The sequence below is a fragment of the Hippoglossus hippoglossus genome, chromosome 13, assembly GCF_009819705.1.
Source record: "Hippoglossus hippoglossus isolate fHipHip1 chromosome 13, fHipHip1.pri, whole genome shotgun sequence".
Taxonomy (NCBI): Eukaryota; Metazoa; Chordata; class Actinopteri; order Pleuronectiformes; family Pleuronectidae; genus Hippoglossus; species Hippoglossus hippoglossus.
This window is the reverse complement of record NC_047163.1, coordinates 14416971-14489059: the sequence shown is the minus strand read 5'-3', so window position 1 is coordinate 14489059 and position 72089 is coordinate 14416971. Positions and strand designations below refer to the sequence as shown.

Sequence of the window (72089 nt, the reverse complement as noted above, 5' to 3'; positions counted from 1 at the left end):
TGCCTCGATAGAGTTTAAACTACTTGAACTCGGACCTGTGCAGCATCCAGCTAATTGAAGAGGTCAGGATTTACTGCCGCTCCAATATTGTACTTCTGCCTTAAATGGCCTGTTAAATGGCCTCCTAGGACACAATGTACAGATATGCATTATTGCTTATTGATGACTTAGAGTGTGAGTATGTGTGTGTGTGGTACAGTACGTATGAGGGCATGTTGACCTTTGTAATTGTGTTTCGGGGACAGATGGATAGGCAGATGATTAATAGATAGAGTGCAAATCGAACACTAATCCTGGGTCGAGAAATTATCTATTCTTCTGACTCCTCACATGTTAATGCAAACGCTCACGCACACTGACACACATGCATGACCACACACACACACACACACACACACACACACACACACACACACACACACACACACACACACACACACACACACACACACACACACACACACACACACACACACACACACACACACACACACGAAGAGTGATGGCGTGCATCAGTCTATTTCACTGCAGTGTTGTGTTGCCATCTTTCCTTGCCTTTGCTTGTCCACACTCATTCTAGGAATATAACCATGTTTCGATAACCATCACTCGAATATTTGTTTGCCTTGTATTGTATAATCATCCCAATGAGGTAGATGCTACACTATATCTCTTCCCGCTCTAAATTGGTTGTGCAATTCAACTCCTGCTAAATTATAGACAAGAATTCTATTACCAACAGACTGTTTGTTTTACCCAGTGTATCAGGCGACCCACAAGCAATGTACTGTTGTAGTACTGTTGTTGCTGTCATCATTCGTTTACAGGTGCAGTGGAGAACATTTACAAAAATAACTATGGTATTTGCTAAAACTGTCACGACGATCCGACAGTAGTACATGTGGCAGGTAATATCAGAAAAATATGGCTTCTCCGGCTCCAGCTACAGCTCATTAACGCTATTTAAAAGAAACCAGAGCTCCCATTCCACCAATCAGAGCTAGAGGGAGTATCTGACCAAGTGTTTGACCTGATATTTATGAAAGTCTGAGCTCGCACTTGTATACGTGCACAACTGCAGCTGAGACTATGAGGTCTGCTCTGTCTGCGTGGAAGGTAACAACTTTATGGACAATGGCGCAAGTGAGAAAGTGAGCATGCAGCAAATAGAGATTAGAGATCTCTTATTTTATGAGAAGAGTAAAAATAATGTTTGGTTCATTATGAAACTGTGGCAGGACGAATTAGAATATATATATATATGCTATGGTTACAATAGTTGGTCATGTGCCAGGGGTGGGACTGGAGGGAGGGTTCTGGAATTAAAACTCATTAAAATTCTCTCTCTCTCTCTCTCTCTCTCTCTCTCTCTCTCTCTCTCTCTCTCTCTCTCTCTCTCTCTCTCTCTCTCTCTCTCTCTCTCTCTCTCTCTCTCTCTCTCTCTCTCTCTCTCTCTCTCTCTCTCTCTACCAACTGCAGCTTTACAGAAAGGATACGTTACATAAGTTATCAGATCCAGTTTTTGCATATTGTTACTTTTCATTTTTATGTGGCACCTGCAACCACGATAGCAACAGTGTGGAGTGTGTTTGAATTTACACCAAATTCACACATCACTGCTGTCTAAGCTGCATGAGTGAAAACATGTCTGAAGGAAAAACACCATTCATCTAGAAAATGCACTCTGAATGAACCTGTCCCTCTCCAAGCTCCTTCCTCAACTTTTCCCAACATGAAAACAGTAAATGAGAAAACTGCAGGGACGAGAGGAGCCGACAACTTTTAGAGAAACTGAGCGACGCGTTTGCATTTGAACGCACAAAATATTTAAATCTCTCTTTCATCTCATTAATAAAGATGACAGTAATGTGTACCCCTAAATAGATGACATCATATCTCATCACCTTGGTTACTCAGTCGCCCCGTTTCCATGGCGTCTCGGGGGGAGCCGGTTTCAAAAGCAGATTTGATTGGCCGCTGGGGCTGCTTTCCTCTGTGCCGCTAATTAGCAGTCTCATGACTTCCCTCCGGTCTGAAGTGAAGTTGGTGGGCAAACAGGCTCTCGTATAAACACACACACACACACACACACAGAATCAAAGCACGCACACAAACACACACTGATATGTTGTCGCACACGGGGAAACATGCATGCAGCTCCAGTGTGCTGTGGTGGAGTCAGCGGGAAAACTGCACCTGTGGGCTTTCATCATGCGGGTTCAACTGGAACACAGCCATCTCCCTCTTCCTCTCTGTAGTTCATGTGTGGAGGTTTTTTCCCCCCCTTTGTGTGTCATCACTTCCACGTACTCCCCCTTACTCACAAACACACACCCTGCCTTACTTGGGGATGTAATCAGAGAAACAAGCTGGAAGAGAGTCAACTCCCATTGCAAACGAATGGAAATACAAAAATAAAATCCTAGAAAACAGTCTGCCTTTTCACTCGGATAGCTGCATCTTTCTCTCATCCTACAGAAGAATCCTCTGAACCTCATCTCTACAGCTCCCTCTTCATCCTCCTCCCTCAATCCATCACCTGTAGCCCACTCTCTCCTCCTCATACCCCCCTGAGGACTGCAAATAGGGTTAGTCATTAACCCCGGAATTTCTATTTCTCACCCCTCATGCTACTGTGGTCTAAATTGGATGCAACCAGTGTTTCCAGGGACATATATTTTCAGTACCCTGCTGTGTGTGTAGGTAACTTTAATGAGCATTGGGAAAAAGCTGTATGATGCAGTCATGTGTGACTGCTATACCGAGACAAAAGCTCATAATCAATACACAGCCTTGATCTGATACTTGGAATCACAGGGGGAACTAGAAAAGGAATAAATCAGTAGAATAAAAAAGAAAATACAAACTTCTGTCACTTTCAAGTTCTTTAGATGCAATAGTTCAACGTTGCTTATTCACTGTTTTGACAAGAGTTAAATGAAAAGTTCAATACCACTCTCATATGTGTCTGGTAAACATGGACAGTTAGCTTATGGAGCCAAATCAGTGCCAATTGTTTGGTTCATTAAAAAAATTAAATCCTACTTGAAGATTTTGCCTATCAAACTGAAAAGGCTCAACTCAGTTGATGCCATGCCCCCGACACCAACTCCAGGCCAAAACTGAAAAAATGCAATCTGAAACTAAAAAGGAATTCTGATTTGAAATTTGAATGTGAAATTAGCAAATTAAGAAATTAGATCGCAAAATCTGAATATTTATGAGAATAAACATTTCATGCAGAGGGATTCAAGAATTGAATGTAAATTATTTTACAATTTAAAAAATTCTTACTTATTTTTTAGTTTGAATACACAGTTGCATACTTATTATTTCAGTTTCAAAATCTAGTTTTTCAATAGCAATTAAATTAAAAAAAACTGATTTGACTCCATATTAGCTTAGATTCTTTTTTTTGTTAGATTTTTTCCCCATATGTTTATGTATTTTTTTTTACAGAGACGATATCAAATTGTGAAAAGGCACCAAAATGAATAATGACAACGAAAACAACACTAAAGAATGCACAAACACATTGATGCCATCAATGTGAACTTTACATTACATGAAGGCACCCCCATACATAAAAGTCCAGTAAATACAATGCCGTCATTGGTGGAGACAGATTTGTGTTGATTTTAGCCAGAGTTGAGTCTGGTTTTAAATACTGCAAAGCTTCCTGAGTCTCTAATGTTTGCGGATATAGAATTGTCCTTCTCCAATACTTTCAGACTTGAAACAGGGGGAAATCTAGCATGACTGTTGTTTTCTAATCTAGAACTCAGCACAGAAAAATAACCTGACCTACGCAGTTACACCTATACCTGCAACACCAGCAGCCTAAAGCGAGCTGCATACAGTTATTAGCAGGAGCCACTGGGGTAAACAATGTCATATTGGTTCTGAGCGTGGCTAACGTTAGCATTGCTGCCGTTCTCTGGGGGCGCACATGATGAAACAGATCGAATGTCAGTTATGATGGATTTCATATTCCGAATCAATGAGAGCTTGTGCGTCAGGGCCCAGCTTGAAACTTAGTATGCTGTGGAGCTGTGGGTGGTGCATTCAAGGACCTGAGAGGGAGCATAAGGGGGCAAGTTAGGTGAGGGAGAAAGTGATGCGAGTGAGAGGAGAAATTTAAAATGCAGTTATAGATGTGGAAATAGGACAGCGAATCAGTGGGGCGAGAGAGGAGAATGTAGGTGGAAGGGATGCTTGTGCATAAATCTGAATGAACAAGAGATGATGTTCACAGGCTGTACAAACATAATGACGAGGGTTGGACAAAGAAGGTGAGAGAAAAGAACACCCAGGGAGGTGGAGAGAAAGACATGTACAGCAGGTTAGACGGATAATAAAGGCACGAGGAAAAGTGACACAGCAAAAAGGATGGAGGCAAGGAGAGGGATGTTTATCTTCCTTATGATCATGTAGCCGTCTGTCGCTCATTTAGCTCAAGGTTCTGATTGAGTCGTTTGTGTTTAAAGTGGAAGAAGCCTCTAATTCCTCTGCTTTCATCTAACTTAATTATGTGCTGACATTCTCCCTTTCTTCCTCAGAAGGATTTTAAAAAACAGCTTAAGCTTTTATATGGAGCTTTAATGACAGCGGCAAAGAAAGTTTCCTTGATGAATGTTTGGCCTTAAGTGCGTCTATGGCGTTAACACGATCCTTTGTGTCCCACACAGAAGCTTGTAAGCATGCTTTCACAGAGTGGAACACAACATGTCTTTCTATGTTGAACTACAATTCGAGCTAGAAACATGGTGTTGTGTTTAACACACAGCTGCATTAATGTCCTTTGTTGTAGGCCTCTGTGAAGAGTTTGCACGCTCGTGTAGATACATGCTGCACAACATCAGGAGAATACTTCCCCTTTATACTCAGAAGGTGGCGCAGGTTCTGTCCCAGGCTTTGGTCATCTCACGCCTAGACTACTGCAACTCCCTCCTGGCTGGTCTGCCTGCTAGTGCCATCCAACCTCTGCAGCTCATCCAGAATGCAGCAGCTCGACTGGTCTTCAACCAAACCTAAGTTCTCTCACACTACACCAACCCTCCGCTCCCTTCACTGGTTACCAGTGGCTGCCCGCATCCGTTTCAATACACTAGTACCTGCGTACCGTGCTGCGAACGGATCGGGCCCAGTCTACATCCAGGACATGGTCAAACCTTACACCCCAGCCCGTCCACTCTGCATCGGCCAGTCGGTTTGCTGCTCCCTCACTGCGAGCTAACCACTCAACAAAATCACGAATTTTTGCTGTCCTGGCTCCTAAATGGTGGAACGAGCTCCCCAATGACATCAGGACAGCAGAAAGTCTACACATCTTCCGCCGCAGACTAAAGACACATCTCTTCCGATTACACCTTGAATAAAAATAAATTAAAAAATATATATTTAGTAGCACTGATGTTACTTAGATAGCACTTTGTAGTTTGGCTTTCCTGAAGAAAATTGTACTTGCTTGATTCTTGTTCTTCTGGGTTTGTACCCTCATACACTTATTGTAAGTCGCTTTGGATAAAAGCGTCAGCTAAATGAAATATAATGGTAAACTGACCATGTGTTAAATAGCCAAAGCGAACACTGAGAAGATGAAACTTCTCATGATCAGTCAGTAATACAAGTTCTGTACAGTCCTGTAGGAGTGACCACACTTTGCATATAAAGTATGTCATGTTTTTAATTTTGAATGAAGAATTGTGACATCCAGAAATAGGTTTCTGTGGGACTCTGTGGGACCCACATTCTCCAGTATGGGATCCTTAACAAAGACCCTTTAATTAGGAGCTTTGGAGTTACTCCCTTTAAAAACACACTCATGTCAGCTTGCTCTGATGTGTGGCACATTGGTCAACTGTCTCAATTTCTAATGAGTTCCCTAAACTTCCCCAAAACCTAGGTGAAGTAGTAAAGAAAAGCATCACCTCAACAATCTAAAGAGATTGTAAGCATTTCTGGGGGAAATAATTAGGACAACAAAGAGAACTCGCACACAAACACTCATGTGAAGTATAGCAAACGCTTGCATTTTTAGGCACACACACTCACATGGAGCTTTGTTAATATTCCAGGCACGTCCACACTTCACAGAAATAATCATCCATTCCCCATCAAAACACAAGTTAAGAGACATTCATCAAACTACAGTAGAGCATCAGCTTAACAGGCTTCAGCAAGAATTGTACTGTAAGATTCAGCTGTATAAACAGCACTACAGGGGTGGGGCTGAGCTAAATCAGCAGAAATATCTTTAATTAGGACGAGGACGAGGGGGAGAGAGAGTCACACAGACAAAAAAAAACAAGCCATTCATCACCTAATTGCTGGAATAACAAACACGTATGTAGGTATTTAAGAAAGAGACGAGGTGTGACCATGTGTGTGTGTGTGTGTGTGTGTGTGTGTGTGTGTGTGTGTGTGGGGGCAGGGACAGAAAAGTGAAAGTCAGAGACAAGGAGCAATGAGAAGTTAACCTCAATAAAAAAAAAAGAGATTTTAAAGAGGCCATGAACAGGACACGGATAATGAGAGAGACAGTAAAAAGGGGAGAATGTGAGACTGACAAAAGGCGCTAAATGAATACAGGCGTGAAAATAGAGGGAAGTAGAAATACAGAGCAGCAGCTTATTGGAAGACATGAAGAAACAGAAGAGAATCCAGTTTGGTATTATGCTGCTCCATTTGTTCATGTGTTATATAGGCCAACATCCATCACCATCACCATGAGGGAAGTTAATGAACCCCATTGGCTTAGGAGCAGGATCCCTATCTGTGTAAATGGAACATAATACTCAGCGTATCAGTCACTCATCCCTCCGCTTCATAATGAAATACTCTTTCATGCATTAATTCCGTGTTGGGAGTGTTACTTGAAAAAAGTACCCGAGACATTACTCACTGAAAAAGGTCATTACATTATTTTCCTGATTCCTCACTTATTAAAGTAATTCCTCATTTACATTACTTTAGCTACTTATTTTTGTAAAACGGGTCTTAAAATGGCTCCAAAGCCTCCATAGCATATTCTGTGTATAAAGACGTCAGCTGCATAAAAGTGAAGACAAAATGAATTCAAAGTGTCCCGTCCCACCAGGTGGTTGGCTGCAGTGTAGGTCACAAACATCGCCTCCTCCATGTTAGTGGATTGGAGATGGATCAAACTATAATGTCAAGTACACGTTGGGCTTCTCAAAAGGAGTAAAGCTAACACACCCAAAGCGAAGACAGGACAATTTCTTTTGTCAACACTACATCTGGCGCTCCATTGGTTAGGGAAAAAATCTGACAGCAGACGTTTCATGTGTACGCAGAAGCAGCGTGAGCGCGAGAAGAGCTGAAGCTGGAGAGCTAGAAGTCTGTCAAAGCAACAAAATATGAGTGCAAGCGTATCCGGCGCGATTTGGTGCAGGCCTTTGAGTAAAAGCATGACAAAAACTGCAGTCACAACATTTTTAACAGTTTGACAAACGAAAACCTCACCTTCTGTATATGATTTGCAAAGAGAAACTGTCTTCAGAAGTGGTGTATTTTTCTTCATGAGGTCTACACAACCACACAGACATGGTGTGAGAGGGACCAGAAAGCTGATGGGGGGGGGGGGGGGTTGAACAAGGGATAGCTAACTAGGAGCACTAACAGGTGTTTCTCATTAAAGAAGGGAGAGAGAGAAAGAAGAGAGGGAGAAAGAGAGAGGTGTGAAGAGTGGATGAGACAGGAGGGAAGCAAACGATGAGCTGATATATTCCCCGTGTTATTCATTAGTGTCCTACAGGCTGCTGATATTCCCAACCACACACGTACACACACACACACACGTGTACACACACACACACACACACACACACACACACACACACACACACACACACACACACACACACACACACACACACACACACACACACACACACACACACACACACACACACACACACACACACACACACACACACGACAAAACAAGCTAAGGCTCACGAACACTTCGTGTCCATCCCTCTCCACTCTCCTCTCTAGCCATTTGTGCTCTTCTGCGACTCTGCCAGTTCACTCCTCATGTTATTCTTGCCGCCTGTGTGGGACGGTGTGTGTGTGTGTGTGTGTGTGTGTGTGTGTCTCTTGTTATCCACAGCAGGAGTGGGTCGGAACAGGACACAATTAATCAAGCTGCAACCAACAGGTTCCCAAAAATGAGAGCGACTAAAAGCGGATAATAAGCCTTCACACACCCACACACACCCACCCACAGTAACAGGGACAATCTTACTTGCTGTCTGGCACATGGTTCTTTTCTCCCAAGACCAGACATTTTACGTCCAGCCTTCACCCTCATTACCCGGCTGGACCGACCCATCACCTCGGGAGCTGCTCCGATAAAACGCAATGGCCCAAACCTGCCTTCCTTTCCCCCCCAGAGACCCTCACCTGCCTCACCTGGCCCTTCCCTCATCCACCACCTGCAGCACTCTGCTGCACATGGATGCCTCCGCTCCATTAACCATTAAAACGGACCGCCAAATCCCACGTGCAAAGAGGAGGAGGAGGAGGGTGGTGGTGGTGGTGGGTTCTCATTAAACACTTTGAGCCCCCGACAGAATCAATTACAGTGATGTATTGATTTACCAGCAGGTCTCGGTGGCTCAGCCGGGGCGCTGGGACCTGCCACCAAACATGAGGGAGAGGGGGGACAAATGGAGGGATTAAAAGGAAAAGGGAACAGAGAGGAGGAAACATGAAAGGACGTGAATGGAGGGAGATGTAAGTGAAGGAGAAATGAGGGAGAGGAGAGAGGGAATTAAGGAGAGGAAGAGGAGTGTGAAGGTGAAAGAAAAAAAGAGAAGGAGTGAGGAAGAAACCGCTGAAGGAGGAGTGATGGAATAAGAAGACGAGGTGGAGAACAGAGAGAGAGAGGGAGGGAGAGAAATGTAGACATGACAAGAGAAGCAGGGGGAAAATATGAGCAGAAAAATACTTTTCTTTATCAAAGTAGATAGAGGTCTACCTCCTGGTGCCGCCCCATTTCTTTCATGTCCACCGTTCACCTTTCTTTAATTTCCATCCTCCACCTCCTCAACCTCTCCGCTCTTTATATTTTCTCACTGCATCTTCCTCTCTCCTCCCCTCCATTATTACTCTCTCTGCCTGAACATTCAGGGCACACCGTACTTCCATCTCCAGTGTATGGGGTCATCTAATGACAGACGTGGTTATGACCTTGAACGTCATATGGAGCTAAGCTAAGTTAAGTTAATATAAGATAATTAGTCCCACAGTGGGGACATTTGCAATGTTACAGCAGCAGGAGGGCAGTCCAAAATAGACAGTAAAGTAATAATGAGTAGCATGCAATACATATTAATGTAAGGAGATATAAAAATATAAATGGAATAAATAAGTAATATAACAGAATAGGTTTTGTACAGTGCAAACATATGTACAGGGTTCGTATGTAAGGCGACACTATGTAACTATTAGTGAGCAACAGCGCCCCCTGCAGCCACACATGGTGTGTCCGAGCGATTCAGTGGTTTTTATGTCGAGAAATGTCCTCATGATCCTCGGCTTCCTGAAACAGACAAGCTACTGCTGTAACAAACACAGCGAACTCTGTTTAGAATTAGGTATATTTAAAACATTTAAAACGTAATTTCCACAGTGGAATTAATCCAACATGTCCTTTCTCTTTCATGATCTACCAAGACCCCCCTCATTTGAACGCTCTACACATTTTCCTGTTGTTGTGAACGCGTCTGACTCGGACAATCTCCTACTGCGTTCATCAAATCTGAAAGACAAACTCCAGAGAATTTGTGGATCTAATTATCCAGTTCATGTCTGAAAAGGGCTAAGAATAGGTCGTTCAGGGTGAGGAGTGGCGCCAGGCTCGCTCTCCCAAGTCAGGGTACCATCAAACTAATTTTGAAGCTGCTATTTTAGGGTGTGTTGCTTTAAAGCTGGGTAGGTTGCAGGGATGTGCTCATGGAGACATAACAATACAATATGTCCACGAAACAGGGATTTGTGTTTGTTGATGTCAGAGAATTATGGAATCCTTTAGTTTCTAGGGCACTAAAACTATGTAGCTTAATGCTAACTACGCATCTACCAGTCTGTCCTTGAAAATATTTGAGCTTGTGTCTTTGGTGTATTTTTTATAGCCACATTTTTACATAATGCACAAACAAGACTTCACATTATTACCTCTCGCTGTATTTGCCTGCAAAGTCATCCCACACCTGTGTTCCGCTTTGCTGCTCGCTCTATTCACAGCCTGGGTGTATAATAGGGTAGACTCAGAGCTGCAGCCGCCGCACAAACTAAGCAGCTAAGAGGCTTTTTATGTTTCACACTGACAGCCCTCTCCTGTAACAAGGCAGCACGGCTCCAACAGACAACATGGGACATGATTAGATGATATACATCCACAGCATATACCTGCAGCCCGACAACCATAGAAGGAAAAGGAGCCGGTCATTCATACGGTGGAGATGTAGCTGGTGTGTGCAGGTGAAACCCATGTTTTACCTGGCTAGGGGGACTGATGGTGTCATGCTTCACTAATGGCGAGTTGTTATGCTGCGTTCCAGACAAGTCGGATGTCGGATATTCGTAATTTCCAAGCGTTCCAATGCACGGTGATGGCACAATGTCAAACGTAGACAAACATGGCTGACCGTGAGAAGCTGATGTTTATTTGGCTCGTGATGAGGGTGGAGAACACGCGCACATGCAGTCCAACGGAGGGTAGACTGCATGTGCATGTGTGACCTTAGTGCCACAATATCTACGGCTCCGTGAGCGCTGCCATTGTTGTGCGACGTCAGACAACTGCTTCTCCGTGAAGTCAGGGTTGAGAATGAATTTATTTTTCTAAGCTAATGTACATACATGATTCTTGCTGTTCTGTGTTTGTACCCTCATGGTCGAATGCAGCTAAATAATTCACGTAGGAGGTCGGAAACTTCCGGCATCCAAGTTGTCTGGAATGTAGCAGTAGGTTCAGGGGCAGCAGAGACGAGCTGCACCTATACATGAACATAGAATGAACTAGAAGTGAGAGATGCATTGATGTCGTGATAATACAACATGAGACAATATCTTTGGCATATTTTCTTATCATGATTTCCTCATGTTTCTTCATCTTAAAAAGGCTCAAAGTCAGATCTGAGCATTTCATAATTCACTTGTCCGATTAAAATAAATTGCTTTTTCATCTCTGCACTGCTCTGTAAATATAGGTTTTTTTCTTGATGAGTGCAGCCCACTTCTTTTTGCATCAATTAATCAGAATCATGTTCCTGTCTATGTAGATGTTGTTTGAACACAGCTGATCAAATAAAAATGCACATGAAGCCGTCAGATCACTGTTCTCTCCAGACAGCAGCCTCCAACAACCCTTCTTACATGAGCCACACATGCTTTTGCAAACATCCGCTTGTGGAACACGCGTTAAAAACGATGCAAATAGTTTGTACAAAGTAAAAGAAACCCTGATCTCTGCACTTCAGACCACTGCGGTTAATCTGCACAAATGTGTGAGGACTTTAACGTCAATATTGTCATGCTACACATCAGTAGATCAGACAGATTCTCCACAATTCAACCATTTACTTCCTTTTACTGAAAACCATCAGTGCAAAGGTAATAATTCATTCTAATGTACCAGCATCATGAAAGCAGCAAGTTGCAGAAGAGTGGAGAACTCCTACCTTTACAGCGGTGGTGAAGTAACAGTCTGTCCAGTCCTTCATTGTTCATGTCCCTTTAGTCCACAAGGGGCAATAGGTATGTTTGTTGTTTCCCACGTTATAGATATGGTCGCGTGACGTCCATTACGCACCGTCAGGCAACTCCGTCCTCCACGTGTCTGCTATTTCCTCCCCTCCTGACGGCCTGGTTTTGGGTACGCTTGTTTACTCTGACTTTCTGCTTCCAAACTGGAAGCCTTCCTGCAAAGTTCCCACCTCAGGAGGCTCAGGTGGAGACAGCAAGCACACCTGAGCCGTTAGTCAAGCAGGTGTAGAATGAGCTCTTATTGGTTAATACCTTTGTTAATTACGGTCACCTGGAGACAGACATTTGAACTGTCCAATGAGAGCAGGGGGGGGGGCAACCAATGCTGATTGGCTGTGTTAAGGTATGACATTCCCTTCCCATTTACAGGTGGAGTTGAGTGAGAATAAGAGGAGCAACACTGTAATGAATCACGTTAAGTTTTAAATGATATAATATAAACATCTTACAAGTATCAAAATGCTTCAGTATGTTTTCGGTTTTGCAGAATTTGAGCATTTGGAGTTTTTATGGAGAGGATTGAGGACATCAGTGACACCACAAACTAAAAGGTCTCTGACTCCGATAAGGTTACGTCTGGAGAAAAATATTTCTGACAAAACGTAGAGGAGATGTGGTGATTATCATGTTTCTCGTATGAAACTGTGTCCTGCTTATTGTTAAATATAATTTTAATGAGGCGAGGACACAAAAGTACTTTTCTGAGCCACACGTGAACTCAAGAAATTTGGTTGTGTAATGTACAAGCATTTTGACCTTCACGTCTTCTGTAATCGTTTTCATTTGGGCATGCCAAGTAGGCAAACATTAAACATTAAAAAGTAGGAATTTTTAAAAGCATGTAAACGTACCTGAATAGGATATTTCAGTACATTTAGATGCTGTTTTAGTCTTTGATAGTCTTCAATACAACACACAGTCTCCCTCTGACACGTGGGCTTGAGCACAAGCTGTACACTGGATTTCAGCTTCAATACTTACAATATTTAAAAGCGGGGGGGGGAATCTAATCTATTGTCCTATGAACAGGCCATTTCGGTTTTTATAACATCCCTCTCAGGCCATACTAATTTATTGATCACATATATCAGACTAACCTTTCTAATCCAATGGCTGAATCTGCTTCTCTGTGTCTGATGTCAGATGATGATGATGATGATGATCCTCACATCTGGTTTTTGCCAAATCAATATGCTAAACCAAATACTCACCTGTGGTAGTGTCATTTATGGCAGCGATTACTCTGATTTACCAAACTCTGCAGTGATTCCACACACAAAGTACTTGCTAAAGATGATTTAGAAACTATGATTATTGAATAAAAAGTCAACACTGACTTGAGTTTCCAGACAGATGACTTATTTAACCAATAACCCGCCACGGTGTCACCAGTGAGTATGATACAGACAGCAGTTATATTTCCTCCATAATGTATTGTAATAATAAAAAAATTTCAGTTTAAGGGAAAAAATAAAAGACATAAGACGACACATTTGCAGTGAAATACCCACAGAGGATTCCCTTGAGAGTTCACAAAAAGCCCAATAATTTAATAATATATATGAATATAATCCCTTTCTACATTAGGAGCGCCCGTTCTTCTACTTTACCTATTTCGTGGATGCAGCCTCAGTCCCTCGCGGCTCACTGTGGGTGACTTATGAGAGTCTGCGAACAAGTGAGTCCTCTCGGAGCGTTCTGTGTGAGGAAAATTGAATGGGTTTTCAACAGAAAACAAGTGGACATGCGGCCCAGAGGCAGAACAAAATGTTTCCTCCGTGCAACTCACAGTCACAGAAAATGCCAAATCCCAAGAAAAAACAAAGTAATATGGGAAAAATCCCAGCGGACTCGTGGGGAGATAGGGAAAAGGAAGAAGGGAAACCATATGCTTGTATTAGATTTTCCAGTAATATCCACTGTGATGTGTTGGAAAATTAAACTTATACAATATTTCTTCCCAAGTTAACTTTTCAGATTCAAAAAACTACGAAATTTGCGCAGATAGATAAGAAGTTTCAAAACGCAGCATATTTGAACTCCGGTTCTGGAAAAGGGTCAGTTAATTGTTCAGTTAAATGTCAACTCCTCCAGTTTCATTGCTTTTCTGACCCCATCAACAACATCACACACAACCGCAAAATCGAACAAAGGTCAGCTCCCTTTTTAGGTTTCCTTCCCCCGTCCTTGTCCACGTGCACGTGAGAGGGGGAGACCAAGGGGGAAAGAAGTGCACAGATCTCAGAGTTGTTTAAACCCCGGCCTAGCGGTTCGATATCCATCAGATTTATGTCTCTGTTATTTTCCTCCCCTTAAACAGTAAGTGATAAACTCAGTGAAGGACACAATAACAAAGATCTACCTTTTCACCTCTCTTTCTCCTCGTCTACCGCTTGGTCTCTCGGCCCGTCTCTCTCTCTCTCTCTCTCCCTCTCTGTGCTATCAATCAGCCTTGCTGTGATTGCTGTTGGATTACGGGGCTTTTGCTGTCCGCTCCTAGCGATTAACGTCGGGACAAATAAAATACCCTTATATCCCTCCACAGTGAGTGAAGTAAACAGCACGGTCACATCAAGGCACATTCACACACACAACCGCATGCAGTGCGCAAATTAAGCTTAATCTTCGATTTAATCACGGCCTCTTTGACGTTTATGTATCTTCTGAGAGTTTGTGTGTGTTTGAGTGGAACACGGTTGTGACTCTTCTCTCATGTGTACTTGTTTGTCCTTGTTTGATCCCCACACGATGCACATGGCTGCAGATAAAACAGCGAGTGACGGGCTGTGAACTCAGCTGAGGACAGTGGCAGATATGATAGGTAAGGACAGGCTGTGGGGAGTAACGCATAACAGGAGAGCTGAGAAAATAACATACAAAATATACACACTCAGACGCAGACCTACTGTGCGTGTACACAATCACGACAGAGATGATGAACCAGTTCCAGCGCCTGGTGTTTATCTTCCCCAACTCCTGCACACACATACGGAGAGATAGCAGCAGCGGCCACTGGCACAGTTCCTTTTAACCCTCCCTTACAAACATAATTTATCACCTGCAGGAGCCTCCCGCATAGGTGTGTGTGTGTGTGTGTGTGTGTGTGTGTGTTGGCAGTCTGACCTGATCCAGTGCCACTCTAACCCCCCCCCCCCCCCCCCCCCCCCCCCCCCCCCCCCCCCCCTTAAGGACCAAACTGGTGACAACAGAGACAAATTCTTCTTAACCCCTGCAGTTAAAATTGGCACAAGAGCCGACTACGTCTGTCTTGTGATGCTCACACATCTCACACAGCATCACACACACTGGAAACACCAAATCAAAGCCATCAAAGCAGACCCCTGCTGAGGATCAGAGATATTTGTCAGCACTCTGCCACCTCCCCTCCTGTACTCATCCTCTGCCTGTCTTTATTGTTTGTTTTGTACCTTCAGCTAATCCATGCACAGGCATGTAGTATCTAAAAGCTGCTTTTTATACGCACTGTAAATATAGTGCATGGAAAAATATGAAAGCATACATACAGAGTGAAATCCCAACACAAAACAAACCTTGTTTAATCAGATCACGACAATGTTTTTCAAAGGATAACATTTTCATTTATTTGCACTTGAAAAAAAATTCCACACAGTTAAAGACATATACACCAAACCTTGACACCACAACAATTACACAATTTAAATTACATTCATTTTGCTTGCTTTCCTCTCTTACAACACAGGTTATATTTGTATATATATGTGTGTTTTTGTATGTTTGAGTGTGTGTACGTGTGTGTGTGTGTGTGCAAATATCTCAGGGTAGTAATAGGACGCTCTGCTGGTCTCTCTTTGCAGCCTCCTCTGCCTCCCTTTGTTCGTCGCTGACTCTGTCCCTGCAAAACCAAAGCCCCCAATCAAAGTCAGAACATCAAACATACAAAGCACTTTAATACCAACCTGTGATTAAAAGACAAATGTACTCAAGCATTTTATAACCGGTGTCAGATTCAGACACCAAAGACAGAAACATGAATAAAAATCAGACACAATGTCCAATGTCAGGTCAACCTTTCAGCTGACGGTGGATTCAGTGTTGTGGTTTGACAGCATATTACTCAATCTGAATCAAATAAATAACGAACCACCGAAACCAAGTTATTAGATCAATTAAATTAGATTTGTACCTCCATGTTTCTGATTATATTTAAAAGCGTCATATAGAGTACAATTCTAAACATCAAACTTTACATTGATTGAAATTACGTTCTAAACACTGAATGGCGGTCAGTGGAGGGCATAGCTCTGCCAAGGCCCAACAGTTCCCTTAGACTCAAGGTTCATCAAAATCATTGAATTATTTCCTGGAAAATCTGTGAGATTATCATCTAGATTTTTCTCCCCCAGATCCATGCCTAAATGTAATGTTTTTTTCATCCTTGCACCAAGTTTCCAGAAAATTGGTTGTGAAGTTTTTGCATTAATCCTGCTAAAACACAGGCAAACAACACTGAAACATAACTTCCTTGGCGGAGTTGATTATGATATCAATCCAGTAAACATAAACAAAGGTGTAAATATACCCCAAGTCTCCCAGTTAATTACAGTCAAACTCAATTACCGAACTTAAACTTTTTACAACTTAAGGCTCGGTTTTAGATTATTGGAAACCCTTTGCTGTGTAAACTGTGCATGATAAAATCAGGGCAACGCCCCAAATATGAATTTGATACTGCTGTGTAAGTATGCACCGACTGAGGTTTAGATGAAAGAGATGACTGATGCAGCACTAAAGCTCATCCAGGCTGCTTGAAGCATCTGACTGAGACTGATAGGCCGTAGATGGTGAATAGTCATCTGGATATGAAATGATAACGTACAGTACAGGTTCTAATAGACACACAGATCAGACACATGCTGCATTGAAACGCTGTCACAGAATTATCTTGTGTGACATGGGGGTGTGCTTTAGAGCGTACATGTCCTACTGCTATAATATTCACTAAAATAAATATGAATATATTTCATAGGTTCCAGAGTTATAAAACCACTATTTTGGTAGACTGTTATTCTGTATAACTTTGGGCACCAGAGACCACAGCACAATAGAACTTCAATATTATGAGGACGATACAACTGAGGTGTCCTATCAGTAAAGTGGCACTATATTAAAGTAACAGTTTTTTTGTTAAAGCAGTGTTTACATTTATAAAAGGAAAGTGAAAAAGGTAAAGGTACATGAATCAGTGGATCCATTTCAGAACCAAATCTTTATTTCCCTGTATTGATGAGTAAATAACTACAGCCATGATATTAATATTGGAGGAGCCTTTCATCTTTGTACTGAACCTGGTAACAATCTCCATAAACTTGAAGGTGATGACAAAGATCAAGATGAAACTATTGAAGTAATGACATCCAAAAACAAAACATGATACCTGCACGCCAAACTGGTCTGGGTAAGTGCATGTGTGTGTGCGTTTGAAAGATGGAAGGAGCTATTTAGGGAGCCCTCTGTGTAGTATGTGGTAATCCGGTTATTACACATCTCAATGTGATATTCACAGTGCTCTGCTCAGCACAAGGCCTCTAGCACAGATTATGCCCATTACACGCACACACACAAAACATCAACAAAGCGCAGCCCAACACACTCAGTTTCCGATATGTGAGAGAAACCCACTGACAGGCCGTCTCTCTCCATCTCACACACACACATTAAGCAGCACATTAGGGCCCCCGATACCCAACATGTCGTCAAAGTTAAAGTCGTTCTGCTGGCTAACGATTCATTACACACTCCACATATCCGACAGAGAGCGGGATCGACGGAGCACAAAAAAGAGGGATTACCCCCCATCGTGACCATTGGTACGGTAGAGGAGAGAAGGGATGTGTACAGGGCAATGGATTACATGCCTCTCACGGAGAAAGGAAACGGACGAGAGTTTGAAAACAGGAAGTCCACAGGCCACAGTCAGATCCTCACAGGGAAAGAGTGAATTTGTCTTTGAGGATATCAAACGGGAATGGAAATTGAAACAGTAACCAGAGTTGTAGCTCTTATTTTAAAGCTTAAGACTGTGACATATTTAGGCAACACTATAACACTTTTTGCCTTAAAATAGCCTCTTCAAAATTTGGTTTGAGGGCTCACTGACTTGGAATAAAGAGAATGGAGCAGCTCTCTTCTCACTCCTCACCCTGAACGTCTGTTCTTGATCTATGTAACTTTGGTGAGCGGGTACGATCTCCAGTGCATAACTGACAGATTATCAAAACTTAAGCTTCTTTCAGACATGCATTGAAGTCCAAACATTTTTCGTGAAATTTCCCGAAGGGGCTGTATGTGAGAATGCAAAGTTGCTTTGGACATTTTCCATTTTCCACCCTCCAAGTAAGAAGGTCCGGAAAACGTTTAAGTGAGCCAATGTGAGAATACAGGAGGAAAACATCTGGAAAATGGGGGAGTGTTGTTGACGTTTCCAACATATGATGGATACGAAACTTAGAGATAGCTCAAATATCTCATGATGAAGAAGAGGTGCAATACACGAAATGTTCCTGTCGTTGTGAATGTGTCTGACCTGGACAGACTCCTGCTGCGTTATTCATATGCAAAAGGCAAACTCCGGAAAATGTCAGGAGCCAATTATCTTTCGTGAATACAGCCTAAATTACCAGGAACCGAGCCAGCAAGATCACAAGCGATACTGTAGATCAGTTAAAAAGACTCAGAAGTCATTCAAATCTGCTTTTATCTCCAATATTCAGCAAGGAATCTTTAAATATACAGAATTCATAACAGATTTTGGTGTAATTACACATTACACTGGTGGCACTTGTTGTTCAGGAAGCTGGGGATCATGGGTAATATCCTGTGTTCAGTGAGTGGGATTACACAGTCAGAGCTCCAGTCAACACATTGACAGGCTTTTTTTTTCTCTACACGAAAAACAATCGCTCAGACGCGGAACCAAACAAAATTAATAACTACATGTGGCTGCAGAGGGCGCTGTTGCTTTGTAAAATGTACACAGGGTTGCTTTGACATTTCAAGGTACAGTAACAATACCATTCAGACTTGAGTTTACCCTTTAGCATGAGGTAATGTATTCGATGTGTGTTGAGCAACCACAATGTAAAGATGGGAGTGGGTTTGGTGTGTGTGTGTGTGTGTGTGTGTGTTTTACCAACCGTGTCAGTCTGTGATTCCCTTGCTGAGATTGTCTTCCACTGTTTACTGCAGCAAATAATGAAGCCTCTGTCCCTGTTTCTGAAATAGACATGAAAGGAGGATAATGCTTATGACCTTATTTTAAAACCATTATCACCTCAATACTTCCTTGTTTGATAGTCATTATAAGATGCAAAGTAAGGTGTTGATTCATTAAATCGCACCATGGTGGTGTGATTGAATGCATGACTTCCATCTATGCTGTTTGTTTGCATCTGTACCTTTGAGGTCTTGCTCGAGGCCGTGGAGCGCGTGTGCAGTTGTGTCTGTGTCCAGGTCAGGGTCCTCACAACCTGTCTGGTCCAGTCTACAGATGTCCATGATCTCCTGGGCTGCCTGGGACAATGGGCGAACTACTGGGCCCCAGTCTGAGGCCGACATGGGACGAAACCGGCAGGCAGGGCGGGGAGGAGACGGAGACTGAGAGAAGGAGGGGAACACAGGTGGCCGGAGAGGACTTGGGGTCGACGTTGTGGGGTGAGACAGAGTTGGAGTGGACTTGTTCGACCAGTTTGACGCTGAATAAAAATGAAAAAGAAGCCAGACATATGTAATGATATGGGTGGATAAATGTATCAGTGCCCAGAGGGATAGACGGAAGGATGTAAAAATGGATATGACGACATGCGGTGAAGTGAAAACAGCCACAGAGAGCTGTGAGAAACAGATAAGAGGAGAGGCAGACAGGAGAGGGTTCAGAGAACGAAGGTGAGAGACAGAAACGCTCACCCCAGTTAGTGGAACGGGTGGGGTCTCATCCCACTGTACTGTGAGCTACATCAAATTGAATCAGATTGAACATCCATCCCCACCTGCTCACTGTAAATTACATCGCGGCCCCTGTAGAGAATCTATGATGGTGTGGGTGTGTACGTGTGCGTGTACAGCACACTGATTCCTCTGTTGCGTGCTGTCGAACCAGTTTCAGCTCCAGCATGAAGTCTTTCATTCTTTCAATCTACCATTGTCTCTTTACCTCTCCCTCCCTCCCTCCCTCCCTCCTCACTCTCCCCGTGCCTGGTAGAGAAACTCCGCTTAGCACTGTCAGACCAAGCAGCATGGGGAATGATAAATGCAGTATCAGTGCTGCTAACACGTAAACTCACAAATACACAAACCCGTATATTTAATCTGCCTCCATTTCATGGCAAATAGGACATATATCTAGATTTCATGTCCTGAAAGACCTGAAATTTTAAATGGATTCATTATAAGAGGGGAAGATTAAAATTAGATTTATCTCAAATGCCTCTTCAAGGAAGGTCAGATTTCAATCTTTCCCCATTTGCATGTTGTGTATGTGCAATATATTTATAGCTTCAGGACATATGGATCCTTCTCAAGCGATAAAATACTCGATAGTGTGAGTTTGAGCAGCACCCATGATTTGGTGTATGATAGCTAGAATGAAGTTTAAAAAACCAAGTGCTGTAAACCTGAAAAGGAGTTCCACCCTGACAAAGATGCTCAGGAGCAAAAAGCTATTTCAAGATGTTCATTAATAGCACAAGGGAGTCAGAACACATATGTTTTGGTGAGAGTCGTTCTTCAGCGTGCTGTCACACAGAACACTGGAGCTGCACAACGACACACACAACATCTGTGCACAGGTTCCCTTGTGGAAAAATACTGTAAAAATACTGAAAACATGTTGAGGTCTCCTTGTGACACTTATAAAGCTTTTCCTTATTTTCAGTCATACAGAATATATACAGTATAAATGTATGTAAAAGTAATTGCTGTGAGACAAGAGCTCAGGCGTCTGTACCTTTTTTTCTACTTCAGTCACAGATTTCTCTGAACAGGGATCTGCTCCGAACAAAACTAGATCTCTCCAAACAGTTTACTTGAGCAGCAAAGTACAACACAAGAATACAAGCAACCTATAGTGCAGGTTTACTTTACAATTGCTTGGCAACAGCAGAATAGCATAACATTAGTGTTTGTATTTCCTGACGTTTTCGACTTCAGTTGGTATTGTAGGACATTTCCCTCATGTTCAACAATTAATGGCGGCATATATAGAAAAAAATGTATATACTACATTGAATGATTGAAAATTACATCCACCATTAAACAATAAGGTAATGATCCTGCTGTTTTATATTAAACGTTTGTCTAGTTCAACTATACACATTCCTAATTGGATTCAGGTTGTTGAAAATGAACTGATGCATTTGAGAATATTTCAATCACTTCAAATCAATCATGTTCTGTTAGCTAATAGTGGAGTCCCAGAATCAAACCTATGAGCTGTGAATGAGCATAATAGATCCTCGTTAAATATCTTAAAAAGGTTCTGAGCTCTCCTGGCGCTTTCACAGATTCCGACATTAGTGTTAAGTAACTTAACAAAACCTCAAGTCAAGTCAGCAGAGAATCGACATCAATGCCTCAATCTATTTGCTCTGGGAGTTCAACTACAAATGAACCTAATAGGGAGAGGGAAATGAAGGATTTCGAGGATGTGCCTCAAAAGAGTAGGAAAGATTCATGAAGAAAACAGCAGAGCTAAAAAAGTGTAAAAAGAAAAGTAGAGGAATGAAATGGTCCCATTTAAACATGGATGTTTACAGTGACATAAGGGATGAGGGAAAGAGGAAAGGAATTGAGTTGCTAAGATACATCTCTGAATAAAATAGATCATCGTCTTTTGTCTTCGGTGTCTGTCTGTCTGTGTGTGTGTGTGTGTGTGTGTGTGTGTGTGTGTGTGTGTGTGTGTGTGTGAATGAAAATGTATGCATGTGTGTATCAGCATTAAATGATTACTGCAGGGTTTTCTGGGAGTGAAGGAAGTAATGAGAGGACATATACATTATTCCTGGACTGACTCCCAATCCCACATATGTGCGAGTAAAATGTGTGTGTGTGTGTATGTTAGTGTTTGAGAGTGATACAGTGTAATCTCTTTAAGAAACCTGCATGTTCTGTGCCAAGACAGTGAGTAGCTATGAGCAGAAACGAGGTGTATTAATTGTGTAGGAAATGGAGTTCTGTATGTATGAGCTCACTGTCCCTGATCGTGTACACAAACAAACACACACACACACACACACACACACACACACACACACACACACACACACACACACACACACACACACACACACAAGCGTGCATGTGAGAGAACACACACATACACTTACCAGATGTTCCTAGTTCATATGCTGATATTTCTCCTCTCCTGGAAGTTGTGCTTGAGCAGATTTGAATTCCAGTTGGCTGCGTGTTGCTGTCCTCCATCATTCTGGAAACAAGCTGTCTCTCAGTGTTGGTACTGAGGCGACTGCTCGGTCCACAGGACTCTGATCCTAAAAGAAGGAGAGATATAGAAAGAGAATCTAATTAAACAAAGAACAGCCATCATTACACTACTGGTCAGATGAGTCCAGTTGTTACTGTAATGTACATTCTGTCAGAGGATGTATGCTGTATCAAATTAAATTTACATTGCGTAATGTCCAAGTGTAAAAGAAAGAAAGATATGAAAAACATTAAAATTGAAATGATGGAATCTTAAATCCTGAATTTAATCAATTTTGAACCATTAAGCAGCCACACGCACTTTTGACGTTCTCTCTCAAAAGGACTGTTCTCTGCTCTTACATTTGCCTGAGAAAGATCTTGCAGATCGACATGTTTATTATTTAAAATAAATTATTGGGAGCCAAACAGTGTGTAGAACTTTTCTTTTGTTCTGTCTAGAATAGGAATAGAACACTGTATTGAAAGTATGTCCCAACACTGCTGCAGAAGTTCTCATAAATATGTTGCTCTTGTACTTTGCTTTGTGTTCACTCCTCTGTTCATATCATCGCAATCCAGCTCAGTGAGGTTTTAATCTATAGACTCTGCTGCTCTTCTATCATATAAAGCCACCGTCGAGTTCTTTTCTTCTAATGTTTTGAGTTATTATTTTGCTGTAGGATGAACCCCTCATCTACAAGTCTGACTCCCTTTGTTACTTGTCTTCTGCTCACTATTCGGATATTCTTATATACCGTACTAGCTCCTGCAGTAGAATGTTGTCCTGAAAATGCATCAACAGTTGCATTAAGTTTCAGCTCCATCTTAGTGCAGACAGAGGGTTTGTTAGTATACAAGAAAGTTCAGGCACCTTTAGGAATTGTTTGCATTAACTTTCAAGACTTCATTTACTGCAGGAAAGCTGTGTTTACTTGGTTAACTAAGTTAACTGTTAATCTGTTGTAAATGATTTTTCAGCTTTAGTGTGACCTCAACCTTTTTTTTCCTTTTTTGAGCATACAACTTTTGACTAGTAAGTGTTTAAAATTTAAAATATTATATACATTTCAATATCTCAATGTCTCTACCAGTTTCTGTCCCTGTTTTAAAAGGTTAATGCATTAATATAAGTCTTTTTGAATCTTGATGACCACTCAAAGGGCTTTACAGTAACAATCACCCATTCACACACACATTCATACAGAGCATCTATGTGCAGCACTTTCTCCATTATACATCAGTCACATTCAGCCGTCAGGGGAGAGTTAGGGCGCTGTGGCACACGGAATGGGTCTTCTGGAACTGACCCTCTGGTTAGTGAATGACCCGCTCTACCTCTGAGCTGCAGCTGCCCAAAAGCCTTTAAAAGCTTCCCTCACTTACTCCACTTTCATATTCTTTCATTGCCCTTCACATGCCCAAGGAAACATTTGGAGAAACTGCATTCCAGATAAAAATATGATCCAAAGATAAAGACCATGCAAGGTGACGCTGCTATCAGTTGAACCTGTAGCTAGCAAATGGAAACAGCAATGTATGCTATTTACAACCTATCTGCATCTGTTGGTATTTAGAAAACATGAGACTCAAAGAAATTAAGCAAACAAAAAGCCCCGTGTGAGGACGAATCCAGTGTCTGGGGAAGGGGCAGAGTTTTTAGAGTGCAAAATATCGAGTGTTTGTATGAGGGAGACCCTGAGAATAGTTTGGCTTAATCAACGAAATTCAAGTTCTGGCAAGGAACTGGTGTTTAGACCAGTCCTTTAAATACTGCAGGTAATTGAGTGGATGATTGCTTGAACGAGGAAGAGGTGCGTGGGAGAGTGGACGGGCAGAGCAGGAACGCAGGAGGTCACGCCCAACCAGCAGCTCCCACTGGGGGCACGGTCACACATATGGAAATCTGAAGCAAATATCATTTGGGAAAAGTTCATCAAAATGGAACCTCCACACGAAGCCACACTGCAAATGTGTTTCCCCACAGGAAGCACAGGTTTTTGCTTTCCCCCCTCGCTTGCGCTGATTGGAAGTGAATCAGGAGGCTATAATTTGCTACTGCTAGATTCACTTATGTGTGCCAAGGCCCTAACAGGAGAATAGAAGCAGAGCGGCACAAGGAAAACCCACACAAACCATCCTATAACCAGAAAGTGAATTGGAAGATACGGATGGAAAAACTTTTTGATTAAGCTTCTGTCAATTAAAGAATATTGTTTTTATTATATTTTCATGGCTGTTTATCAACTAAAAAAATAAAACTGGTTTATTGTATTAAATGAATGATTTCATCCTTAAAGTAAATGTAATCATTTATATTTGGTTCAATAAAACAGGAGCAACATCTGTAACAAAGCAATATTACTAACAAGTGTGTTCAGCTAATGCTGACAGCTGCAATGCAATCACTGCTGTTTTCTTCTGCCTCTCCAGTGGTTAGCCAATCAATTAATAATATCGACTGGATGGAGAGTCCACTAACTAGTTTGAATGAAATGAGGAGAGGAGGAGAGGAGGAGAGGAGTCAGTTCTCCAGATTCTCAACTCAGGAACAGAAAACTGAGAGGTTTGAAGTAGTTTTTTGGAAAACAAAATCATTTAAAAATACAAGAGATAGATACCACTGGAATTCTGTCAGTCAGCTCGTCTGTCTTTTTCTCATCTTGGGTTTTTTTTTTTGTCAGGGCGGCTGTCTACCTGTCTTTTCATTAATGTGTCTGCTTTGCACCACATCATACAGCTTGTGTGGCTGCCAGTATCTCTTCTCTCTCTCTGTGGAGGTTTGTCAGTCTCTCTCTCTCTCGCTCTCTCTCTCTCTCTCGCTCTAACTGGATGCGCACAAGACAGAAACTGCACACTAACAACCTCATTTTCCAACTGACCAGGTGACAGGGAGGAAAAAGAGGTGGAGAGGGAGAGCAGGAGACATATTAAAACCTTTTGGACCTCAGCCCTGCCTGGAAAGAAAAAAAAGAGAAAAATAGAAGAGACAGATGGAGGGATGGAGGGAAATAAACGAATGTGGAGTGTTGTCAAGGTGATATTCCTCCTCTCTAACCTTTCTCTCTCATTAACTTTGGAGCTTTAACGATGGTGGCAGAGACAGTGCGAGGTTTTGACGAGCGGCTGGCTGCATGGAGCATTGGACAGTGGTGGTGCTTTTGTGCGAGTCTCATGCTCGACCTCTTTCATTTAACACAGTCTTGACAATGGCACAGAGAAGAGCCGAGCTTTTAGACCCGATGAAGAGAAAATGATGATGGAATCATTTTGGGCAGAAGAAATAATAAAAGTATGAATAAGAAATGTTTCCTGAATCCAAAAAGCAACCTTTGTTTTTAATGCATTTAATCACAAAGCCTTGGACGAGAGTACAAGGTGTAATGAGCACTGTGTGGCTGGACAAATTACAGCATCTGATTGGATCTGATTGGATCCAGATATTATTACTTTAACTCTGATGCAATTTGGAGGTGCGGGCTCGACTTCCATCGGTGTGCACACCTCACAGACAAGGTCAATTTACAAATCATTAGCATTAAAAAATAATTCCCAATGCCCGGGCTGCAGTCAGAAATAGGATATTTATCATATACCTCAGGGCACTGTCCTCAACAGGCTATTCGGTCTAACAGACACAGATAATGTCAGATGATTTTAAAACCATCTTGTTACAACAGTTTTTGTCTAATGTAGTTCAAGCTGAAACTTGGCATTGAAAAGAATGAGAAAAAAATCTTTAAGTGTGAAACAAATTGTCTTTGCAGCTGCCTGAAGGCAAGGGGCAATTATAGGAATTAATAATATATATATATATATATATATATATAGTAAGATAAGACCAAATACAAAAACCTCCAAATAGATGTGCAGTGCACTGGGCTCTGGATATTGTTAAGTTTTCCAGCATTTTCTGTACAATAGGTTTTCAGAGTTGTTGCAAAAATAAATGACATTACACTGACAACATGTGAAGGATGCAAGCTTCACTACCTTCACCTTTAAGAAAGAAACAACACCTACCGTTTAAGAAATTTGAGGCACAACATAAAGTTAAATATTCTGGAAAAAAGAAGCACGCAGGCTTAGACGTATGTGCAGACAAAGAGTCACACATTTACGGGCACGCACACACACACACACACACACACTCAGAATGAAAAGGAATCTTTGCAACGCTCCCCTCGGACCCACCAGTAGTAAATTATCCGTGTTGTCCCCCATCTCTCGTTTTCCACCGTGCAGCCAACACTCCTCTGGGTTTAAAACTCATTTTCATCCCTCTTGTAAGCTCTACCTTTTTACGTATTTGTTCTAAATCCTATTATGGGGCCTTTGTGATATGAATAACACTTGCAAATTGGAAAGTATCTCCCGGCAAAAGTTGGACACAGAGGTAATCTTTACAATCTAATCTCTTGAAGCATGGAGAAGCAGCTACGGAATTTCCCGATGCAGTGTGTTGGAAAACATGAGAAGAAGAAAAAAGTGGGTATGTAACAGTACCTTTTGGGTCTGAGTCATGTGATGGAGTTTGGCATGTTCGCAGTGCGTCACAGCTTGTGCGTTCTGGTGTGTTGGAGAGACTAGAACTCAAATCCACACTGAGAGGAGAAAACCTCTCAAGATCACAAGACTGCTCTGATCCAGACCCAGCACTCCAGTTGTGCATCACCTAAGAGGAAAAGGAAACAGACGGGAGGAAGAAGGGAGTGAGTGGTATCAAAGGGAATAAGTGGAAGGAGTGCCGCAGAAAGACGAGAAATATATTATATAGGGTTGAGGAGGGGACATGATGGAGTGTTGGGGGTAAAGAGAGAGGAAGAGACTTTAAAATAGAGTGAAGAAGGGGGAATAAGTAATTAATATTGTGCTCTCATGGCTTGGGTTCAAGTTTAAGGGACAAAGTGGAATTCAATATCACTTCAACTTTAATTTTCGACAGGTAAGTGGGTTAAAACTTGTGGGTTTTTAATTTTTTGACTGTGTAAATGCATTTTAATAAGCCACTCTCTTTCATTGGAGATTATTCCCTTCCCTCCCTGTTTCCTTTGTTTCCACTTGATGAATTGATTTTTAATTAACCCCTGGAGCTGCCGAGAGCATCACACAACGCCCTGGTGGGCCAGCCGCTCTTCCCACGCAAGTGTCCTCCTGTGAGACGGCTGTAAAATGAGGAAACTCTGTTTAGTTAAGATTAGAATCTGATGCATTTGCATGCCAGCCACAGCGCTGCGAGAGAGAGAGAGAGAGAGAGAGAGAGAGAGAGAGAGAGAGAGAGAGAGAGAGAGAGAGAGAGCTGCAGATGGGCCAGGAAATAATAGGAGGGAAGGCATGAGGGAATCGTGTTGCTAAGAGTGAGGAGGGAGCGAGAGCTGAGAATGACAAGGGGAGGAAGACAGGGCGAATGAAAGAAGAGTGGCATAACAATGACATAGCGAGAGACCTTGCTGACCGAACTGTATGGTGAAGAGGGAGAAAGAAAAAGAATGGGGAACAGAAAATAGACAAAAAGAATTATGAAAAATAGAGGCAGAGATCGCATAAGAAGGACAAGAGAAGATATCGGGTCAAAAGACAGATAGACGGAGGGCTGAAGATGGAAAAAAATGACCTTATCATTATCTAATCATATTAGTAGCAGTTTGATTTAGGTCCATAGGCCACAGATAACCACCATCTTCACAATCATGAACCTCATTTTGCTCCAGCATTTTAATGAAGCTCTACCCCCATCGCCAACCGCCCTCCACCTCCTCCTATTTTTTTCATCCCTCTGTCACAGTATATAAAGGATTCATACAATTAAATGGCTGACAGATCATTTGGGACCATTCCAGGGGTGTTTTTTTTAATCCACTGTTTCTTTTCTCTTCCCCTGGCAGCACACCACAGCCCCTAGGTGTCTCGGAGCAATAGATGAATAATGTAAAGCAATTAGTGCGACACAAATCTTATCTAATATATCAGGTCAGCAACAATGACAAACTGTATGTCGCTAAATCTGCTCATAATTATTCCCACTTTAATGATGTGAGTGTAAAACTTCTACCTAAAAGTTGCCCATTTATATCTTTTATTATTCTCCCTAGAGATATTTCAAATACAAATTTTAGCATAATGGCATAGAACTATCGCAGTATATTTAGAAATTATTTTTAATGATTTACTGGCAAGCTAATATTTTTCACTACTGTAATATCAATAATTATATTTCAGGCAAGAAATTCAATATTTGCGTCCAAAGAAATTACGTTTTATTGGTGGTAAATGAGCCAAATTCTAATTATAAAGTCAATTTATTAGGCCAATGTTCAGTACACAGTAAAACACTTTATTTTGCTTCCTGATTGTCGGCTTGAAAAGCACTGAAAAACATATTTACAGCTGAGTCCTGTGACTTTAGCTTAAACATGTGCCCCAGAGAAAAATACTGCTATTACATTTCTTTGGCCCAAGGTTTCCACCTCAAAGAAGCTAAAAGTATGTGGGAATATGAAAATATGTTACCATGTAGGGCTCTGACAGATGTTCTGGCTCGTCAGTCTGCAGATCCTTTTCTATGTCTGCATCTGTAGGAACAAAGGAATCTCCGAGATGAGATGTGACAGAATTCCCCCGCTCTTCTTCTCTGGATCTCCCTCTTGTTAAACGTCCGTGCATCTGGGTTTCTTCATCTGAGGAGCCTTCGTTGTGTGGAGCCGGACCCAGACTGTCGCTGGACATTTCATCTCCACTGTCTTCATGAAAAGTACAGACACAAACTTTTGAGAGGATAACAGACGTTTTTTGAATCATAATTCAAGCTGGGAAAGTATTTTTTTTTTTCCAACAAATTCGATTTATTTATTCTACATCCAAGGAAACATAAAAAACTAAAATGGGATCTGAGTGTCCTTGACATTTCCATACACACATCAAACTCTAAAAAGCTGATAAAGTCGGCTTTTAGAGTCAAACTGGTGAAAGAGCTGCAGGAAAGGGAAGCAAGAGAAGGATAGAAACTAAGGATGAAATAAAACAAAGAGATGATGGATCAATGGAGGAAAAGAGGAAAGGGGGGGGGGGGGGGGGGGGGGGGGGGGGGGGGCAGCGCTTACAGAAGGAAAGTAGACCAAAAGTCCATTTTAAACTAATTTTAAAAGATTTGAATCCCCTGCTGGATTAACAGCGAGCCAGTGGGGGGGGGGGTTGACGACGCTTCTAATCCAAATATTGGCCTGTGTAAATTATTATTTGGCTCTGAAAATCTCACTGCATAGTACTTTCGTGTGAGATAACCATAAGATCATACTGCTGGTATATATTGGTAGAAGTAATGCGTCGGAAAGTAAGTATGTTTTGGAGGATGGACATACTGTAGAGTAAATATACATTTCCTGATTGATATTCTTATTACCATTACTGCTATAAAATTGGCTACATGGAAACGTTTTCCACCTTGCTAGCTGGTGAAACTCTACCAGATCCCAATTTTTTCATTATTTCAATATGTTTTCACCAGCATTTGTTTGTTAGCAGGATTACAAAAAGCTACTGGAGGGATTACGATGAAACTTGGTGTCAGGATGTGATATATGGGTCAGGAAAGAACCCGTTAGATTTTGGTGCAAATCTAGATCAGGGAGCAGGATCCAGGAATTTGTTGCCACTTTTTTTACATTGCAAGATGACATTTGACATTCTTAGTGATTTCCCAGGGAATAATTCATGGATCTCGATTAAAAGTCTGGCATATTATTTTTGGACTGATATCTAGGAGTGTCCTCACTTTGGTGCAGTTTGGTTGAATGTAAGCGGACTGTTGGGCCTTGCCGGAGGTATGCGCTCTATTAAGTGCATTTCTAAGTTAAGGTGGAAATGTTCTTTTCAAATTACATGATCAGAGTTAGAGTTGCTAATTATATGAGGTGTGAATTGGCAAATGTGTTTAGAATAATGAGGAACCTCACGGAGCGAACAGAATCTCAAGAGGGTCCAGGGAAGTGTATCATTGGCATTGATATGAATGTAGGGAGGATGCTTTCTGATTGCATGTGTTAATATGTATGTAAACAGAGAGAAGCTTGGCCATATACTCTTGTTGAAAGGAGAATAGGCGGAGCACCCGATACTCCAGTTGTAATCACTGGGGCAGTGATTACAAATTAGTTAAACATTTTGAATCCAAACCAAACAACAAACATAAAAGTGGCAATACAACCACAAACAGAGATAAAACCAGACTGCATGCAGGAATAACTGGTGCTCTTATCACCAGTTCAGCACCAGCAGTACACACACACACACACACACACGCATTCAGACAGCTCATTATCACAATTCACTTACCCACTGATAGCTCCTCTTCCTCATCTAGTTTCAAAGCGAAAGGATGATTCTGGATGACATTTAAGGATTGTGATGAAAGCGTAGGTATACACTGTGTATCTCGTTGAGACAGAGTTGATTCATGGTTCCCAGAGAAGGAGCAAGGAGACATTAAAACTGGAGCATCCCCATATGTTGGAGTTGACGTACGTCTAGAATTTGCATCTGGTGGGGTCTCATTAAATAAAGATAAACTTAACGGGGCTTTTAAAGTTGCGCTTAGTGGTGCTGGGAGGGCTTGTGACTGACTTGGTTCCAGGGATTTTGGTTGTGGGGATGGCCTGGAAGACTGAGGAAGCTGGAATTGATTATCTGATAGGAGAGATTCTGGGTCACTCAAGGAATGCTGGGATTTCTCTAGGGACTCCAGATTGTTTGGTGGTGATTGAAAAAGCTTTGGAGAAGAGATTGATTCTGGGAATAAAGTGGAAGGTTGTTGTCGTTCTGGCAGCAGAGACGAGTCTGAGCTTTGTTGTAATGGGGTTGAGTGGCAAACTTTGGGAGACAAAGTTGACTCAATAGAGCTTGATGGTGAGACTGTGAAGGTAGACCCAAGCATGAAGGTGTCGGACGGAGAAGGGGAGAGAGGCTGGTTTGGGAATGGTGACCTGGTGGTAGCCAGAGGAAAGACATCAGGTGGAGATGAGAGAGGGGAGCGGGACGATTTAGGGATCTTAGCCTCGGGATGTGGTAATGAGGACAAACGTGGTGGTGACCCATGCTCAGCTTTTGATTTGGGGACAGTGGTGGAACAAATGGGCTTTTGTGACTTTGAGGTCTGGATTGATGTCTGTGAAGTCCTCGGGGTCTCAGCAGTGAAGTATGCTGTTGGCATACTTTTAGAGGGTAATGCTGCACAAAAGATAACGCAAGACATAGTTATTCGATTTTGCAGGTATGTGGTCACATATATTTTTTAAAGAAAAAAACAAAGGAGTCTTTCTCCAAAAAAGGATTATTAAGTTTGTCCTTCACTACTTCTACACTGTAAAACATACGTGTTAATTTCATTGTATTTTTCAGTGTGGCCAAGGCTCTATACAGATTCCTTCGCAATGGGATGTCCATAATGACTTGGAGGTCACATTCACTGAGGTAAAGGTGTCACCATGCAAGCTTATTTAATAAATACAGCTTTCCACACTGTAAGATGGACATTTGATATGTAGCCAGAGCCAATTCTTTTATTTAGACTTTTAGCTTCTTTTCCAGTTGATTAACTATTGACACTGCGACCACATACTCTGTCTCTTAAGCCATCTATTATAGTGTTAACATGCATCGGGATCACTTATTTATAAAATCAATTTTACAAATAAATTGCATGCAAAATATAAAATTGGAAAATTGTTTTCTATTTCCCAAATTTTTTTATTGCTCATTTGTCACATCGATGTATCATTAATGTTTTGGAATAATAATGCATATGTAACCATACACAGTGATTTACTGTATAGTCCAGGAAGAAAAGCTAAATAAGCTCATCTCTGAAGGTAAAGTTGTTGTTCTGCAGTGAGTCCATGTTACATCAACACCCGCAGATGCAGCTGCTGCACAGACTTAAGTGGAAAAGACAAAGTCAAATTGTAGGAATTAGACTGTTGCTGTAAAGTAGTTCAGCTGAGGAGTCTCCTCCCTGGCCCAGGTAAATACACACTTTGTGGGACTCAGGAGTTAATGAGTTGCTGTTAATGTTTCTGTGTAATGTTAGAAGCTCCAGCACCTTGGTGATGTATGATGTGAGGTGATTCATTAAAATGCTTCTTTACCCTCCCCTGCAGTGCTGCAGTGGTCATCCTGCTCCCTGACTGTGCAGCAGCTCACTGCAGAGCCTCATCTCAACAGGACGTTCCTTCAGTCACTCCGCAACAAACACTCAGCGTTTGCAACTGTCTGAACACGTTTCAGCACAGTATTGTCCATCATTCAGCTGGTAACCAGTTACACATGGCTGCATAGGTGAACCATCATTTTATAGTGTGGAAAAAAGTATTTTAATGAGGCAGTAAAAACTGATTCCAAAGACTCTTCAATCCAAATTTTAGATTTGTAATATTTTCTCAGGGGAAACTACAGTGTTCAGCAGACACAGCCTTTGATTTTGTGCAGGTTTTAGCCCAATTAAAAACAAAATTAAAAGATGCCTCCAGTCTGATCCTGGTCTGCGTCTGGTTCAAAAGCAGCTGTTGGGACCATTCACTGGATGTTACTCTCCATACGTTGTCTGTCTATCTGCACCACTCCTATCTAATAAAGGGAAGAGGCCAGAAAATAAAGTAAAACAAACTTTTATATATTTTAGTTGAATATAGTTTATATTTTCTTACACCATTCAGGATCTGTCATTTTTCCAGTTTAACTTGGATGAGCAACACTTCAATTTTATCAAATATTTGATCAGCCTGCATTTTCTGACTCCCCTGGTAGTCGCCCAGACTGTTCCTCACTGCTGCTCATCCTTTATGAGAAGAGGAAAATGCTAACTAACTAAACATACACACAAATGTCTACAGTCATTTATATGGTTACAATTTATAGTTGTATACCATTTTGAACTGTATACAAAAGAGTGTACATACAAAGTGTACAGGCTGTGAGAGGTTCATTAGAAGAAGATGTTCACTAATGAGTCAAATGATTTTGACGACTCAGGTATAGAGGTATACGTTAGAAGATACATTAGACTCGTGGTCATAATGTTTAGGCTCATTGATGTACAACCAGGTAGCGACAATTTTGCAACAATTCCGCAAGGAAATGTCTTTTGGATTTAAAAATGTATCTGTTCATGAGTGATTTTCATTCTGCCAACAAAATGTGAAAAATGTCCATCTCAAGTTCCCAGAGCTCATGGTTGCTCTTCAGAACATGACACAAAACTAATTACAACATAAATCACTACTCGACCTTTCATTTCTCAAAAAGATCTTCAGGAAAACATGATCTTAGTACATGGAGCAACTAGCTCTATGCACTAAGATAATAATCTTTCTCCTGACAAAGATAGTTTCTGCCTTGAGATGCTTTTAGGTAATGGAGCTTTGGCTTCTTATCACACTTTGAAGAATCATCTTGCTAGTGCCACTCAAACAGAATCATACACATTAGAGTAAACTTAAGGTAAAGTATTTCTAATTTGACTTTAAATTTGGATACAATAAGGATAAAAGCAGCTACTTAACAGCTGCTTTTGAACTAGACTCAGACCAGGATCAGACTGGAGGCATCTTTCCATTTTTGTTTTTAATTGGGCTCAAACCTGCACAAAATCAAAGGCTGCGTCTGCTGAGCACTGTAGTTTCCCCTGAGAAAATAATACAAATCTAACATTTGGATTGATGAGTCTGTGGAAACTGTTTTTACTGCCTCATTAAAACAAGTATTTCCACACTATAAAATCACGGGCCACCTTTGCAGCCATGTGTTATTACAGTTCATTGGTTACCAGCTGAATGATCAACAAGCTCGAACTGAAATGTGTTAACACAGACAGTCGCAAACGCTGAGTGTTTGTTGCAGAGTGACTGAAAGAACGTCTTGTTGGGATGAGGCTCTGCAGGGAGCAGCTGCACAGTCAGGGAGCAGGATGACCACTGGAGCACCGCAGGAGAGGGTGAAGATGCATTTTAATGAATCAGCTCACAGCATACATCACTAAACTGCTGGAGCATCTAATATCACACAGAAACATTTGCAGCAACAAATTTACTCCTGACCCGGGGTCTGCATTTACCCGGGCCAGTGAGGGGACTTCTCCACTAATCGGCTTTACAGCAACAGTCTCACAATCTGACTTTTACACTCTGCTGCCAGTGTTCATGTAACATGGACACACTGCAGAACTAAATCTTAACTTGACATTGATCTGAGAAAGGAACAGTACATTTTCTCTGTCTACTACTGTTGTGCTTTGAATTTCAATAGATTAGAAAATGTTTTATAATAAAAAATATGCCGTATCCATTGATTTTGTAAGTCAGCTGAATGATTTAAGAGGGAAAAATCTATAATAAATTACTTTGGAACAATAGTTTTCTCAAACCTTTAGTCATTTTCAATTTGTCATATCTATCATTTGAGTAATCATTGAAAAACTAACTAAAATACTATCAATCACTCGGCTGTTTTATCGAAACTCACTGAAATAATAGCCAAAGGTATTTGTGCATGAGAATAGAGTTCTTTTGGGATATGTACGAATTCATGCACATAAACATCAACAACAAAGCTTTCAGTGAACATAGTGCAGCTTTATAAAGTTCATTCATTGCATCTGCTATGTGTAAAAAACTAACTCAGCAGAAAACCCTTAAATGAATCTTAAAAAAATGCTCAACTTACGTTTGTTTGAGTGATCTGCTTCGGAAGTCTGAGGCTCCGATGGATGGAGCCTCTGAGCTGCTTGAGGTTGTGTGGGTGCTTTGGACTGACTGGATGGTCGTGATGGACTGAGAGAGGAGCGGCTGACTCTCGAGGACCCACCACCAGTCACGGCTGTTTGGGGGACCAGTGTTTTTCCTTTGTTGGGGACTTGATCAAACAAGTGATCCCTGTGTGGGGAAAATAGGCGTCCATGTTGATCCAGTAATGGCTATATTTAACTTTCCTGGCAAGTATTCACAACCTTGTGAATAATTGTATTTACATCAAATGATTCCCTATTAAATGAATATTGTACTAACTGATTGTTCATGCATGCTAGTAGATTTTCTACTTTCCTTTGACCTTTGACTCCAAGCTCCACCAACACTACTCTTTCTAAAAAGTCAAGATATTCACAACGAGATGCATGACGTAATATAAGAAAGGTTTTCTTTCCTCAAAAAGAAACACCAAAGTTCATTCAATGGTTAAAAAAGTTCACAAATTACTCCTTTACCAGAATGCTTTGAATTCTTAGTTTGTCACCTCATAATTCACTTGTATGAAACTTCAATTCGGGTGCTGAAAATTAACGGCCAACACGATTTCACCTTTAAATTTATCTCTCAACAGACATCAATTGTAAAATCAGGGTGTTAAATCTCATCTATCATTGCGGAGAATCAGTTCGTTTCATTGGCCGAGACTCCAGCTTGATGGGCCCTGCACCAGTGCTGTACAACACTGATATATCATTGCATCACATGCTTTGGGTGAGCAATACATTAAAGAGCCTGTTGAATTATTTATGCTATAATTTTGGTACAGGACGAGCAAACCTTGAACTCACACTGTTCACCAGACAGTTCAGACACATATTTCACACGGGCAGAGACTGTTACTGTAGTATATTCTCTTGACTACACGCTGAGAGATTCATGTAGAAGATTTGATCAATAATAAATACAGATGCTGTCACGCTTGTTTTGTAAATCAACAGTTTTCTGTGTGTAAACATGTGCTTGCTCTCATCACACCGGCCAATGTCAGTGTGGTACAGTAGCTGTGTGATTAGGTCAGAGTAGATTAGTTTTTGTTACATTGATTCTTACTTTGATTTGCTGCTCGTCCTCTGTTCAGCAGAGACTCCATTCATGTCTCTGTCTGTCTGTATGAAATAAAAAAAGATCATGTGAATGAGACAGTAAGAGAAAGATGGAAACAAAGAATATGCTGTTTTCTATGAGGTCTTTTGTGGGATTAAGTTGATGTGTGACTACTCCCCGGTTTGCTTGTCTAGATTCACTCTGCATCTTCATGTAGGTAAAACTTTGCTGTTAAAACCAAAATGCTTCAGTCGTTCTCACCTCATCCAGGAATTCTATGACGAGGCACGGTTCAGGTGCAGTGATCTGAGCCCGAGTCTCGCCCCCACTGACAGGGACTGCAAACAATGATGCACAGTAGCAACGGAAATCCTCCTCCTGAGCTGTAAACACAAACACGCACACAAATCAAGATGGGCAAAGAGGGGCAGAGACATGTTGTGTGTTGTGATGTGAGGGGGAGAGGGCATTTGTTATGTAAGAAAAAAAACTAAAAGTATAGGTAAGTATCTGAAAGTGTTGTTAAATAATGAAGTCCAGTCAATTTGAAAATAATCCCAGATGTTTACAGCATTTATCATACAGCCTTTACATTGACAGGAGGATTTATCATGAAACATGCAAACACATGAATCAATCACAGGCCATGCCAACAACCCCCCAGAGTTCTGTTTGACCTTTAGGTCAAGTCTCAACTTTCTGCAGTCAGTCAACTTGTCTGCTGAACTTTTCTATCTATATTTTGAAAGCACTGAAGGTGACCCCAGAACAAACTCCAATGAAATATGATGGGCATGGGTCTGATTAAAGATACATTTAACGGAAATTAAATAAAATATGTTTTCTGTATTTTATTCATCTGATACATCTACTTCCAAGTCTCAAGTTTAAATTACCTCAGCTTTGAGCGAGGCATTGTAAAATATAAGTTTTCTTTTCCTGGGTTTTTATACATACATCATTTTTTTATTATGCATTAATATATTTCCTAAAATAAGTGGAATCACGCTGTATAAAACTACAGCATGTATTCAGTGCTTCTTTCTGGTAATGTTTCCAGTGTCTTTTACAGCTTCTTTCCTGTGACAGAGCAGGTATTGGTATGCCTGGATATCTTGATACCAGCGGGGTAATTTCTTCTCTTATCCCCTCATCCTCTGGGGATCAGAGGCCACATACACACACTGAGCTGCACTGTGGTGTCTTTAGTAATTTTTCATCTTGTTACAGTTGACAGATGCTGTTGACACAGCCGGGGATGAATGGCACTCTCAGTGCTGAGGACACTACCCTGCTGCAGGAGACATGTGGTCATCTATGGCACCTGTATGTCTATGTCATACTAATGCCTCGAGCCATTGGGCATGAATATGATATCTACATTCCTTTGAATATCTTTCTGAGAATAACAGTAACAACTGAATTTAGAAATCTTTTTTTGATCGCCTTGCTAGGTAAAAAAAACTTCAGCATGTTTTTCTATCATTGTTTTACCACTGCAACTTCCCTGTCTATGGCTCCTTCCCGTCTCTCTTTCTCTCCGTTTCGCTCTTACTAACAATCCTCCGATCACATCACGGCATCGGTCTGACAGATCAGGAACATTAGAATTTAAAGCAAGAGAGTGCTCCCGACATGATGCCAGAAAACTACTTCTCGTCATTCATCATTCATGGACACACACATAGCCCACTCTTTCATATTCAAAGGCAGGAGATGAGGAGAATCTCTGCAACCTGTTGTAATTGGCATGCTTTAGAAAAGTTCGGAGCAGGTGGCAGGAATGGTTTATCAGCTGATGGACAGCTCTGCATTTCCCAAAGACAATGCTTTCTCCCTCACATCTTTGTATAACTAAAACAATAGAATATCAATCACTACATTGTGAGGAGAGAAATGAAAGTCATGATGTGAATACTTGTGTTCTTAATAAAGAAAAATGGGTATATTTAATTTAACTTTAACTATGAATGTTTAGAAATTTGGGGGAGGAAAAAAATGATTTGCCTTGAACTTTATTTAGACCCTGGTCCTGCGATATAAACGCGAAGAGTTCCTGAAAAGGTTCCTAGTTACAGGGGAAAGTTCCTGTGGTCGAAACATCGCTAAATTCTACGAAGTAAATGACTATGACTGAACTTTTAAACTTAAGCCCAATAAAGACAGAAGATGTTACTCAATTTGGACCCGTCATCCAGTAAACTCACATGTAGTTCACTGTGGACATGGTATAATCTCTGGCATAGTGTTGGGATTTCAACTGAAGAGAGAGTGACTTTTGAAAAATAATTTAAATAAAGAGAAACCTATGGTTGGCTGGTACTCGTCATCAAATATTCTGGGATAGAAAGAGCAAGAGTTGATAAAAGAGCAAAGTTGCCTCTCTATAAAAGTTGTAATATCTAGGAGCCAACAGCTGTTTCAGGAGGCATAGTGTTAGTTTTCAGGCTGTTAAGTATCTCTTATTTATAAGAGCAGGCTCAGTGGAGAGCTGCAAGGGGTATTGTTAATTTATAATATACACCTCAGACATTTCAACCACAAGGATACTTCTGTCAGAAATATTGGTCAAAACTCGGTGTCGTATTTGTATGGTTGCCTCACCACAAATTAAACTTTTCTTTGGGGATCAAGGAGAAACATTTCTAACTCCAATATTTTGAAAGACACAACTATTTAGATGGACAGCAGTGGGGAAGAGGGCGAGCAGGCAAGGACATGCAGATCTTGATTGATGTGATGAGGGGCAGTTGAGTCCAGAGGTTTGGAAGAGGACAGACGACCCGGCTGAACTTCCCTCCTGGCTACCCCGGCTGTCAGTCCAACAGCCAGGGCTTTCCCCCGACTGATGAGCTCCATGCCCTGAGCGCCAGACTGCAGTCCAAACCCTATCCGCCCTCTCCCCTGCACCATCTCTTACCCAAGCAGAGTGAAAGCTCTCAGGCATGAGCCGCCTCTAACAGCCCTCTGCCCACACAATCACAGCCAGTGATTACACATCACACCGGCACGGATGGATGGGCAGGTACTGATACGTCAAACCCGCTGAGAGGGAGAGTTTTTTTTACTTTTGCTATTGTGTGTGTGTGTGTGTGTGTGTGTGTGTGTGTGTGTGTGTGTGTGTGTGTGTGTGTGTGTGTGTGTGTGTGTGTGTGTGTATACCCATGCAGGTCAAACTATTCTGTCCTTACTTGTTTCTCGTCTCTGTGTATCAGAGAGGCATACATCAAGAACAAACAGCTGTCAGACATGTGTGCCAAAATCCTATCTCAGCATTGAAAGATGTTCATGGGCATACAGATGTGTGTTTGCGTATACGTAGTTGTGTTCATGCACGTGTCTTACCTGTGAGGCTACTCTCCTCCTCAGTGTTTGCTTGAGGTTTTAGATCAAGTGCTGACAAAGGATCATACATTTCGATTGGTGTCCTGGATACAAAAGAATAATAAATAAATCAATGAACAAATACGGTAGAAAATTAAAAATTAAAGATAAACCCACAGGCCCTGAGCTGGAGCACAGACAAAAGACTAATACGGAATGAGGAAAATCTGCCTAATTTTTTCTTTTCAGTCATACTCCTTTACGAATGGATGGACGGATAGATGGATGGATGGATCAATGGGCAGATGGCTGGATGGGTAGACAGACACAAAAACGGACTGATGGATGGATGGATGGATGGATACACGAGTACTTTCTGATTTTGTTCTTTATAGTCACATAATTCTGTTGGCCCACTTAAGCCTCCCCACCACCCACCACTTATCCCTCCTTCCCAGTCTAATCTTGCCAAAGTCAGTGTGAGACTTAAGGGGCGACTACGGGTAGATACTTTTAGTTTATATCCTTCCCTCCTACTTAGTCCATTTCCTCCAACCTGGCAATGTACTGTAGATTATTTCTCTACCTAATGAACTCAGAGGGGTATACATTCTTCCTGCCCCTCACATCCCCCTTCTCATCCCTCAGCTCCATCCATCTTTTTTACTCCTCACACACAGTATTTCACATGCAAGAAGCCTCAATAGCCTTAGGTTGTTTGCATTTAGGTTTTACCAGGGCAAAGTAAAAAGAAACATGTTGGCCTTTTTGTCTCCTCTGGTCTTACATTTTACATCAGAAAATACATTATTCATGATATTGGATTTAAAAAATTTGTGAAAAAGGCACAATATGAAGGACAGGATACAGAGACCTTCGTCATATGTTTAAAGCATCTACAGAGGCAAAAATAAATTCTGTTGAAAGGTTGTAGGAAGGATTGTGAGCTGATACAACTTGGTAAGGAAGAGCATTTCTGTAGTGTTAAAATACTGTGGCAAATTATTCACAAGTTATTCACAAATTATCTAATTACTCACCATAAAACTGTAAAGGTGAAATACAGAATAACTACCTTGATGCGCTTAAGAGACACATTATCAAACTGTAGAACTGAGTGATTGGGAGATGATGCACTGCTACAATAGGTGCATCAATAAGACAGGCTCTCTGAGATAGGCAGTTAGGCAAACATTGTGTTTTAACATTAGAAAAGATTTTACTTCCTAATACAAATCGACAAAATATCAATATTTGCATCTCAAGAATAAGAGTGAGGATCTACAGTATCTCTTTGTAAGAAATATTGACAGATACAAAAGAGGGAAACTTTGTTATTTAAAATACCTACTTATATTGCCTGCCTTTTATCTTATCATAACAGCAACTACAGCGCTAGATCTTCAACTTGATTCCTTTTAAATATCCCCAGAGTGCACTCAGAGCTCAGTAAAACTACTTCCTTTCATGCACCCCAAGTATAAAATGGGCTGCAAAATAGCATTACCTTAGAAGCACTTTCTCCTTTGAACAATTTTAAAGGTCTTTTATGAACTGGCCTCAAGGAAACATGTTGCTGTTTTGCACAACCTTAAAGTTATAACACTGGCTTGGCCTGTGTACTTTTCTTCTTTTATTATGTTGCTTTTATGTACTTTATGTGTTTGTGCGCTGGGGCTGCTGTCTTGATCATTTTTGTTGATATTAGTTGTTCAGAGGTCCCCTGGCAACGGCTGTATGTATGCTCATTCACAGCCTTTCCTCTGGCTGCCTGGAAATTAAAGACGTTCTTTTTTCAAACTAATAATCTAATGGCTCTGCCCATATTTGCCCTTTTGTTTCACAGCCATTGAGCCAATATTATCACCCCATTGGACCTGCGCTCAATAAGCCAATAAAAGCTCTATACGGTCATTACAAGCTATATGTGTCTTGTACAGGACCACTATGGCTTATGCCTTATTGAATTTCTTCGTAACATGCTTTACTTAACTTTGAAAAAGCATTTCTGTGTATCTTAAGTAAGCACATATGCCTTTTAGAAGCCCTATACATGGACGTGCTTTTTCCTTCAGAGATAACTCAAATATAATGTCACATGAAACCAGATTTGGGTTTTAAACTTGACAGGGCAGTCAGATCAGGCCTTGCAGACACTGGAAGGGGCCAGTGCAGACCCCAGTTCTATTCCTGCACTGACTTTTATTACAGGGTTCAGTGCCTCCATCACAGATACTTTGACTCTGGCAGTTGATGGAGAACCGAGCATTCACTTACCCCCACCCACTCTGCCCAGCCTGCTCAAGAAACCATAATGCCCCCTGTGGTCACAGGATCGCTTCCTGTAACCTCCGGGCCTTCCACAAATCTAACGAGGTGACAGAGTTTACAACTCTGATATAGCTTAGCACTTTTAGCAAATTCTTAAAAACGCATTCCTCCTCCGTGCTCCCTCCCTCCTTCACTCCCTTTCCCATTATTATAGACGCTTGTTAAAATTCAACCTCTCACTCTTTCTCTCCGCCAGCCAGCTAGTCTCTCTGTCTCTCCATTAAGCTCTGCCACCATCACTGCTGCAGGCTTATTGCACTCTAGATTGGGTCTCTGGTCTATTCCACAGTTAAAGGCAGCTACAACAGGGGACTTAAAGCATTCCAGCTCAGGCAGTCAGCGGGCCCAAAACTGCACTCTGCTCTCCTCTCCTCCAGCCTGCTCTCCAGTGGGCTACTCAGCCCAAAAGGAGCTGCTTAAATAAAGGGCTGTAATAATGGGACCTGCCGAAGCCAGGCCCTCAGGCAGTCCACTGCACAATAAGTGCTGAGAAACTGCTTTGTACACTGGTGGGTTATGTAGGCTGAACACGGAGAGGCAAGCGCAGCAGCAATGGAAGATGTGTGCGATGTGAAAACTGTGTTTCCACATATCAGCTTATTCATGTTTCCAGCAATTGAAGTAACAAGATTACGTGTGTTAGACAGACAAAATGAATGTTCCCAGTAATACAAATAGTGTAGTAACCTTAACAATGTGCCACTAAGTGACTTCTCTATGTGTGAATTAGTGTTAGTACAACATTAATTATAGTATACATTACTATTTTTAACAGTTTTAATGAAATAACAATGGTTTCACTATGCCTAAAAGAGTGTTATCACTATAAGCTTCAAGGTGTTGCACTTAAATATTTTCAACATAACAATCAGTGAATGGCCTGAAGTGAAAGGCAAGTTTTTATTTTGGAAACAGATTTTCAAATCCACATAAAGCTGCACTTCAACTTCTTTATTTGAACTTTCTAAGAACATGGTCTGTGGATGTGGCAATTGCACTTCGGGTGTGTCCAAATCCACTTCTACCAGTTAGACGCAAGGGGTCCTCCTGTGTTCAGTGCACTGTGAGTGAGTGTGTTCAAAAAATACGTATTTGAAGATTTGCGCCAGCATTTTCAGAGATGTGATGTGTCTGCTCGCAGCCTGGCTCATGACTGCTCAATGTGCACCATCTTCCCGGGAGAGCAATCTTACCTTTTGATATTTGATATAATTTCTTTGAAATATTTGGTCTAACAGTCCAAATATTATGATTGTTCCTACTTTGTCTGACAAGATGAATCTGAATATATAATAGATTTGTTTTGTTGGACAGTTAAAACAACACCAATGCCTCTGTGAACTTTGTGGTACTGTTGTGTTGAAGTGAAATCAGCTGATCTTAGCAACAGCGCTCCTGTTCCAATAGCAAATGGTCCTCCTGTCCTGTCTCATATATAAAGATGGAAAACACATCTCCAATTCCTTCCACGATGCAAAAATGAAGCCAAAAGATCCAGGCACTGCCAAATTTGTGCTGGTGAATTGGAGCCTGACTCTGCACAGTAGACTAACATTTAGTATTTAGAGTATTTAAGATGTTCTAGCTTCACTCTTTGGAAACTATCAAGTCATCCATTTTTAAATAGATATGAGAGACGAGGGTGTGTCTGTGTACCTGCGTTGCTTCTTGAGAAGCAACCTGTCCATGTAGGTAAGGCTGTTGTCACTAAACTCCACCCTGAGAGGTACCCTGCCTTGTCCCCCTCCTCTTCCTTGTCCTTCAGCTTCTCTGTCTGGAGAGAGGTCAGCCTGGGTTGCTGTGGCTGACACTGATACTGGAGAAATAGAGGGAGGAGGGAGATCACATAAAAATAAAGTTAAGGTAAGAGGAGGAAAATATAGCCAAAAGAAAAGAGGACATTAGACAAAGGCAGACAGGGGAGCAAGAAAATATTGTCTGCCAGCTTCTCAACACCTTTCTCAAAACACCTCCCCTCAAAAAGTGAGAAAACACCTTGTCACTACGTCAAGAGTGCCAAAACACAAACAGACAGGAGAGTGCCCCCTGGGAATAAGAAAGAGATGTACACAATACAAGACGGAACGTAGTAAGTGCATGAGAGAGGAGGAAGCAAAAGGTAGGAAAGAGAAATGTTATGATTGTACTGGAGACACTTTGGCAGTCCACAGTGGCAGCTTTAAATTGGGCTAGGGTGCCTTTGGCCTGACAGAAATAATTAGGGCTGGAGGGGGTAGCAGCAATTTGCAGAGCAGAGCGAAGAGAGAGAGGAGCAGAGTCTGTCCAAGCAGTAAAGCAGAGAAAATAGGAGGCCTAATAAAAAGCACAAACACCTAAACACACACACACACACACACACAAACACCTAAACACACACACACACACATACATATACACACAGAATGTAGAATAATAGTGCTAATAATACACACCCACATAAACCTGGACATACAAACACTGTTGCACACACATGCATTTGGAAACCCAGTATGTGTGAAAAGGCATAAAAATTGCCTGACGCAGTGGAGCTTGTACACATGCCCATGCAATCAGCTGAGGCGATTAATACTGTGGTGTGGAGTAGGGCCACCCCCTAACACTCCTCTCATTATCTCAATATGCAACACCCATGGATTACCCCCCTACTGCCGTGGTCAGCACTTTCTATGAGGCCTGAACAGATCAGTGCAGAGACAGGGAAAATGGGGAGGTGGGGGGGGTAGTAAAAGCTGAGGAGTAGGCAAAAATGGAACGGAAGGAGAGAGAGGAAGAGCTAAGAGGAAAAGGATGGGCATAGGTGGCAAAAATGTAAAAACATTTTGTCAAGTACTAACGTGTACACCTATTAATGCATTTTGCTGTGGCTTAATTTTTTTACTTCTATAGATTCACTTGACTATAAATTTTGCTTTGTAGAACTAGTTTTTAATATTTCAATAAATGGGATATTTTCGATGTACCAATCATATTTTTTTTACTCAGGTAAAACTGGAATTTTCTTTTCATGAAAATCCCTTCATAAACTGCCCAAAAAATCATTTGATAATAAAAAAAGTTTCATTTATGTTTCATGGGCATTTATGGGCAAGGGAAAAATGGTATCGCAACAACTGAACTGTGCAATGTCTCAACAAAAATCAAAAATGGTGATGGGTCTGTACAGAGAAAGTGGACGACAGATGAGAGGGTGGAAGCAGAAAATAACAAGAAAAACTAATATGAAAATCTAAGATGACACTTTTTTCCTCACTATTCTCATTCAAACTTAGTGGAACTATCGATGCTGGTTATGACATAAATCCACTTGTATGTATGTGTATTCACATGTGTGCCTGAAGCCGTCTGTGCAGTTTACCTGGGCGATCAGGTATCCACATCGCTTCCTCACTTATGGGCTCCCCTGCTCCATCACTCGTCTGTCCCCTCCACTGTCTCACAGCCTCCTGGAAGGATCTTGCAGACTCCACCTCATTGTATTCTCCTCTAAGAAGAGAACTGGGAAATCCCCTCTCATCCTCTCTTTTCACCCCCGATTCAAAGTTTTTCTCTTCTGTGTAATTCACAACCAACACCTGCAACGAAATTTATGAACATTTTATAACGTTATACCAAAAAAGATCTCATGGATTTAGTTTTGAGTTAAGAAATTTATTTATTTCATTACTACCATGAATTGACTGGTCACTGTGAAGGAAATCTCAGGAGACCTCAGATGTCTTAAGCAAAAGCATTAATTGTGTGTGAGTGTGACCTTTTAGTTTTGGTTACGACCTCGTTGTAGGTTACAAATGGAGTTGTATGCTTGCAAATTACATCGCTCAATTCATTTGTTTTGTGGAATCCAACAACCACAACACAATAATGGCCAAGAAAAGTGGGACAACTCGACAAAACCAAAGCTGAGGAAAAAAGTAGACGTATGAAAAGCAGTGTGAATGTTGAAATTGGAATACTGGCGGCTTGTATTGAACGGAATTCAACTCAAAAGATAATTCTCCAAGTCGACAAGTGTGTAATGGCATTCAGTTCTGAAGGCTGTCCTAGGGTGAAATTGTCGCATCGTATCGCAAAATGTAATGCAACAGTCTTAGCATTGTAAGGCATAAAGCACAGCTGAAGAGATGCAAGCAAAGTTGGAAAAACGTCTCATGACTCCCAGGATTAAAGAGCTGAAGTGTGGTCCTGAGGCTGCAGATTAATTATTATTAATGACCTGAAGAAGAAGCTTCTCATACAGTATAAAACAGCTGTGGACAACAGATATTTCACGCGGACTGCTTTACTGCTTTAATCACATTAAACTGTATAGTTTTACACTGATTTAAACACATCGGGAGGGTTTTATTAAATATAGGCTCCTTACTTATATTTTAAGCAATATTCCATTATGCTGTTTCAGTGCATTTTCTGAAATTACTGATGAGCCAGTGGAGTATAGTGACACACAAACACACACAAACGCACACACACACCTTTACATTTTAAATTTTGAACTTGGTAATGACCAATACAGTATCCTACACATGTAGGTCTGTATTGTCTTTAGCCTGGCCCTATGCATCATACATTTTTGTCTGGGAGCAGTGAGGTGCGTCATAGATTAAGGTTACTTTATAGTTTGATAAAGTTAACAGGGCCAGGGCAACAGTGAGAGAGATGATGGGTCCAACAGAGTGAGTGGGGTGTGGTTAGGGTCAGGGTCGCTATAGCCTGTTAGCTTTCATGCTAAAACGTTTTAGCATATAGTATTTCTATGACCCTTTCAGAGAAGCTTAGTGCTATTAGTGCTGCCTATGCAGTTTCTTAACACAGAATCATATTTACCAAAGTCGGGTTGTGTGTAGCTGAACTAAAGCCTTTTAACATATGAACTACAGAGAATTTGAATGGAAAAATAATAAAACAATAAAATAAACTGCTGAAATAATTTATGAAAAATAAATATTTGCGAAAAACTATATATTGTATTCGTGAGTAACATGAAAGCTTGTTATTTCTATTATCTTCTTAGTTTTCCTTGACATAGTGGCTGAAAACAATTTCACTTACCTATTTCACCTCCCTATCATGCAAAAAATGGTTTGGTCTCTCACAGTTAAAGTAAGGTTAAAAAAAATCTGAGAGTTTTTTCAGACGCTGCCAGTGCATCTTTGGCAGGGATGCAGGAGACGGGGCTCTGGAGATCGTCTTGTCCCGGGCACGAGCAAGACACGCAGCGGCCTTGTGTCTATGTTTGTCTATTCATTTCTTGATGTGTGAGTTAATTGAATGAAAATTTAAATGTTGCAAGCCCACCACTGTCTGCCAATGTCACATGCAAGGACAGGGAAAAACAAGGCTTTAAAGTTTACACGCACGCAAGTTTGGCTGTGACCTTGGTTATACTTTTGTAGCTACATCATTAAAATTTAATGGGGACATTTATCTTCATGTTAGACCTCCCAACTACTATCGCGATTGAAATAAAAGCAAAAATTATATTACATTGCATTTTATTATATTTTTTTTAGATAGTGCTCATCAGACGTACAGCATTTCAAAGATAATTCATCACGCTTCATATTAGCGGCTGTGTCACAGAAGATAGAGCAGGTTGTCCACTAATTAGAAGGTCAGTGGTTCGTCAACATGTCTAAGTGTCACTGAACAACAGATTGCCCCTGACGCTTGTACTGTGAGCAGTGTGTGAAGGAAATATATGAGTGATAGAGAAGTGCTATATGTGTGTGACTGCATGTAACCTTGTAGTGTAAAGTGGTCATTACGAATAGGAAATCAAAAAATGCAATACATTTACCATTTTTACATTTTGTTAGACTGAACAACTATAGAGGTCAGTAGGTTACATTTTTTTTTATTATCCCAAGCTTCTAGTAAACACTGTGAGGAGATGTACACCTGACTGTATGCATTACAACAAGCAACTGGACTAACTGCCTCCGCCAACCAGTGCAGTTTCAGTCCTATGACCTTGACTTTTAAACACCCAAATCGAATTAGTTAGTCTGAGTCTATAGTGAACATTTTTACCAAATTTGAAAGGATTCTCTTGCGTCGTCCATGAGGCTAAAAAGTTTTTTTCATGAAGTCACTGTGACCCTTAAATGTGGCCACCAAATTCTGTAAATAATGCTTCCTACCACTGGCTAACGGCTGCTGAGTGTCAAACAATCAGGTTTGTTTTACTGTGCGTTCATACCTTTCCATATTCAGCCACATTATTGCCAGGATTTAAAACACAGTAACTTTCCTCAGTCAGGCAGTTGTGGATGTTGCTTCTGAGGTTAGTGGGATTTAAACATCTTAGCTCTATGAAGTCTGAACTTGTAAGTTGAACACTCGTTTATACAACATGGCAGAGTAGTGCGCCATTGGGACCAGCAAGACAAGCAGTGCTTGACCAGTTGAAGTTAAGAATAGGGTAGAGGTCTCCCCATTCTCAGTAGCGTCTGACCCCAGCTGTTTGAAATGAGTGCTGTGTGAATGAGGTCAACTGAGCTCTGTGGTAGCTGCAATGTCAATCGGACTGCCAGGCTCAAACTGTTGGCGGGCAGTTTTTAGTCCACAGGTACATGCAGTTCACACGCCTGACTGTAGATGCAGCCTGTGGATATTACATCAATTAGGGTTTGTTTGAGGTCTTTTCAATTGACTCACAGGGCGCAGAGATAAAACTCACATGGTGTAGAGGCTTGTTTGACTTACCTTGCTGTGATTGTCACAGCAAGTAGTTCATAAATGGAGAGAAATTCTGGTCATCTAGTTCTAAATGATTCAATAGGCATTCTGGAAAAATTCACCTATTTTTTAGAATACAGATTTTTATGGATTTTTCTTCAAAATGTGTACAAAGATGTGTGCATAAAGTTTAAGCAATTTATTGCAGCGCATGGGAATAAAATAATATTTGTCTAAAAATACAGTGCTCTGCTCAGATTCAGAAGATTCAAGTTATTGTTTATATAACATTGAGGTAACTGTGAAGAATAAGCCTACTGTATTACTATATTCTTGACTTGTGATGAACTGATTTAACCCAGCACATTTTTTAATTCAAGGCTTGTTTTTTTCCACACTTAACATCACTTGTGTTATTCAAAGCTAAGAACAGTAAGTTAAAAAAAGGCCACTTAACCAAAAACCATGTTACTAAAAGCCCAGATTAAAGAGTCATAACTCCTATTATACTGTTGTTTCAACATTTCTTACTCTTCTCACTTTCTTGTTTCCTAACAAACCCAATATGCAGATTTTTGTGAGATGAGTCAGAGAATTTCCACACAATTATATCATTTAACCCTATTGTCCTTGATCATTTATAAATGTTGCAGAGTAACAGTAGTAACTGAAGCATTGTAACAGTAGACCACATACCTGGCTGGTATCATGTTGCAGTTGCATTGGTTTTGTCACAGCCTCTCTTCCTTTTTCTGGGCTCTGTTCATCTTGTCTGGTACCTGCATTGGACATGGGTGTGTGACTGATGCCGGGTTTGGAACAAGGACCAGGACTTGGAAAGGTGCTGGGATAGTAATCGACAACATCTCGAGTGCTCACACGGGTCTGTAGTTCTGTCTGTAAAAGAAATCCATGGTATCTGAGATTAGATCAACATTGCTGTTACTGGATAAGATGGCAGCCCCACTTTTTCTGTGTTATAAAAATAAGAAAAAAATGAAATTACTCAGCTGCTCTAAATTCCTCTGGAATGTTTCATCATATAAATCAGGCCCTTAGTGAATAGCTCAATTAACTGCTGAATGCTTAGGCAGGAAAATCCACCTTCCATTTAAAAAAAAAATATTTTGACAGTCAAACCTGTGAATTCTGTTAGAGAAAAAGATACATGTGAATGTGTTTTGTGGAAAAGTGTAAAAATAGTGGACATTAAAGATGCAGTAAGGGACTAAAACAAAGACTAATATAGTCCACAATGGGAGAAATATATTTCAGTACTTGTTTGAAAGCTGGGAAATAAGATGCAATATGGAAGCCAACCTGATTTATGTATGTCTTCATAGCAGCTGAACTTGTACCTCTATCTTGCAGGGATTTCTGTCGCTATGGTATCAATTCTGGGACCTATAACAAGTTTCTAACCAAGCAAGTCCCACTTAATGTACACTGATGACATGGAGGTAATGAAATGATGACATGACGGCAGTGAAATAAGGCCACTCAGCTGCCATGAACCCCGTTTAGAGGGTACAACCTAATCAATTTAAGTGCTTATCCCTACATCAATGGCATAACCTTGAAAGTCACAATGATAAACTCAATTTTATACAGTAAAAGCGTGTCTTTGATTTATGTAAAGGAAATCACATGGAGCCAGTGTGAGGGCTGTGACCATGTCTTTCCCAAAGTGTCTCTGTTTTCCTTTTTTCCTATGTTTCTTGGCCTCATCAGTGTGTGTGTGTGTGTGTGTGTGTGTGTGTGTGTGTGTGTGTGTGTGTGTGTGTGTGTCCTTCAAACCAACAGGACAAGAACCCCAGTCTCTTTGTTTCTAACAGTGTTCTCCTGCGCCATCTTTCCCTGTGCGTCCCCTCGTCTCCCCATGCCACTTTACCTTTCGAGCCAGCTTCCTCACTCATCTGCCTGTCTGGCCTCTGTGCCCGCCTGCCTCACACCCCCCACCACCGCTCCATCAACCATTGCCCATCGTCCTGAATAAATCCACTTTTTCTAACCACCTGCGTTCGGGTTTGGGTCCAGAAATAAAAAAACAGGAAGTCACTATATCACATGACCATATTGACAGCCCATCTCACTTTGTTTGCTTTTAAATCTCATACTAATTCAGCCGAGCAGTAATACAGATCTATTAACAAACTTCATCCTATGGCACATCACAAATACACCAATCCTGCTTCTCTCTTATTTGAGGAAGAAAAAAATCCTGCACGATCAGTAAACCGGTTGTAATTAGTCGTATCTCCATAATTATGAACCAGTGAAAATGGGTAGCACACTGCATGAGTGCTGATTGAGCTTCTCTGTACCATAGGCTGAACTCATTATTCTGTTCCATTAATCACCACTGACCATGAAGGCTGCTGAGGTTAACCAGACTGTTGACTGTTATCCCGTCCTTGAATGTGTGCAACAGACACACAAAAACAAAATGGAGCCATGAATATGTGGATGACAAGAGACAGTGAGAGCTTGAGAGGGACAGACGCAGTGTTCAAACAAGGTTACAAGGCTACATGATAATTTGAGTCATTTTGTGACGCACTTTATTGCTGTTTTGTTCTTGTCACCTTGGCTGCCACTCACTGATTATGACACTAGAAGGATGTTTTTGCTTAAGTTCAGTAAAAAAGATTGTTTCTTTTTTATATTTGTGTTTCCACTGCTGGTTAATTACTATCTCTCATAGACATCCAAAGGAGAACAGAGAACAATTGTGGTCATTATATGCAATATTGGAGTCTGAGTTCTGTATTGACAGGCTGCCATGCAGAAAAGCTGGTGGACAACTGACAAACGCATATGGCAAACAAAGCCTATCGGCCTTTTTGTCTGGGGTTAACATAAGTAACAGTGGGGAACTTGCTTACGGTGTTTAGGAACCAATAGAAAGGTGTGTCGTGGAAAAGATAAAAGGCTTATACTTTCCTAAAGTACTGCTTTAAGTAAAAAACGATATTTTATATCAGCTTGTGTTTGTATATGTTGTGTGTAAGGTAGCTTAAACCTAGGGTTTACAATCCCAGAAAAGCTACCAAGGGCAGGCTACACTAAGAAAAATGCAACCGGTACATCCCATTCTCTTCCAAACCACGTTCTAGTCAAAGGTACCCCTTTAAATCAGGTATTGCACTACTTGACAACTGCTAGAAGATTACTTTTCTGTAACTCACCCAATAACTTCTGGCTATCGACACTTCTTCTTCTTAATGGATTCTGCTGCAACAAAGTTAACCACTGAGACTCCAGAAGGGTTGTGTGGACTCAAACACTTCACCCACCCCTCCATCGGCATAGCGGTGAGTAGAAAATGAGTACATTTTCATTTTTCAGTGAACTATCCCTTTAAGACTCTGGTCATGCAAAGTAAGAGAACATGCAGAGTTGGTTCGTGACAGACAGGTAGGCCGACCAATCATTTCTTGGTCATATTTATTATAGTCCTGCGAGGACGACAGATACCGGATTGTTTTTCCCAGATGACTTTATTTATCAATGGCTGTCGGGAACAAATTACTAACCCTTCCTTTAACTGCTGGTTTGTGGACTAGATTGACTTAGTGTTGTAACAGCAGATATAAGGGAATTATAACCATTTCTCTGTTGTTAGCCCCTGAAATGAACCCTGTCACACCTTCACAGAGATTCACACTGTCTGACAAGATGCTACAGGAAACAAGCAACGAACCGTTCCTGATCTTAACACCCTCTGATGACATGAGTATTACATCGCAAGAAGTTTTAAAACAGTACAACTGATGAAGCCATCCTTCTTACTCTGTCTCTCTTTCTCTTCTTTGTCACCAGCCAACAGTGTCATGTGCAGGTGTCACACAGCCATACCAACTTCTCACAATGGCCAAGAGAGTTGAGGTTTAACAGCAGACAGGGCTTTCAACTTTTTTCTCTCAAGCTTTTTGTTGCTGTTCTTAAAAGATTTTTTTAGCGGCTTATCATGTCAACAACCAATTTCAACTATGTGAATGCCTCTCAAGAGACTGACGCAGACACTGAAGGGTCAGACGAATTGACATGTTTGTATGTTGTGTGCTTTAATAGAATCTTTGATGTAAAACAAAGTTTGGTTGAATGTCTGAGGTGTTCAAATTGCACACAACAAATTTGATCTTTTTCTTCAGCTTAAAAAAAACCCGAGGGGTCACTGCTCCACCAACAGTGACTTATTTGACCACTTCAGGTCCATGAGTAGTAGCAGCAACATGCAGACCTACTGGAAGAACACTGACTGGGTTGCTGTTTGCTAAACTGACTTTGTTTTCTACTTTTCAACGGGAATGACTGCATTACAACTACATTAATTTGACAGAATACAAATGAGTTACCTCATAAAAATAATAAGACTAGCATCGTTTGATCTGATTTTGTGGGCACAAACTCCTGTGATTTTTTAGATTCATTTTTATGAAGAAATGGGCAGCAACATCACTTATCCAAGGCTAACATACTCATTGTAGCATCCCCACTGCCTGCATGCACATCAGCTCTTATATGTGCATGGATCAACTGCCTGTATTTTGTAAATCTCGGATTCAAGCCACCGCATATTAGTTTCCACCACATCTAAGTGGGGCAACCCCTCATATGCTAGTTCCTTGATGATATTCAGCAGTTGAACCAGCACTTTTGACTTGATTTCAGGAGGACAGGGAGAAATACAATTTCACTCCGCAGCATGCAAGGGATTCAGGGCTGGCTTTTTTGCTTCTCGTGTGATCACGCTTGTCTCAGCACTATCGCAAATGCTCTGACTCACAACCCCCTGTCTGTCATTTAACAATGCTACAGCTCCTTGTGGTTTCAATTACTAAGATAGGATGAGATCACAAAGATTCTGTATCAAAATTAAGATTAGATAGTGCCACCCAATAGCTTGTCTTGGCTGCAGTGATTGGTGTGTGTGTGAGAGAGGGGGGGGGGGGTGGGGACACAGAGAGAGAAAGAGAAGATAGTGAGATTTTGTAACATTTAAATTTGTTCAATATATGTGATAATGTTAATTATAACTGCATTACTTAGATACAGCAGACCACACTCATCTGGTACCAGACAGAAATACAATCCTCCCAACCACCTGCCCCCTTGACCCCATCCCTTCTCACATCCTCCAGTCTATTGCTCCCGACCTTCTTCTGTTTGCTGTCCTGGCTCCCAAATGGTGGAACAAGCTCCCCATTGACATCAGGACAGCAGAGAGTCTACACATCTTCCCCCGCAGACTAAAGACACATCTCTTCCGACTACACCTTGGTTAAGAAGATGATGTCTAATAGCCATCGTCAACTCTGATGTTTAAAAACTGCACTTCTATATTCCACTTACATGTAGCACTTTGTAGTTTGGCTTTTTTGAAGCTAATGTACTTACATGATTCTTGCTGTTCTGGGTTTGTACCCTCATGGCTGAATGCACTTATTGTAAGTCGCTTTGGATAAAAGCATCAGCTAAATGATATGTAATGTAATAATGTAATGTACCACACACAGGTTAGGCTAAATCTATCTGTGCGCGTGTGTGTGTGTGAGGCCGGACACACGGGCCGATGAGGCACTGATGAAAGCCCCAACACAGCATGCTGATGAAATTAATATTCTGTTTTTGTCTTTCTGTCTCTCTTTCTATGATTCTCCCTCCACTTATTCTTTCTAAGGCAAATGAAACAGGATTAGCATAGAGAGAGAGATGGCTGCGTCAGCTGCATGTGTATAATCCCCAGTTCTTATGTCCTGCCAAAATACACAGTTTTGTGTGTGTGATAGAATAACAGAATGCAAGTTGGTGTTTGAGAGAACTTCCACCCATGCATCACTGAGTGCTGCAGCGAGGACAGAAGAGAGAGTGTTGTTTTGTCTTCACTGAGCTGGTACAATGTGTGTACTGTTTGTCGCTGTCAGTGTGTGTAGCTTTGTTCCACCATGCTGGCTACCCAGTATATACTAGTGTGTTGACTACGTAGTAAATTAGCACATAGACTTCATAGGGGTTAGTTTATAATGGGCTGAGTGTGGGCTGGGCCAGGTTTTGATAAAAAGATTAAGTCAATTGCTTTGGCTGTGCTTTTCAGAATGCTCATTTGTGTTATTGGTGAAAAGAAGCAGTAACCATGCATGTCAGTGGCAGGGTTACACAAACTCTGAGCAGCTCATATTAACTGCATCAGGCTCTGGTCAGGTTTGGAAACTAAAAACAGAATCTCTGTCGTGTTCTGGTCAGGCTGAGTTAGTTTTCTCTCAAGGTCGGATGGGTTCGGACAGAAAAATGCAGCCCAAGCCTTACTTTAATGCAAAAGCACAGAAAATAGCATATGGAGCCACACAAAACAACATATAGGCACACATACTGTCACACACAAATGTGCACAGAAATATGCAAAGAACATTTTGACAGGTAAACCATCAAAATGGAAATTCACACAGCCATAAAGCGCACATCATAGCGTGTGCTTCTAGATGGAAATTATTGTGCCCAAGAAAACAATAACATGAAAATTAGCTGGCAAAATCCCACACATCCTGCGAGGGGAAAAACAGTGCAACCAGCAGAAAACAGAAGATACAGATAATTCATAAGTACATGGAGTAACTACATGAATCAGATACCATACACACACACACACGCAGTGGAGAAAAACAACACAAGGGACTCCCACATTACACAAGTTACTAAAGCACCAGAGCTGAATATGGCCAGATATTAAAAAATATGTTTTTCCCTTGTCCACTGTGCATTTTTTGCATATAAATACCTGTATACATGTTCGTTAAGTTCATAAGTTAACTCTGGGGTTGACAACTGAATGATTTATGTAGATTTATGTCCGAAGATGTGTCACCAAGAGTCAAATTAAGAGTCATTTTCTCAGTTGATTGATAGCAGAATCTTGTTTTTCCATTTTATGGATCCAACACAAGTGTGCTGGCTAAATTAAACTCTCTGCCATTGACCTGCTGTCTTGTCTCTCTGTGTTATCTCTGACTGAAGACTGCTGTGGCTGGTCTTGGGTTGACTGCTGCCCAAGGCCTGTTCTCCGTCTCAATGTGAGTGTGTCATTGACTCTCATAGTGTATGTGCTGTCCAGGTATTACTCATGTTGTGGGGACCTAAATCTGTTCACAAAAACAAATCCCCACAACATTAATAATTGAATTTGAGGGTGAAGATATGTTTTGAGGTTAGGGTTTAAGTTGAGGTTGGGATGCGGATAAAGCCACTGGTTAAGGTTAGAGTAGGTCTCCGGGGATTTAATGTTAAGTCAATGCAATGTCCCCTGAAGCAATGATGACAAGACTGTGCGTGTGTGTGTGTGTGTGGATGTGTGCATGCACGCATACCAAGTGAGATAGGGTGCAGAAGCAGAGAGGCGGAAAAAAATACTAGAGGTTGAGAAGAAGTAGATGCCACAGCCAAGGATGCAAGAAAGGTAAAATAAAGAATGAGTAAAGCAGGATGTGATCATCAGAGATATTATTGAAAGTATCTATGAAAGGGAAAGAGACGGAGAGAAACAGACAAAGATCAGGGTGAAAATAAACTTGACGCACATGGTAGCTTCCTCACCTGAATGGGGATCATTCTGTGGAGCTTCAGTGCCCCCTTCTGGTGAAATCTGGCAAAGCAGCCGATACAGTAGTGCTCCGTGCATTCAACGCAACTCTGCAAAACAGAGACACACCAGGCAGATAAACGGATGTGAAGATTTGTGTGTTCATGTGTCTGAGGCAAGCATACAATTAAAAAAGAATGATAATTCAATGTACATGTGCGGTATGTGCATGATCGCAATGCACACACAATCTGCAGTAACGACCAGAAGACTCATAAAGATTTAAACCTGAACCTAAGCTCTTCTCCCTTCCCCTACCTTTCCAAACAAACCTTGACAGGAGGGATGAATATTGAAATCGAATCTTTAGCAGGATGCTGCAAGGTGTTTGAGTGTGTGTGTGTATGTGTGTGTGTGTGTGTGTGTGTGTGTGTGTGTGTGTGTGTGTGTGTGTGTGTGTGTGTGTGTGTGTGTGTGTGTGTGTGTGTGTGTGTGTGTGTGTGTGTGTGTGTGTGTGTGTGTGTGTTTTGAGGGTGAGTGAGAGTGAGCATCTTAAGGGAGGTCATTATCACTTCTATCTGTGAGAATTTGGTCTTATTAGTGGGGGAAAGTCCTTGCATCAGCAGTTCTGGGAGATAGGCCTAGATCTGGTGGAGGGAGAACACAGGCAAGAACACGAGGAGTGGAGGCAGCGAATCAGAAGGGAAAATCCATGGAAGGGAAAGTGGGAGCAAGCACAGGACCAAGGCTCCTTAAAATTTAAAAACAACAAACAGTAAATAAACAGACGATCATTCTTTGGCCCTTTTTATTTGGCATGCAGGTATTTTTTTCCTTATGGCCCAGGGTTTCATCATCAATACAGAATGTAAACTTTAGTGTAGTGGGATTTTAAGGTCGGGTTGGTAGGTAGGGTTGTTTATTTGCTTCTGCAAAACTTTTCATTGTATTTGTTGAAGTCCGCCTCAAACCCCTGATAGCCAATAATAAATTATGTTGTTGGAGAACAAAAGAAAGAAGCCAGTGTCTGTGGCCCTCGCAGAATTGTGATAAACATAACAAAAAACCTGTCCGACTGCGCGCCATCACCGGTGCTCTAATTGTGCATGACTGGAGCCCTCAGCCGAGGAGACGTGCATTGCGCATGCAGAGATAATAGCCAGAAGTGAGTCAAGGTTTCTAGCTGCTGTTGGTTACAGTGTGTCACGTGTTTTGGAGGCGTACCTTTCACAAGAGGGACGATGGGAGGGGGTGGGATGTAAAGGTTGCATTTTTTGAAAGTACAGCCTGCACGCTTTCCCAGGATTACAAGCCCGAGCTTTAACTCTTTTTGGTAACAGTATAATATATTTCTGGTTTAAATGACTTAGATGCTTATTTTAATAGATGTTAATAGATGTGTTGTATATTAACAGAGGTCTTACAGTGCAACGTTTTACCAGCAGATTCTCTTTAATATGTATTAATGGATATATACATGTATATTTGTTACATTGTGGTGATCTGTTTCTGCTGTTGCACACATATCAGTGTGTGTGTGTGTGTGTGTGTGTGTGTGTGTGTGTGTGTGTGTGTGTGTGTGTGTGTGTGTGTGTGTGTGTGTGTGTGTGTGTGTGTGTGTGTGTGTGTGTGTGTGTGTGTATGTGAAAATGCAAGTGTGCAGCTGCTATATAGCCCTTTAATGGTCCCATAAACAAAGGCCTGATTTCCTCTATCAGCCTGAGGATAAATTACAGAACGTCCCCCAGGGAGTCGGAATCCCTCTCAGGCAGTGAGCGCCACATCACTGCGCTCTCGTGTGCTTCGCATTAAGGAACCGAGGATCTTTTTTTGCTTGGATAACTCTAGAACACTGCACCAGTGTGTGTGTGTGTGTCTGTGTGTGTGTGTGTGTGTGTGTGTGTGTGTGTGTGTGTGTGTGTGTGTGTGTGTGTGTGTGTGTGTGTGTGTGTGTGTGTGTGTGTGTGTGCGCACATGTGATTTTTGTAGAGTCATAGTTGAAAACAAGCCCAGATGTGTATACGACTATGTGTTTGTGAGTGTGCATTTATGTGGTTAAGTGCAGTTTCAGACATAACGGCAGAAACAGAGTCATAACACTCTCCTATATTGCCGTAATTATTGGGCACAGGGGCTGTCTGAAATGTGTGCATGTGTACACCAGTGGACTGTGTGTATCTGTGTGTACATTTAGCCCACACTACTACAAACATTGCCATTAAGCCCCTCACTAAGGGGCACTGGGGGCACTGGAGCCTTCATTGGACGATTCAGCACCATCAGATGCACTATCAAGCAAATCACCACATTACATTTTACCACAATGTGTGTGTTGCACTTAAAAATACCTTACTCCAAAACAAAGTGGCAGAAAAATGGAGGCTGTCAGTGGAATCAGTTCAGTCCCTCCCCTTTCCTTCATTCCCTCTTTCAGTCTCTCTTTCTACAACTATTTCTCTCCTTCTCTGTCTCACTGTCTCTCAGAAGCATCATTTATTCAATACTAAACTCTGCTGGCAGTCAGAAATACGATAGGAATTACACATGAGTAGCTGAGGATTTAGAAGGCGGGGATGTGGGAGTGACTGGTCATCAAGCATGCATTACTCGGCTCAGTCTGCCACAGACTGCTATACACACATACACCAAGGCTTTTCATTTCTCGCTTTCTCCCTTCCTCTTGTTCACACATACAGTTGCAGGCCACAGTCCCTCCTCTCGAGCAGCCGCGGATGAAGAGAGAGAAAGAATAAACAATGGTGCCCTCAGAGGTCTCGGGTATCGATGAATGGATCCAGCTAAACTGTTATCAGTGCAAACACAAACACACAGATAGACCCGCCAGATTGGACAGCAGGGGCACGGCGAGGCAGCGGCAGGGAGAGGAAGGAAACAGACAGACAAACATGATAGAGGGGGTGAAAAAAGAAAGACAGAATCAGGTAGGGATATAAGTGAGGGGGGGGAAAGGGGAGGTTGGTGGGATGACAACAATTTGCGAGTGTGTAAGAGAGAAAGAAAGAAGGATAAACACATATTGCAAGGAGAAAGAGAAAGAGGGCAGAAGAGGGGACAGTAAAGCACAAACAGATGGAAAATGATGGACAAGTAGAATAAAGAGAGAAATAAACAGGCAAGTGACAGATTCAGCTTTTTAATTATGAGTGTAGGTCAAGTTTTTTGATTCCTGGTATTAATTTACAAATTCACTTAAAACATTTTATCTTAGCTCGGCTCATGACATTATGGAAAAATAAGAGGTCAATTAGACACCTGATGCCTAAAAAAAAATGAGTTTGTCTCATTGGACATTTTTTAAAAGGTATGAACACAGGAGGCTGATGAGTTTTGGTCCGATAGAAAGCACATACATTAAATATACAAGAATTTCAGCCACACAGTGTTGTTTGGGTGTGTTTGTGTGCATTTACCAGTCCAGCTGTCTTGACTTCACACTGTCCACAGATTGTTCCCGTCAGCCTGTTTTTCCTTATCGTCCGAGGACCAATGGTAGGAGGCAGAGGGGGCGGCTGAGGCTGGACTAAAAAGACCAAATATTCTGTTAGACTAGACCAGGGGGATTTCATTTAATATCACTGACATTTAAAGATATTTGTCTGACAATAATGTAGAGACGAGCACAGAAACACAGTTTATACAAGAATATTTGACAAGAACCAGACCAATCCTTATAAAGTTACATTTGCTGTTGCTATATAGATTTAATAAGTTACATCTGTGCATTTTTTCAAAAATGCTAATTAAAAGGTGTAATTTTGTGCTTGTGCTTGTGCGTGTTCAAAACATTACTACTACTGCCAAGTTTTGCTACTGGTTAGAGATCAATCTTTAACGAGAGAATTGTACAGACTGGCCTATGCTATGGGCAAGTATCCAACTTATTGAAGTCAAGTGTGGGCGAGACACTGAACCTGTTCCAGTTAGCAGGGTGGTGCCCTGTAGCGGCTCTTGAATGCTAACATCATCATGGAGGGTAGAGAGGATTTCAGAACAAGGTAGTCTATCAAAGGACCAATGGTTTTTGGAAACACGTCTGGGCCAGGTTGTGCAAACTGCTCACCTGTCAGCGGTTCAGTCTTCAGCATTCGGATCTTCATCTTGCCTGCTGACAGCTGGGGAGGAGACAGGGAGGGTGGGAGTGACCTGAATTTGTATGCAAGTATGTGACCTATTCCTAAATTTGCAGCATTTCTTTAATGTGCAAACAAACAAATTGATGAATAAAAACTTGCTACATAAGAGGTTATTTTACATATATTGAGTCTGTATCATAAAATGAGTCAATCTATTCTTGATTGCAGCCCTTACATGTTGTCAATCTGGTGACTATAAATACTACAATTTAAAGTATCCTTGAATGTACCACAGAAATTTAACCTTCTCATTTTAGATTTTACATTTTGTTACAAATTACTATGCTGGACATGACAGTTATTGCCTCTCAATGAGAATCCGTATTCTCTACAAGGGGATATTTAATAGCAGGCGCTGGCCTCTGCTGAAATTAAAATGATGAGAATGAAATCATTCTCGGTCTTCTTCTTCACTCTAAGGCAGTACTAAACTAGATCTAGATCTATGGTAATAATTTCTAAAATTAAGCTCCTGGGTGCAAAGTGCAATCTTATCTCAAGCCATGCTTGGTGTCCTTGGTGTTTTCATATGTTTAATTCACATATGGGATATATATGGACATTTGAAGACATCCATAATGGTGCAGGTAACCCTTAGAAATCAGGTTTAACAGGAAGTATATGACTATATATATATATATACATATATACAAAATTAACACATCATAAAAACATCTGGTGTACCTTCTGGAGTCTGTTCTCCTTGAACTTCTTTGCGCTGTTTGTTACATTGTTGTTTGAAGAACCACATTGTCCAGACGTCCATCTAAACCCTCCTGAATGCCTGCAGACAGAGAAAATATATGACTTTCATTCGGTAATTAGCAACAAAATGCAACACAGGCACAGAAAAACTGATCAATCCTTTTCTAGGAAATATTCTTGTTATATCTGTTTACACAAAATTGAGTTTATATAATTAATAAATCATAGTAGTAGATGGATAAATAGTTTAACATGACCGCAGCGACTGTGCAAGCCACAACAAAAACATTCTCAAACTGTGAAAGAATTGGAAGATTTGGCAACAACTGCAATGAAAGCACTTTTGCTACAGAATGAATTTGTATAACAATGCCAGGCTTCGAATAGAAAATAAACCAATGTCAAAGAAGAATAAATATCAGCATGAAACAGGCCTAACATGACTAAATCCAAACTACCTCAACCAAAATCCAGGAAAAAGTGGTCCTTAAGGTGTTAAGTATATGCACAGTGACACACACCTTTACCTCCACAACAATCTGACTTTGGCAACATAAATTGTAGACATCACACAAGAGGTTAGTAGAAATAAACCTACTTAAACATCAACAGACACAGACATAGGTGCAGATGCAAATGCAAGAACCAATTCGACACACATGCAGGACGCTCCTGTCAGCAGCAGAGAGTGAAGAAGTGGAGAGGAATCCTCATTTTGACATGAGTTATTCATGCTCATGTTGTTGAATTATTTATGCTATTTATGCTATTGTGATGTCTGGCTGTCTTTGAAAGAAGTTTATTTTGGATTGAGCTGGCAGTCTGTCAGACTCGATTTGTGTGAGTGAGAGTGTGTCTCTGACTGTGTGTGTGTGTGTGTGTGTGTGTGTGTGTGTGTGTGTGTGTGTGTGTTGACAAGAGTTGCCAACACCCCTGACACCGTTGCTGTGCTGCGCTGACACTGAGGGTGGGCGTCAGCTAATCACGCCGGCAACATCACCTTGGCAACTGGACTGTCGCTATAGGGAGACAGTTGAGGCAAACCCCTGTCTGCGGGATGACAGGGTGTCCCCTCAGGACAGGCAACCTGGAGAGATAAAGTGTGTGTGTGTGTGTGTGTGTGTGTGTGTGTGTCTGTTTGTGTGTCTCTCACAATCTAATCCACGCAGACTCATGCTCAGTTACATTTACTGAGCTACTGTACACGTATGAGTAAACACTCACTTCAAAATAAGAACGTTTATTTATTTATAATAAACAGACATATTCCCACACACACAAAGTTCGATCACACCTACTTATTTTCCAATGCTTTTAAATACCAATAACAGCCTATGTTTGTGAGTGTGTGTGTGTGTGTGTGTGTGTGTGTGTGTGTGTGTGTGTGTGTGTGTGTGTGTGTGTGTGTGTGAGAGATAGTCTGATCCAGCAGTGTGGAAAAAATGTCATGCGTTGACCTGATTAAACCTGTTAATGAAAAAAAAAACACACGCCCACACACTCACACCTATTCACACACTATCACTATCTTGATCACAACTTGCATATTGGAAGCAAACATCACAACACCAAATGCAACCTCGTCAAAAATATTAAAGTCAAGGAAGAGGAGACAGAGTGAAGAGTTCTTTACGTCAGCTCAGAGCTACTCTATATTTCTAAATGATAAACAGATATAATGCAATGAAAGCGAGGAAACAGCAAATGTTTTAACAAACACCACGTGTCATACCTGGACACATTCAATCCTGGCAAACACAAGACAACACACATAAACACACCCAGGCTTCTCACCCAAAGGATGAAATAAAAACATCTGTGCCCCCCCACACACACAAATGCACACACACTTTAAAGTCTCGTGCCAAAATAATTGTGTCTTCTCTGGATTCCCTCTCTCCCAGTGTGAGATGAGAGGAAAGGTCATAAACAGAGAGGGTAAGTCAAAAGTGCAAGCGTAATACATTTTTCTCAAAGATGGTTTCTGTTATTTTAGACGTTTTTTATCAGACTGATGTTCAAGTTTAGTTTTAATAAATTTTCTGATGATTATAAAAACAAGGTGAAAAGTCATGTTTGACAGCTGGGACTTTGATTGGTCGTGGGCACGTATTGGCAGGTCCTCAATCCCGTCAATAACTCAATCCCCAAATGGCTACTGTACAAAATCTGGCTCCAAATGACATCATTGGCACAAATGGCATCATCAGTACTATTGGCTTCATCTCTGGATGGTGGAGGATGTGGAGACTTGTCAGGAAATAAACTTACAGAAAGTTAATTGAATCCTATAATCACTTTTTAGTCCAGCATGAACAATGCTGGTCGCAGGTCAATGCATATGCATGGTAGACATGAATGCTACAGACTGAAACTGGTGCTAAAAGCAAAGAAATTAATGAATCCAGCACACACGTAGACTAAAAAATGTGACTAAAGAAAAAGCACAGCAGTGAGACAGCAGAGGAAGCAAGAAAATGGAAACCTCAACTGTACTTAAGGTAAGAGCTAGTGTCTGTAAGCCATGCAGGACTAAAGACAAAGCTACATTAAATCGGCAGGCCAAAACAGAGAATGATGAACTGCTCTCGCCCCAAGCTGCCGGTCTGGCTTTATTATCGCCTGTGTGCTCTTCAACAAACTGATTATACCGCACCTCCTCTCAGCAAAGTGAATTTGTTTGCCTATCCTTTAGGATGCCTACATGAGGGTGTGCGAGTGTGCGAGTGTATCCCGACACTAAGACAAAGACGAACAATTCACCTAGTCCGGCAGCACTGAGATCTAAGAGATAAATCGAGAGAGGAAAAACATAACACATGGTGCGCATTACACAGACACACGGTACACTCCACAGTCTGAGAATAAATCACAGCCTGAAGATCTACAGTAAAGGCGCTTCAAACATACACCCACATGTTCTGAGGGGGAACAGAGGACATTCCAGGTAACCTTCACATTATTCACCAGAACACCTGATTAACTGCCAGACCTCCTTCCGCGTCCGCTTTTTCCCATGTCAGTCACAGGAGAAGTGATAAGAACTGTTTCCTCTTTTTCATTAGAGGCTTACAAATTAATTGATTCAAAGTGTTAAGCTGGATTTCACATCTAAAGGACTGCTGCATCGCTACAAAGCCTTCCGATAAAAGACAGGAGGAAGGGAAGCCACATTAACGTGAGCGTCAATTGTAAAAGCCTGACAGGACATGTGGATCTGTTTTATTTTAGCACTCGATAATGTCATTTAATCCTTGACTGCCCGTCTTCAATTCTAGTTCAGGGGTTTTTAGCTTCATCATGTGTGCGACAAACTTTTCTTCTACCTTCCATTTTAATCTAGCAAGCAACAAAACAAGCCGTGTTTGGAAAAACTGATTAAACAGTATGGCAGGAGGGTCCACATGAAAGACAGCAGCACAACTTATCATCTGACTCATGTCACCTGATTTAAAAGACTTGCTGTAAATGACAGAGCCCCTTATTCCCCTCTAGAATAATAAGAATAATGAACTTTTTTATATAGTACTTTTCTTAACACTGCTAATAAGTTAAGTCCTTTAGAAGGAAGAGACAGATGTTAAACTGTTCTATTACAGTTATACTCTCCTTGACAACAGCTCTGCACATTCCAAGTCAGGCCGTATACAGAAATCGCTATCCAGAACTTAAGCTACCATGTCCCGGATATGAGCATTGCCATCTTGCGCATTTAGAGCCACAGTTTGCACAGTAGCAATTGGGGAGTGGAGTGAGGTCCCGCCCAATACACATGCTCGACCAATTGCAAATCAGTCTCAGCTCTCAATCATGGTGATTCACCTCATTTTTATAGCATCACATAAGTAATTAAAATCAAATTTACCAGAAAACAAACATATAAAGAAAGGAACCATCTTTGAGAAACATTGATGTGTACTCTGAATTTTTAGATGCCCATGTTTCATCCACCAACATGGAGGAGGCAGGGTTTATGGTCTATACTGCAGCCGGCCCCCAGGTGGCGATGGAGACACTTGACCGATCAATGAAGTCTACGGTTCAGACTGATTAGTGACACCACTGCCGAAACAAATCACTGGAGCAGTATTAATATAAGGCAGCCTTTTTAAAGAATCATTCTTAATTTGAATGGAATATGAATCTTTTTCAGTTACCTCCCAGCCGCGTCATATCCAGAGTATGTATTCTATTTACACTTAGTAACTGAGGCAGCCGAGTCTTTCTCCTTCACCTTCACTCCCTCTCGCATATACACAAATCCCCACTGCACTCCACTTCTTTCAAGCTGACGCACACAAATGTAAAATCTTTGTCAGGTCGGTCAAGACATGGGAACGAGGCAAGACTCCTGTCCTGTCGAGATGAATGTGTCTTTACAAATTAAGGAACACTAAATAAATTCAGCTGAAAAAAGTTTGTAGTCGTACCCTCTGTAGCCTGCAACACAAGGGCCATTATTTATTGGAGACTAGTATCAAAATCACACGAAAGGCAGACACACACACACGTTGTCGTATTTTGGGGTCGGCGGAGCGCTAAATGTTGCAGTATTTCAGTGTGACAGGAAACACTGTGTTTATGTGCTTATCGTTTGTGCTGCCTGGACAAGATGGCCCTATCCCCATGCTGATGTATGGCTTCTTAATTACTGATAAACAAAGGAGTATTCATAGAGTAGGACATATACACACACACACACACAACACATTTCCTAATTCATTACGATACTAATATATTTTGGGATATTGTATAAATCTGAAGCAAGCATTAAAAATGTGTAAAGAGCGTCTCATCATACCTCAGCTTTAAATCACTGATGCTGTAATGAGCGCCGCTGCCTGTAAATGTGTGTTTGTGTGTATCGTTTTCTGGCTGTTACTATCTGAAAGTGTCTGTGTCTAATATACGGACTCTGCTTCTCACTAAAGCTGTCTCTGAGTTATGTGCTCATATATTGTGATATACACCCCTATTACATTTTTCTCCATAACTTCACATTGGGTAACACATCTCTGAGTCATTAATGGAATTAGATGAAATGGGGTGAACTTGGAATGGAGAATAAAACAATCACATTAATAACTGGAGTTTGTTTTCATCCCACAAATTAATTTCCTGCTCACACAGGCAAGAATGCCCCTCAATCTGAATTTGCTGGATAATAGTCACAGTACTGGACCAGGTACATACGCTGTAATAAAATGGTGAGGGGAAATAAATGCTATTGTTTGTGTGCGAATGTGTGAGCTGTCAAATCCAATTAAAATTTATTTAAGGATGTGCATGTAAGATTTTTTAATTTTAATAGTCTCACACACACAAAACAGTAATGGCCTGATATAAATTTGTAGCAGCATGTGTTTGTGTGTGGCTGTGTGTATGTGCCTGTGTACTGCAGGGCCAGCCCTATAAATGTGAATGTCCCTGACTGACTGAGCGATGAAGTTACACCACTGGTCACCCAGCTGACTGTTGGCGTTTCCCCCACTGGCCTTCATTTTTATGAAGTCTTAAGAGGAGCGATTAGAGGCAGTGTTGTCAACTTGGCACTTTTGTTGCTGGATCCTGACTTTTCTGATCTGATGGGGTTTTGTTTTCAGCAGTTCAGCCATTCCACAACAGGTTTTAACTACATCCTTTTGTTTGAGTATGAGCTGGTCCATGTTAAAGGTCCCATCGCATAGAAAGTGACTTACCAATGTCATATTTGATTATAAAGCAGGTCTGGGTGCTCTATAAATACCATGAAAGTATTAAAACACTCGAATTGCACACAGCCTGTTCCCAAAAACAAACCATTAGGATATCTGTAGGGGAAAAAAAGAAAAGGAACAGCCCTCTACTATGCCCGCCCAGCATGAACCACCCAGTTCCACCGTTCAAACTTGCTATCATTAGTTTTGTTCGGCCTCATTTCAGTTTTAAATCTGCTAATTCTGCTAATCTAATTCTTCTACCAAATGGTGCATTAATTTTTATCTCTGTTTTAAGATATTATTTCTTTTATGAGTTTCACTTGAACTGAATACTGCCCAATATTATACATGTTTCTGTGGACTGCAAACCTGCTTACTCATATTAAAAAAGAAAGAGAAATATTTAAAAGGAATGAAATACTTCTGGTATTTTATTACTTACATTTTAAGTAAATCCGTCCATGCTCAACATTCACTCTCATTATTGTCTTTCACTTGCGGTTAACATTGCTGTCCATTAATGCCAGCGAATGGAAAATATGAGGAACATCTGATACAAGTTGTCAGGACCAAGTGTCTGTAGGGCTCCACTGACCTTTAGAATAATCCACTAGATGGGTGAGAGCCTACTTTATCTATGAGTGGCTTTTCAGATTTTCTGACTTCTCCTTTTTTCCCTTCAGTCGCAACCTTTCCATGACCTTTATGGGAAGAGAAGTCATCGACCGTCCCCCTATCTGTCATCTAGTCACCTCCTCCATCTCTATAACTCTCGACTTTCTTTGCTCTGCTGCAGCTGATGCAGTCTGTTTCACACCTGCTCTACCTCTCTCCCTGTCTCTCCATTACTCACTAGCTCTCCTCACTATGTGATTAGCTGTGGCATTCGGAGATTCTCTGATGTATTTTTCCTCATGGAAACTCTGCAACCAACGCAACTTAGACATCAAATGGACGAAGGTGATTTCTGAAGCTAACCCTTAGGTTTTGTAAAAAATATGCCAGTGAATTATTATTATCTGTTGGAAATCTTTCATCACAGTGTTAGCTTAACAAAACCAACTTATAATTTATCTATTTCCAACTTTGTTTCACATTTCTGTTACAACTTCTATTTAATGTGATTTTTAAGCAGACACAGACAGTCAGTATGATAATGGTAAGATAATGGTGCAATTTTAATATCATCACATACTGAATCAAATCCTGAATATATTACTCAATTTCATGTGGATGAATTGTGTAGCTGTTGATGTATTGTGCTCTCAGTTAATGACCTGGACAGTCAGACACATGGGCAGCTCCATCCTTTCATGCCCATAGTTGGATTCACATTAAATCCCACACAAGAAACCTTCATCACCACAAACTAGGAACAAACACGTGATGGAAAGCAGACAACACATGGAGCAGTAAAATAACTGGTGAAGTAAGTTGAAACTTCATTTAGGAAAGTGAATCGACCCCCCCCCCCTGTGATTTCTGTTACATCTGCTGCAGCTCATCCTGCACATACTAATTTACTATCCTCTCTTTCTCTCTCCTCCCTCCCTTTTTCACTCACCTCATATCCGTCTTCAGCTGTCTTCCTTCCATTCTCACCCACCCACTTAAGTCTGCCCCGGCTCGTCCTCTCCACCTCTCCCTCTCCTTTCTCTTCCTTTTCCAGTGCACTGACTGTGATACTGATACGCACCCTCTCTCCTCCTTCTCTTTCCTCATGCTCTGTTTCAGCTGTTGCAGTTTCTCTTCCATGTCTTTGCTCTCCAGGGACAGAGTCACAGTCTCCATCTGTAGCTCTTGCAGGTTCCTATGGCAACAAACACACACATATATGCAATCAATCAACAACAATCAATCATACAAATGAACCTGCTCTTCCAGATTGGACGTCCAGGCTTTTATCAATATGTTCAATTCATCTGCTGCACTGATAGATCCCTGTTGCCATGACTGATCCATACTTTAATCAATTAGTCACTGGATCAGGATACCACCAAGCAAGCCATCAATTCAGTCAATTACCTGTTGGCAAATGAGAAACTACAGTGGGAGGTTGGACTCAATTTTGCACCGGGCAGTTATTAAGGTAACAAATACAGAGCACTGAAAACTATCAGAATCCCGGTCACAAGGTTTATCTTGCCCAGAACTCCACTTTGTGAAATGGCCATTCAGGTATAGATGGTAAAAGTGTGGCAACGAAGAAACCCTAATGGGCTTCTACCAACTGCCTTAAATCAAATCATTGATCTTATCTCATCTTACCTGGCATTGAGTTTGACGGATTTGGCCTTGCTGTTATGAAGCACCACGAAGTCATTTAAATTCATGTCTCCTCTGTCTGTGGGCTCTGGTATTCCTCCGGCGTATTTCTCTGCGACTTTTACAAAGAGTCTCTTCTGCAATAAAAACCCAACAGTAATGACATAAAACAGGCTATCACGCTGGGCCCTGGCTAAATCACACAACGCTATAAATTAATACTGCTGCAATGAAATGAGTAAAATAACAGCGAGAGATTTGCTCAAATGTGCGAGAGGCAGTTAAAACAAGCCGTCCGGTGTGTTTAAATTGGGTCTGGCAGACTTATGTGCTTGAAAAAAGGATGGAACCTCTTTAAATCAGCAAAAGCCATTTACGGATTTTATACAGCGAGGTAGCCACACCTCCTAGCAACTCAGCCGATAGCAAAGTGACATTAGGTCGGGGTGAGTGGCTACAAAAGGTTTCACTCAAAGTGGGTAACAAGGAACCAGCACCTGCATCAGAGCATTGATGAAATGAGAAGTTTCCTGATAGCCACCTGACCTTTTTTCACAGAAGATTTTTTTAACTGTGTCACAACTGAAAAACCACTGATGTAAGTAACCTTTAAGTGTCCATTGAAGCTCTATCCGTGAGCCATTGCGCACAAGACCAGTGGATAGGATGCAGCCTTGATCATTTTGATTGTTATTAAGTATATCTTTGCTTTTCCTGCCATGACCTCAATCATTTATTGCAGACATTCAGATGACAGACACACTCTGGTATACTGAATATACTGAATGTTTTAGTGTTTTTGATTTATGGCTGAGCGATATAGACAAAAATGATGTCATGACAAATCATTTCCTATTGGTCAATATCCATAATTATCATGATAAATTTAACATTATTATTTATTTCAAGTGTAAAGAGTTGTGTCTTTAAATTCTTCTTTGTGGGCAGAGAATGACAAACACTCTAAAAAATATTATTTAATTGGTTATTCCGTCTCACTGGATTTTTGTTATATTGCTATGGATGGAAATTATATTGCAACAGTCATTGTTATTGTTTTATTGACCACCTCAATTTTTATCTTAAACGTTATAGCTTCAACACAGTGACTCCAGATGTGGGAACAAACCTCCTCATAACCATTAAGGGAAGGTTTTTATATATATATATAATGCTCAGACTTCATACTACATACAGATGTTGGAAGTTGAGCAACGTAGAAATATGTTTAATTATAATTTTGTACGCAACATTATCATAACTACCGTCATTACATCAATTACATTTTACAACTCCATCCAACAAAAGAGAACCAGATAATTAAAATGTCCCCTTACTTCCCAAAGCAAAAGAGGTCCAACGAAAAAAAGAAATGGCGTGCATCCATCCCCCGACATGTTATGATAGATATTTGTAATTTAAACATATAATTGTGTTTTTTGTGATGAAACTGAAACTGCTGATCACTTTTTTCCCAAAGTATGTATTTCTTAAGCTCTATGGCTCTAAATATGCATGAATGGCTTTCCTACAAAATTGTCAAACTTGAAACCTTCCCCCCGAAAAGGAACATTATCATTTATGGACTTGTCATGGGCAATTTGAAAGAAAGCTTCCTGGGAAATGTCATTCTCCTCACTGGGAAACTTTATGTTCACAAATCCAAGTACACGATAGCGAAATCTAAAATTCTCTATGTTTCATAATGAACTTCTATTATTTATCAACGCCCTGAAACTCGTGAAAAATAACAACTTTGCTTTATAGAGAAATATGATTTAGAAACAAGCCCAAGCCCTTTTAAATGCAACTTTATAATTTGTTTTACTTGTGATTCATTTCTTTCATATGGGTTGCAAAAAAAATGTCTCTTAACTTTATTCATCCACACAGCTGCACCTCTCCTTTATCTGTTATACTGTATTCGGATGTAAGTGCCATATTGTTTGTATATTTAAACAAGAAAAGAGCTACACAGCTAGCTAACGTTAGCTAACACTGAGGTTAATGCCAACAGGAGAAGTCGATGTAAAGAAGCAGATAAAGTTACTGTTAACTCGCCTCTATGGTTCCAGCACCTGTGTAGTGACGCTAACACCCATGGAGAGTTCCTACAAGATGCTAGTGAAGCTAACTTGCTAAAAGCTTGCTAACGTCCCACTGCTGAGAATGTGTAGCTCACCTTGAACTGTCCGCGGCTCTCCTCGGTTTCGCAGCTTGCTCAGACAAACTCTCACTTTTTAATCTACTTTTCTGTCTTCACGTTCGACTAAACACGTCAATACTTAACGCTTTATAGTTGAGTATATAATAATGTCCAGCCAACAGCACGCTCCACTCCCTGAGCCCGCAGCGTCTGTGTCAACCTGCCGTTACCGTGACAACCAACCAACCCCCCCCCCCCCCCCCCCGCAGCTCTCGCGATAGCCCCGCAGCCGGCAAGTTTACCCGGAAACGTGTTGGGTTTGTTTTTCGGGAACATTTCCCTGCTCCAGGATTTGTTGACTAATCTTCAACTTAAAAAGAAAAAAGAGTCGTAATAATCTGCCTTTTGTTTGTTCGCAGGAATAAACATCTGATTCAAAGACACGGAGTCCCCTGTTGCCTCAGTAATCACGGGCAGCGGGAATTTCCTTCTAATTAAAATCCTCACAGCATCAAGATAAATTTTATAGCTTTGATTAGAGCTTTGAACCCTGCTTATGTTTTTTTTCTCTTCCTCCAACAGACTGTCGAGTTGTCTTTAGTTATCCGGGAGGATGTTGTTTAGATCTTTCATGTTGACAAACATTGGAGATCAGAAGCAAAATAATTTCCCATTAGTCCCATAAGATTCATTTTTGTGGGGATGTACTTGATGAGAGGGACGTAGTGTGTTTATGTGTGTGTGTGTGTGTGTGTGTGTGTGTCCGCAGGAGTGTTTGTGTTTGTTTGTTTACAGGGAAACTGAGCCCCGATGTATTTGTGTCATGGTCTACGCTCCAGTCTGCCAGTGTTATTCCTCCTCCCTAGTGTATCCCGTCGGTCTCTGTGTTTGTGTGCACGGTGTGTGTCTGTGCTGAGGGAGTCTGGTGCTTCTCACTGTCTCTGCTCCTTGTTGTATGATTATCTGCACATGCACCAATGATCGGCTCAGTCCAGCAGCACATAAACCTCATTCACAGTTTGGTACCAAGCTCTCAAACCTTCAAATATCCTTGTGTTTTTTGCTTGAGGTGACATTTGACTCCTTGTGCTTCAGGTCAGGATCACCTCCTGCTTACCT

The 72089-nt window shown here is 41.2% G+C and overlaps 1 protein-coding gene across 4 annotated transcripts; it reads right to left on the bottom strand.

Annotated features, from left to right (window-relative positions):
- Window positions 1–15372: 15372 nt before the first annotated feature.
- zbbx (zinc finger, B-box domain containing) lies at window positions 15373–71207 on the bottom strand. 4 transcript variants are annotated; one of them, XM_034604243.1, is made up of 22 exons: window positions 71007–71207; window positions 68828–68961; window positions 68256–68369; window positions 60840–60939; window positions 60083–60134; window positions 59433–59542; window positions 56016–56111; window positions 49122–49322; window positions 45103–45319; window positions 43404–43563; window positions 39438–39520; window positions 36354–36475; window positions 36099–36154; window positions 34966–35174; window positions 30586–31476; window positions 28765–28994; window positions 26761–26929; window positions 22158–22322; window positions 19428–19529; window positions 19233–19376; window positions 18972–19050; window positions 15373–15670 (listed from the first exon to the last, which is right to left on the bottom strand). In XM_034604243.1, the coding sequence occupies exons 2-22, from the start codon at window positions 68890–68892 to the stop codon at window positions 15592–15594; spliced, it is 3444 nt and encodes a 1147-aa protein (XP_034460134.1). In that variant the 5' UTR covers window positions 68893–68961; window positions 71007–71207; the 3' UTR covers window positions 15373–15591. The 4 variants fall into 4 exon arrangements, 3 of the variants coding, with proteins under 3 accessions (XP_034460134.1, XP_034460131.1, XP_034460135.1); XM_034604240.1 differs by having other exon boundaries at window positions 19233–19529; XR_004615836.1 differs by lacking the exon at window positions 15373–15670 and having other exon boundaries at window positions 19233–19509; window positions 22152–22322.
- Between the last annotated feature and the right edge of the window lie 882 nt (window positions 71208–72089).

Excerpts from the sequence above, each read along its gene's own strand:
- zbbx (XM_034604240.1), bottom strand. The coding sequence starts at position 68,892 with ATGAATTTAAATGACTTCGTGGTGCTTCATAACAGCAAGGCCAAATCC. Across the intron at positions 35,175-36,098 it reads AGGACGAGCAGCAAATCAAA|GGATCACTTGTTTGATCAAG; the intron begins GTAAGAATCAAT and ends TTCCCCACACAG. Across the intron at positions 31,477-34,965 it reads AGCAGATCACTCAAACAAAC|CATTACCCTCTAAAAGTATG; the intron begins GTAAGTTGAGCA and ends TCTTTTGTGCAG.